General features: G+C 35.1%; 1 protein-coding gene across 1 annotated transcript; it reads right to left on the bottom strand.

Annotated features, from left to right (window-relative positions):
• Positions 1-36,625: 36,625 nt before the first annotated feature.
• On the bottom strand, positions 36,626-69,911 carry PLPPR4 (phospholipid phosphatase related 4). The gene is made up of 7 exons (XM_074190065.1): positions 69,879-69,911; positions 66,584-66,769; positions 56,163-56,292; positions 52,244-52,439; positions 46,045-46,102; positions 44,651-44,824; positions 36,626-38,409 (listed from the first exon to the last, which is right to left on the bottom strand). The coding sequence occupies exons 1-7, from the start codon at positions 69,909-69,911 to the stop codon at positions 37,084-37,086; spliced, it is 2,103 nt and encodes a 700-aa protein (XP_074046166.1). The 3' UTR covers positions 36,626-37,083.
• Positions 69,912-72,089: the final 2,178 nt, after the last annotated feature.

The following is a 72,089-nucleotide window of genomic DNA, read 5'->3' as shown; positions in this document are numbered from 1 at the left end:
AACCATAGATTATCAAGGAATCATTACTTAATTACAGTTAAGCTGAGCATTTCTTTTTATCACAGCTATAATTTATATCTTCAACAAAGGATTTCACTATAGCCATATATCTTGCATTTTTAATTGAGGCATTTACCATTTCAGTTTCAACCTCTTCATATCTAATTCTCAGTCCAGGATACAACCGTACAGGTCAAGTTTGGAAAGCAAAATTTTTAAGACTGTGGCAGGGAGACAAAGACTTATTTCTGATTCTTATTTTTCTGTGAATTACACTATTAGAGGAATAAAGGAGGATCTACTTAATTAGTTATATACTGGTTGTATGTAAAACATACACAGGTCTACTTATTCAATCATTAGTTTTTATCCTCAAACTGAAGGAGTGACTTGGTTAAATAAAATATTGTCACTTTAACTTTATTATTTCCTTGGTACATAACTATAATTAGACAAATTCCTTCTAGAATTTTATGCTACCTGTTATAATACAACATGACTTCTTTTGTGTATTTGAAAATGTATGTGGAACTTTTCATTATCCAATATTTGCAAAGTAGATGGGTCAATTTCTCCTTCCTGAAATTGTTTTCCTATGAGCATAAAGAGATTACTATAATAATCAATAAATAGCTGGATGTCAAAGGTTGTGAAGATAAACAGCAATAATGCCAATATAAATATGCATACTTTGTTACTTTTTTTTGTTTTATAAAAGCCAAACTTAGTGGAATTTTATTATATTTTTGTTAAAATGAAAAGTTGTATTATATAGTATGTGATACTGTCCCTGAAAATTGTAGAAAACATGTATGTAGTCCTTTAAAAATATTTTGATTTGGGATACAAAGTCAATTTCTGTGATGAAAGAAATAGTTGTACAGAACCTAATGAGAGAAATAGAATTTTGGAGGGGTTATGAAGAAGCAAATTTCAATTAAAGGATAAGATAAAACTTCTCTGTTCAGAAAAAATCAGAAAGAGTATCTGAAGAAATAAAGAAAATGTGACCTTTTCCCTAACCCCTTTCACTAGTTGTTTCCTCCAAAATGTAATTCAACATATTAAGAATTCTAGGACTAACCCTATAGATGACTTTTATTTTTGACTGTCTTAACAATTCAAAAATCAACCTTCTTCCAAAGTATGCTTCCCATTAACAATCAATTAGTAGGTCTATTCACTTTTAGCAAAAACATTTAATAGTATAGTTTAACAAGAACAGTAGATATGAAACATGCCACTCCACCCCCCAACAAAGTTTTGGGACCCATTCTCTCACAAATATACACAAATCCATAGAGAAAGTGGAGTACAATAATAGTAAAGCTCACACAAGTTTAATGGTGTGCAAATTATAACTCCTGGTAAGGTCTTCTTTAGTGGTGGCTGGCATTTCTCTTTCAAACTCTCTTAAACTGCCTCCTCCTTCAAGTAACTGTCTCTCTTCATGTGTTTGTCTCAGATACACTTCCCCTGATGCCCAAATATAATGCTTTCTGGTAAAAGTGAAAAAGTCTGCCTTGTCAGTTCCTGAACTTCCAAATTCCTGAGTTTGGAGGTATTTTCAGCTGGACCGGAGAACTCCTGAAATGGTTTATATTTTTTATACATAAGTCCAAGAAGAATGGCTGATTCTTTCAATCAATCACATTATACCTTTCTGGACCAAATTAGACTTGACACCATATCGAATAGAGTTTGTTGACATATTACAACCTAATTGTGTGTGATTATATTGTGAGATTTTAAGATAATTCTTTAACATTTACTACTTTCTTAATTGATTTAATGGAATCATCTAGGCTCAGGGAGGAAAACTCAGGCCTGGTATATTGGTCTGGCATTGTGAAGGCAACTGCAGGTGAGGCTTGAAATTAAACAAATCCAATAGCTTTTTAGGAGTGAATTAATTAAATGTTAGACCAAATATACCCTGGGAATGATGTGATAAATATTCAAATTACCCTTGGGAGAAAAAAGGATTCCCACCCCTAATCTAGGTTTTCTGTGATTACATTAATTTAGGTATAAGGGGAACCTTCTCCCCTCCTATATTAAGACATTTGCCAAATTAAAAGTTAATGAGTTTGTAGGGTTTTTTTGGGCAGGGCCATGGGGTTGTGACTTGTCCAAGGCCACACAGCTAGGTAATTATTAAGTGTCTGAGGCCAGATTTGAACTGAGATCTTCCTGACTCTAGGGCCAGTGCTCTATCCACTACCACCACCTAGCTGCCTATTTGTTCACTTTTTAAAAACTTCTTTTATGTTTTTCCTTTCTTTCTCATGGTTTTTTTTTCCCCTGGTCTCTTAGCTCTAATTCCTCCTTCACGATATGACTAATATGGAAATATGTTAAACACAATTTGTACATATACAACTTTTACCAGATTGTTTGCCATTATAGAGAGGATAGTAGAAAAATGTGGAACTCATAAATTTGTAAATGAATGAATGTTGAAAACTACATTTGTAATTGCAGAAATAAAATAGAATTTCAATAAAAAAAGAAAAAGGAAAGGTGAGTGTTAATATAGTTGATACAGGCTATAGTAGATATACAGATATACAGCTATATAGCTGCTATCTGTAATTAATAGTATAAAACATGAAGATTTTGCTTAGTGTTTTTCTCTGTGGTTTTCCCTCCATTTGGATCCTTATGTTTAGTGGACCAAAGAATATGATTCTAAGTCCCTGATAGCTTTCTTTCCTAATCTTTTTATTTTTTAAAGAACTTTTATTTGTAAATTTCCATTTACAAAAATGATAATTCATGAAAGAATGAGTTTGGTGTGATGTGAAAATCTTTGAACTTAGATATAATCGACTCAGATCAAATCTAAGTTTGACCACACTCCTCACTTATGCATTAAAATGAAAACTGATCCCTTCACTCTGGCCTCAGTCTCACTATTTACAAAATGAAGGAATTATATTAGAAAATTTTCACAGTCCCATCCTTCTCCAAGTTTATAAACCTGTAAATGTGTTTCTTTTTCTTATCCTCTTCCTCCTTTTGTATATTCCCTGTTCTCTCATTTGTAGATATAACATATAAATATACTCTTTATTTTCAATGCTTCTATAAAAAGAAAAAAATCTACAGCATGTAAAGATTTTATTAATTGCTTTTTTGCATTGTATGGCTTAATCTACCCTTCTCATACTTCTTTTAAAAATGAATACACATATTAAAGATAGTGCTCTTCTTTGATAGGATTTATTTAAATTCCTCCCCCCACCCTGCCCCAATTGAAAAATACATCTTTTCTTTCATTTGTTAAGCATAGCTTTGCAAAATATGCTACTTTGAAGCACTTTGCTTTGAAAATATCATATTCCAGTTTTTTCATTTTTTACAATAATTATTGAATACTCTTTCATGTTCAAACTGTTTTTCTGTGGCATATGAATAATATATTCCTTCCTGCTTACAAAAATTTTAATATAATGCTGAAGCTCTACATCTGTATGAAATTTCTTAAAGACTTGTACTGGGTACATCTTTTTGTCAGAATATATGGATGCTATTGATCTCCACTTTGACCTGTTTCCAATATTTCTGGGCGGTTTTCCCTGTATGATCTTCTTACGTAAGGAATTTAGACTATTTCATTATGTTTTCTGGCAAAATAATTGTTATGATTGTTTTTTCACTTTCCAGCTTTAAGGTCAATTGATTTAACTTTTAAGAAATGTTCTTGGGGAAGCTAGGTGACAAAGTGAATAGAGCACTGACCCTGCAGTCAGGAGGACCTGAGTTCAAATCCTATCTCAATCTCTTAATAATTACCTAGCTGCATGACCTTGGGCAATTCACTTAATCCCATTGTCTTGCCCCCCCCCAAAAAAAAACTTAAAAAAAGAAATCTTGGTTTTCTCAATATTTTTATCTTTTGATTTTATCTTAATGTATTTTTCATCTGTACATTTTTGATTTCTGCTAATATTTTCATACTAGTTAGATTGCTATTTTGTGAATTTTAGAAAATTATTTGAGAACTTAATTTCCATCCTTATTTTTCACTTGAATAATTTCATTGAGTGTCTAAACCGTTATGCAGATTCTTTCAGTCATTGCCTCAAAATTTCTAGATCTTAGATGTGCTGGAGTACTACTTTGCTGAGTGGTTTTGGATCACTTTCTTATTCCATACAATATTTGTTCATTGTATTAGGATATTTTTGTTGCTGTTGTTTACTAATTTATTTTCAGTTTCTCTGCTGTTTTTGTCCGGAAGATTTTCTCGTGATGAATTTTTTTCATAGAATTATAGATTTAGAGATAGAAGGTAACTTAGAAGACATCTAGTCCAACTAGACATCTAGTCCAATTAGAGACCCAGAATAATTATGACATTCTTAAAATTACATAGATGGTAAAGTCAAACTGGGATTTAAACCCAAATCTTCTAACTTTAAATATAGTTTTCATACCACTATGCTGTTCTGTCCTGCTGTATTCTTCTCCTCTTCCCTTCTTTTTAATTATTCTTTACATTATTTTATCATTTTCTTGCTTGCATCCCTAAGCTTTCCCTGTATCATTTTCTCATTAGCTAAAATCTAGTAATGTCTCCAATTGTATAGTTTATCACTGATTTTAAAAATTCCTACCACATGACTTTATATTTATCTTTGTTAATTTTCATGTTGGTACATTTAACCCATAGTTTTAACCTGTTGGGAAAAAAAAAGCAAAACAATCATTCAACAAATTACCATTTTTTGCTTATAGGTATTTCAGGAGTTTTTTCCAAGTCTAAAACATACTGTACAATATCTAAAAGAAAATACTGTCTATTTCATCCAAAATATTATCTAAGTCTCCCAGATTTTCTCATATGCAAATATGATAAATATGCCATCTGTGATAAAAATGCTGAACAGCCTATTGCCAAGGACAAATTATTGGAGAATCTATGTCCCTTCAAGTTTGATCCAAATTTGATTTGAATCTAGGTCCCTTCAAGACACTGATTCATTAATTTGATAATACATAAGTCTTATCATTCATCTTGTTCTGAATTCACTGATCTCCATTATCATTGAGCCCATATCTCTTCATCTTTGCCCATAAGAACAATGTGAGACCTTGTCAAACGACTTGTTGGATTCAAGGAATACTCTATATTATTCCCCTGATCTACAAGAGGAGTAACATGTCTATTAACTAAATTATTCTACTAAGATGTTTTTCTTGAAAAAAAATATGCTGCCTTTTAGTCATCACCTTTTAAAATTGAGGGATAAGCTTTTCAATGTCCAAAAAGCAGTCCATCATATTGTTCTACTCCTAACCACTTTTGGATACAAAATCACACACAACATATGTCCCAAATATACATTCCACTAGACTAGATTTACAGGACAACATGTACTGTATGAAATAAAACATGAAGGGGACTCAGAGTTGGAAAAGGGAGAACAGAGGGTGATGTGTGTGTGAGGAGGGAGATGTGTAATTTGGTGATTCCTAGATGCTGAAACTCAAGTTCTGGTGGGAGGAATGGAAAGTATTGTTTTATAAATTCTCTAAGTGGTCAGCTAAAGATATTGGAAGCAAGGCAATAAACATTTTTGTTTAATTTTCTTTTGCCTATCTTATTTTTCAAAAATCTCTTTTGGGAAAGTATACTCATTTCCCATTTTATAATGTTCTTCTGTCTTGCGTTTTTCCCTTTTGTTCTAATTCTTTTGTTATATTTAATATTTATTTATTCTCATTTTGTACAAATAATGTTTTTTATACATTAATAAAATATTCTTGTTTAAGAGTAAACAAAATACCCCCTCCCCCCTAAAAATATAGACTCACTTGAGCAATAAAGTAAAGGGGAGAGGAAAAAATTAAAATAAAAAAATAGTAATAATTGTAGGTATGGTCAAGTGGTGCAATGGATGGAGCACTAGCCCTGGAGCCATGAGCACTGGAGCCCACATCTGGGCTCCCCTGTACACCCAACAATCACCCAGCCGTGTGACATGCAAGCCACCTGATCCCCACTGCCCTGCAAAACCAAAGAAAGAAAAAAAAAGACCCAAAATAAAATAAAATAGTAGTAATAGTAGGGGTGGCTGGGTGGCAGACAGAGCATCGGCCCTTGAGCCAGGAGCACCTGGGTCCAAATCTGGCCTCAGACACCCAACAATCACCCTGCTATACAGCCCCAGGAGGGCCACCCAGCCCCATTTACCCTGCACCCCACCAAAATAATAATAATAATAATAAAAGATGTGCTTCAGTCTTTGCTCCAACACCAACAACTCTGTCGCGGATGGATCACGTTCTTTATGATAAGTCCATCACAAAAGTTACTTCCATATTTTTCCACCATTGCCATTGCTGATCACAACTCCCTCCTTTTGTATTTCTCCACTACCATGTACTATATTTTCTCTCTCCTTTCACTCTGACTCTACTGTAGGGTAGCTGAGTGGCACAGCAGACAGATCCTTGGATCTGGGGCCAAGAGGCCCCAAGTCCTCATACTACCCCTTAGGTCCAGCATCCACCTGGCTCTATGGTCCTGGACAGGCCTTCCAAGCCCAGCCCCTTGCAAGAAGGAAAAAAGAAAATGTGTTATATCTGACCACTCTCCCCCCATGGCCCATCCTTTCCTCCATCACTCACATCACCCCCTTCCCCCTGTCCCTGCCTTTTTACTCCAGATTCCTATACCCCATTGAGTATATATGCTGTTTCCTCTCCTAGCCACCTCTGATGAGAGCAAAGATTCCCTCATTCCCCCCTTGCCTTTCCCTCTTCCATATCATTGAAATTGCTCATTGTAATAAAGAAAAATCTCATTACATGAAATATCTTGGCCTATTCCCCCCTCTCCTTTTTCTTTCTCCCTTTCCATTTCCCTTTTTTCTATTGACTCCATTTTTACACTGTATTTTATCTTCGAATTCAGCTTTCTCCTGTGCTTCAACTATAAAAGCTCCTTCTACCTGCTCTATTAACTAAGAAAGCTCATATGAGTATTATCAGTGTCATTTTTCTATGTAGGAATACATGCAGTTCATTATCATTAAGTCCCTCATATTTTCCCCCTCTCCTCCAATCTCCATGCTTCACCTGAGTCCTGTATTTGAAGATCAAACCTTCTGTTCAGCTCTGGCCATTCCAACAGGAACATTTGAAATTCCCCTGGTTCATTGAAAGTCCATCTTTTTCCCTGGAAAAGGACATTCAGTTTGTCTGGGTAGTTGATTCTCAGTTGCCTTCTAAGCTCTTTTACCTTCCGGTATATTATATTCCAAGTCCTATAAGCTTTTAATGTAGTTGTTGCTAAGTCCTGTGTGATCCTGACTGCAGCTCTATGGTATTTGAATTGTGTCCTTCTGGCTGCTTGTAATATTTTTCTCTTTGACTTGGGAGTTCTGGAACTTGGCTATAATATTTCTAGGGTTTTTTTGGGGGGGATCTCTTTCTCAGGGGGTTCGGTGGATTCTCTCCATTTCTATTTTGCCCTCTTCTTCTAGAATATCAGGGCAATTTTCCTGTAGTAATTCTTTCAAAATGATGTCAAGGCTCTTTTCCTGATCATGACTTTCAGGTATTCCAATATTTTTTAAATTATCTTTCCTAAATCTGTTTTCCATATCAGTTGTTTTTTCAATGCGATGTTTCCCATTTTCTTCTAATTTTTCATTTTTTGGGGGAGTTTTGATTTCTCACAAATTCAGCAGTCTCCCTGGGTTCTATTCTTTGTTTGAAGGATTTGTTTTCCTCAGAGTTTTCTTATCTCTTTTTCCATCTGGCCAATTTTGCTTTTTAAAGCATTCTTCTCAATAATTTTTTGAACTGTTTTATCCATTTGACCTAAGCTGGTTTTTAGCATGCTATTTTCTTCAGCATTTTTTTGGATTTCCTTGACTAAGCTGCTGACTTCATTTTCATGTTTTTCTGCATCTCTCTCATTTCTTTTCCCAGTTTTTCCTCTATGTCCCTCATTTGATTTTCAAAGTCTTTTTTGAGCTCTATCATAGCCTGATCCCAATTTCTGTTTTTTTCTTGGAGTCTTTAGATGGAGGAGCTTGTGCTTCCTCATCTTCAGACTTAGTGTTTTGATCCTTCTTGGGCTCACAGGCAAAATATTTCTCAGTGGTCTTCCTCTTGTTTCTCTGCTTGCTCATTTTCCCAGCCTAAGCCTGTTTTGGGGGTGCTTCCTGAGCTTTTGGGACACTCCCACAAGGATCTGTTTGTGAGGCTCTGTCCTTCCTCCTGGTCTGTGAATGACCATATGTGCCCCCCTCTGCCACAGGGCTGATGTGGGGGGGCTGCTGTTCTATTGGGGGGGCCTCGACTGCGATCAGGATCTGAATGTGTTCAGAACCCCAGCCTCCTGTTCCAGGGGTAGAGCTCCACGGTCTCTCTTCACTCCCCTCCCTAGCTTCAATGGTCTCATGCCCTGGGGGATCCTGCTTACTGGCTCCACCTGCTTCTCTGTTTCCTGGATCTGGAATGCAGTGGCCAAGCTGCTGGCTGTGTGCCCTGAGGGCTGGGCTTCACGTGCTCGCTCTGGCAGAGGTTCCCTGCTGTTCCCCCAATTTGTCCCTGGTGCTCCCCTGGGGGCATAGGTCAGGAGACTCCCCCACTGCTGTGAGCCGGTCTCCTAGTGCCCTGGGACTGCCTCCGGGAGGCTGAAGTTCTTTCGCTCTGGCGGGCCACCCCTCCAACCCCGGGGAAGCAGAGCCTTTCTGTTCTTTTCTGGGTTACCTTGAGTAGGAGAACTGCCTCACTGGGTCCCTCTGTGGGTTCTGTCTCTCAAAAATTTAGTTAGAGTCCTTAGTTTATATGTTTTATGAGAGACCGTCTAAGAGAGGATCCGCTCTTGTCACCATCTTGGCTCTGCCCCTGTTCTAATTCTTTTTTTCACAACATCACTAATATGATAAAATATTTAACATGATTATATACTTGTAAACTATATCAGATTGCTAGTTGTCTTGAGGAGGAGAGCAGGAAGGGAAGGAAGTAGAAAAATTTGGAACTCAAAATCTTATAAAAAATGAATGTTGAAAGCAATCTTTACATGTAATTGGACAAAAATTAAAATATTAACTGAAAAAAATCTCTTTAAGATGCCAGCTATACAAATATTTAATGATCCGGTAACTTTTGGCCATCGATTTATATCAGGTTCAGTGGATTTACCATTGAGAGATTATGGATCAAGTTTAATTCATCTGACTTTTCATGTCAGGAGCCAAATTTAAATGAAATATGCTTCGGATACTCAATCTGTACCTTAACCTTGTGTTTAACTGCCAGCACAATGAGCCTGGCCCAGTTATCAGTCTGCAGTCATTTGGTACAGAGCCAACTGATGAAAGCAAGTATTTCTGAGCCAATTAAGTCATCAGAGCTTAGACTGTACACCTAGTCATGTTAAACAAATGATTATGTGGCTCACTTGATCCTGAGTTTATTAACTCACACTTCACCATAACCTAGTTAATGACTGTAATCATGGGAAGGTTGTGACTTTAGCTCTTACAGGATGCCTGCCTTCTATCCTCTTATAGCACCCCTTCTAGCACTCACTTCTCAAGCTTGTACTCACATTGACAGGTTGGCATTCCCCAGTGTATTCTCTCCTCTTGTCAGGATTCTAGAGGTAACTTAGAGGGCAACCAGGAAATTCTAGTACTGTCATCCACGAGTCCCATCTGGTATGTTCAGCAATGCTAATCAATCTAACGTAATTAGTTTTGAGATTTTCTAAGCAGATATGACAAAGACAGTATTGGAAATACTATCTTTTTAAATTATTTTTTAAGGCAAGGTACTTTTTTATTCTCATTTTTATTAGTTTAATTTTTAAAATGAGGGAGGTGGAATATATGGTATCTAGGTCCTTTCCAACTCTAAATCCATGTATCTATATCTATTCTGCAACATACAAAGTAAGCGGTGATCCAACTTTTGCTTTAAGACTTTCAACAAAAGGGAAACTCACCCATTGTTATATCCTTTCTATTTCTGATCAGCTCTAATTTTGTGAAAGGTTTTTCTCTGCTTTGTATCAAGCCCACATTTGCCTCTTTCCAAGTTCCATTAATTAATTAATTACCATTTCTACCCTATATAGCCAAGAGGAACAACTTTAATCTCTCTTTTCTAGATCACTATAAAATATTTTAAGAAAATTATTATATTCCTTTCATCTCTTTTTCAGGCTAAGTATTCACAGTTCTTTTAAACAATTCTCAAATGTCATGGCCTCAAGGCCCAATCATCAACCTGGCTACTCTTTCTCTATGCTCTCGATTTCAACAATGTCCTTCCTAAAATATGGTGTACAGAATGTGCATGCTAAATAATGGGAATAACATAACACCTGATATCTGGAAGTTATGTTTGTTTAATATAGTATATGATCTCATTAGATTTCTTGGTTTTTGTATCATAGAATTGATTCATCTTGAGCTTGTAGACTACTAAAACTCTCAGGATATTGAAAAGGACTGTAATATAGAGGAAAATATTCCATTTTATGCTGTGAAGTTGTGTTTTGAGTCACAATAGAAAACTTTGCTTTGATTACTATTACAGTTTAAGATTATTTGATTAAATCTAATGTTTTAGCCTACAAGAGCTTTTTGGATTCTGAAATTGTGATATAGTGTATTAGTGGATATTTTCTCCCTCAACTCTACTAACAAAGACAGTGGATAATTCTATTATCATTAAACTTGTTAGACTCTTATGCCCCTGCACCAGAAAATCACTCTTCATAGAGGAATAGGAAGGTAGTTTCTTTTCTATACATAGACTTCTTAATATTCCATAGATGAATGTATTTATATCACCCATCTACCTTAGTGTACCTATTACTTAAAATGTGAAAACTGTCTACAGAATCACATAGTGGAATGGAACAATCCAGGTTAATTACTTCAGCAGTCAGGACAAAAGAAAACAAACACAAATATAAAACAAGGATTAGAAACATAGCTTCCTTTCATTTGGAGATTTAATGACTCCACAGGTAGAAGCTGTTTGCTGCAAATTCTCTGGCAATGATTTTTTTCTCTTTTTTATGGCATTAATAAAACATTGTAGGAACTTAATTTACTTTGCAAGTCAGTAAAATATTATAAAACACTCTATGTGCTTTGCATTTGAAAAGTTTACCATTTTATACACATTTTCAGGGATGTGATGTTCAAGGATGAATACAGTTTTGTTTGCTTTGGCACATCTTAATGAAGTACAAAAAAAATTCTTCCATCATCGTTTTATTTATTTATAAGGAAAGAAGCCAATTCAACCAAACTGAGCTTTTCCTTAAATTTGTAAAGTTGTATGTTAAAATGTGATGAAGTCATATTTTGGTTTGGTCTCTTTAAACTGTTTATTCCCCACTCCCAGTAGAAATTTATTTGCAATCTCCACTTTTTTTTTGACTCAGTCAAAATTCCTTTCCCCCTACATGCCTATTACTTTTGAAGGCATCACCATTATCCCAGCCATCCATGACTGTAATTTCAGTGTCATTGTCATTTCCCACTTTTACTCACCCTATATATATTCAATCAATTCAATCCAATTGCTAAAACTTCCTGGTTTTACCTCTGTATTTTTTTCTACTCACACAGCTAAAATTTAACCCAGGCTTTTCTTGTTTTTCATCTAGATTATTGTAAGTTTCCTAATTGATCTCTGTATCTTAATTCTCTTCCTATTCCAGTTCATCCTACATCCTGCAACCAAAATAATTTTCCTTAAACACATGACTGACCATAAAGACTGTCTCCTCCTCACTCCCCCTACCCCATTTGAGCAATTCCAGTGATTTCTCAGGTGAAATATATACTCTTATGTTTAATTTTTAAAACTCTACATAATCTGACCCTAACCATGTTTCTACCACATTACTTATCAATTTCCCTCTCACTCTGAAATCTGGCCAAACTACCTTCTCTGGTATATAAGGCATTCCACCTCCCATATTTACAATGAATTTTGCCCATGATTATAATACACTCCTTTCTTATATCCACTTTCTAGAGTTGCTCTCTTCCTTTATGGCACAGTTCTTTTGTATGAAACCTTTCCTAATCTTTGCAACTGTTATTACACTCCCTCCCAACCTACTTTCATATGTTTATATTAATACTAAATATACTTACTTATGTGTTTATTTTCTTCCCCATTAGGAAGTAAATTCTTTGAAAGTAATGATTATTTCATTCTTTGTACTTGTATCCTTATCCTTTACTACATAATGGTCATTTAAGAAACACATATTGATTCACTAAATGTGAGGAAATTCTGTGTTTATGGGGCAAAAGGCACATGATAAAATAAATGTAAAATGTGTGGGTTCTGTGTTGGTTTTGCCCATATACTTTCCATGTTACTGTATGGATCTATTTAGATGTGACTTGTAGGGAGACAAGAATAGCTATTTCTAAGTTCTCATTCTCCTAGTTTTCTCCAAGGTATTCAGGGAATACTTTGATGTCTCAAAAGAGAGAAAGAAGAAGTTGAGGCAGAGGCTTTCCACTCCTCTCTCCTTAGAGAGAGGGGGAACCAGATGAGAAGTGTTTCTCTCAACTCCCGTAAATATTATTAGTCAAGGAGAACTAATTTTTAGGTTCGAGGTATACTAGTGATCTCTATTATTTAATAGAAAAGGATGTATATAACCAAGATGTATATCCAGGGATGAACTTCCTTCCTGCCATATGTTAGTTCCAAAGTGATTACACATAGAAATAACAAGAAAATCCATTTATTCAAGTAGATAACAAAATAGAAAAAAAAAAGAAGGAAAAAGTATACATTTGAGAATATATGCCAAACAATATAGATTAAATGAGCTCTCCCTTTGGGAATGAGATAATTCAAATGAATCAAGAGATATTACCCAAAGAGAAATTTTCTGAAGTTTTTGGGGTACAATAGGCACATTATAGAGACTACCAACTCCTCTCCATGTCATTTCCTTTCCAGAGTATTTTCCCCTCCAGAGTTCTGAGGAGAGACCAGCATGCCTCTCTCCCCCTGACAGAAAGCAATCTAATATGGGTTAGACATGCATAACCATGCTAAACATAAATCCATTTTAATCATGTTGTAAAGGAAGAATAAAATATAAAAAATAGAGAGAATACAAATCATAATACATGACAACTTTTAAAAACTAAAGATATTAAACTTTGGTAAGCTTTTAAACTCCATAGGTCCTTCTCTGGATACTAATGGTGTTTTCTATCATGTCTTTTAGAATTATCTTTTGGTTATTGTGCTGCTGGAATGAACAAATCCATCATAGTTGATCATCACCCAACATTGTTGTTAGTGTATATAATATTCTTCTGGTTCTCCTCACTTCATTTGCTATCAACTCATGTAAGTCTTTCCAGCCTATTTTAAAGTCCCTTCCCCTCATAATTTCTTATAGAACAATAGTGTTTATCACATTCATATACCATAATTTGTTTAACCATTCCCCAGTTGAAGGTTATTCCCCTCAATTTCCAGTTCTTTGCCATTATGAAAAGAGCTGCCATAAATATTTTTGTGTACATGTGTTTTTTTTAACCCTTTTTCATGCTTTCTTGGGATATAGACCTAGAAATGGTTTTGCTGGATCAAACAGTATGCAGTTTTATTGAACTTCAGGGATAATTCCAAATTGTTCTCCAGAAAGGTTAGATTCTTTCACAGATTAACCAACAATGCATTAGTGTTCCAATTTTCCCAAATCTCCTCTAATGCTGATCATTTTCCTTTTTAGTCATATTGGCCAATCTCATGGATATAAGGTGGCACCTCAGAGTTATTTTAATTTGTATTTCTCTAAGTCATTTAGAGTGTTTTCCCATATGAATATAGATAGCTTTAATTTCTTCATCTGAGAATTGCCTTTTCGTATCATTTGACCCTTTATCTCTTGGGGAATGACTTGTATTCTTATAAATTTGACTCGGTTCTCTATATATTTTAGAAATGTGTCCTTTGTCAGAAACACTAATTATAAAAATTGTTTCTCAACTTATTGTCTTCCTTTTAGTCTTGGTTGTATTGGTTTTATTTGTGCAAAACTTTTCAACTCAATGTAATCAAAATTATTTATTTTACATTCGACAATGTTCTCTATCCCTTCTTTTGCCATAAACTACTCCCCTTTCCATTGAACTGATAAGTAAACTATTCCTTGTTCTCCTAATTGGTTTATAATATCATCCTATATAATCCATATATAATCCATTTTCATCTTATCTTGAAATAGGGTATGAGATGTTTGGTCAATACCTAGTTTCTGCCATATTATCTTCCAGTTTTTCCAGAAGCTTATCAAAAAGTGAGTTCTTAATACAGAGGCTGAAATCTTTGGGTTTATCAAACAGCAAATTACTATAGCCATTTACTATTGTTGCTTTTGCATCTAATCTCTTGCACTTATCTACCATTCTCTTTCATAGCCAGTACCAACAGTTTTAATGACTGATGCTTTATTGTATAATTTTAGATCTGAATTGGCTAAGTCACCTTCCCTTACATTTTTTTCCATTAATTCCCTTGATATTCTTTATCTGTTTTCCTGCATATGAATTTAGTTACTATTTTTAATTCAATACAGTAATTATTTGGAAGTTTGATTGTATAATACTTAATAAGTAATTTAATTTAAGGAGAAATATCATTTTTTATTATATTAGCTCATCTTTTCCATGAGAAATTGACATATGCCCAGATCTGATTTTATTTGTGTGAAAAACATTTTATAGTTATTTTCAACTAACTTGGTAGGTAGACTACCAAATATTTTATTTGTCTATAGTTACTTTAAATGGAATTTCTATTTCTTATCTTTTGCTGTTGGATTTTGTTATATATATATATATATATATATATATATATATATATATTATATATATATATATATATATATATGAATGATGATTTTTGTGTTATATCCTGCAATTTTGCTACAATTGCTAATTTTTCAAGTAGTTTTTTATGATTTTCCAGGTTTTTCAACATATATCATCATATCATCTGCAGAGTGAGAATTTTATTTCTTCATCACCTATTCTAATTCCTTTAATTTCTTTTTCTTCTCTTAGTTAAAGCTGACATTTCTAATACAACATTGAATGACAATGGGGATAATAGACATCCTTGTTTCACCCTGATCTTATTGGGAATACTTCTAGCTTAACCCCATTACATATGGTGCTTGTTTTTGCTTTTAGATAGGCATTGCTTCATTTTAAGGATCATTCCATTTATTTCTATGCTCTCTAGTATTTTTAATAGGAATGGGTGCTGTACTTTTTAAAAGTTTGTTACCATTTTATGTTTTCCAATTATATACAATAGTAATATGGACCTATCATTTTTTGTAAGATTTTGAACTTTACAATTCTCCCCTTCCCTACCCCCCCACAGAAGGCTGTCTGATAGTTTTTACATTGTTTCCATGTTATACATTGACATAAATTGAATGTATTATAAGAGTAAACATAATAGTAAACATAAACCCCCTCCCCCCAAGAAGATGAGAAACCTCAAGAATAGAGAGAGAAAAAAAATTGTACTTCACTCTGTATTCAGATTCCAATGGCTCTGGGGTGAGTTGCTTTCTTTGTCATTCTATCACCTTTCTTTATTATAAGTCCAACCAGAGAAGTTGCTTCAATATTTTTACCTCAGTTGCCATTATCAGCTGTACCTCCACTCTATTTCTCCCCACTCTCATTTATTCTATTCTCTCTCTCCTTTCATCCTGGCCCTGTCCAAAAGTATGTTGTATCTGAGTACCCTCTCCCTTAATCTTCCCTCTCCTCATTCCCCCTTCTCCCATTCTTTTCTTGCAAAGTCATCAGCTTCCTTTAGTTCCATTTTGCATTTGAAGACTTATGTTCTTCAGAGAGCTTTTTTTAAATCTCCTTTTCCAGCTGGCCAGTTCTGCTTTTTTTACTGGTTCTTCTCCTCACTTGCCTTTTGTTTTACTTTTTCCATTAGGCCTAAACTGTTTTTTTGTTTGTTTGTTTGTTTTTAGGTTTTTGCAAGGCAAATGAGGCTAAGTGGCTTGCTCAAGGCCACACAGCTAGGTAATTATTAAGTGTCTGAGGCCGGATTTGAACTCAGGTACTCCTGGTGCTCTTTGCACTGAGCCACCTAGCCACCTCCTCTAAAATGGTTTTTAATATTATTTACATCAGTATTTTTTTGTATATCTTTCACCAAGCTGTTGATATGTAGATTCCCCACCCCCAGGCGTACTTCCCTCTTTCCTGGAGCTATAAGGAAGATCCTGCTATCTTCTTATGGGAAGCCCAAACTGCAACCTGGATCTGAGTGCAGACAAGCAGCAGAGTCCCACCCCAAGGGAGAACAGAGAAATCTCTGCAGTCTTCCCTGGCTCTTTACCATCTCTGGGGGTGCAGGCTACTTTCTCCAGATTCTCGCTGCAGATTCTGTGGCTGGTGTTCCTTACTCCACACTCATTCTAGTGTAGCAGAGTCCTCTCACCACCTCTTCAAGCTGTTGCTGGTGATCTCTGGGCTGTGCTGGGCTGTGCTGCTCTGTGCTGCACTGCTGCTACTGGTGAAATGCACCTTTCCCATAGAACTTCTAAGTTATCTTGGACTAGGAAAATGTATCACTCAATCTTTCTGTGGGTTCTGCCCCTCTAAATTTTGGCTAGAGTCATCATTTGTTGGTTTTTGGAGTTGGGGGGGAGGAGTTCCCAGGAAATTGGGTGGTGTACTTTTACAAAGCTTTTTCAACATCCATTGCAATAATCATACGATTTCTATTAGGTTTGTTATCAATATGGCCAATTTTACTGTTAGTTTTCCTAATATAGAACCAATTTTACATTCCTGGTATAAATTCTACTTGTTCATAGTGTATTATCAGTGATAACTTGCTGTAATCACTGATAATATCTTATTTAAAACTTTTCCATATTCACTAGGGAGATTGGTTTATACTTTTTTTTCTCTCTTTTGACTCTTCTTGGTTTAGGTATTATGACCATATGGTATCATAGAAGGAATTGGACAGAAATATTTTTTCACTGATTTTTTCAAATAGTTTATATAGAATTGAAAGTAATTGTTCCCTGAATGTTTGGTAGAATTCATTTGTGAATCCATCTGGTCCTGCAGATTTTTTTCCTTTGGGAGTTCATTGATGGCTTGCTCAATTTCCTTTTCTGATATGAGGCTATTTAAGTATTTAAATTTCTCTTCTTTTAACCTGGGCAGTTTATATTTTTGTAAATATTCATCCATTTCACTTATATAGTAAACTTCTTGGTATACAGTTGAGCAAAACTGTTCTGAATAATTAATTTACTCATTGGGGGTGAATTCAGTTTTTTTTCATTTTTGATACTGGCAATTTGGTTTTCTTTTTTCTTTATTTTTAAGTCAAATTAACCAAAGGTTTATCTAGTTTATTGTTTTTCCATAAAGCCAACTCAAGTTTATTTATTAGTTAATAGTTTTATTAATTTCTCTTTTAATTTTCAGAATTTCTAATTTGATATTTAACTGGGAATATTTAATTTCTTCTCTCTCTAGCTTTTTTTGTTGAATGCAAAATCCATTGATCTCCTCTTCCTCTATTTTATTCATATAATCATATAGAGGTATATTATTTTCCCTAATAAATGCCTTGATTGTATTCTAGAAGCCTTGTAATGTTGTCTCCTTTCATTCTTGGATGACATTATTAATTATTTCTATGATTTGTTGTTTGACTCACTCATTCTTTAAAATTAAGTTATTTAGGGGACTTCCATGGAGGAGCCAAGATGGCAGTCTGAAGCTAGCATGGTCCCAGAGCTTTACCCTACAAAACACTAAGTGAAGCCTCTACACAGACATTAAAGCTACAAATTCCACCAAAAAAAAAAAAGACAAAACAAATACATTTTTCAACTAAAGATATCATGGAGGATCTTCAAGCTCTGTCTCTTTGGAGGAAAAGGGGAAGTAAAACTCAGCTTGGCAGAAGAGTGGAAAAGCCAGTGGGAGACTTTTAGCCACAGTGTAGTCCAGGTCCTGACAGCTTGATAACAACATAAGTCTTGGCAGTTAGTTAGCAATCTCAAACAAATCTGAACCCTGGGAACACTGGGTGGGGAACAAACCATTACTTAAACAGAACCTAGACATAAAGGAGGAAACAAACCTCTACAAAGGCATTCCCTGGACTGCATAAATAACATCTTGGTCAATGAAAAGCCAGGAATCAGACCCTAGTTCCAGCATAAAAAGTGCTAGCTATTGAAAGCTATTAGGCAGATAGAGATGATAACAATGCTATGTAAGAAGAAGAAAGCAGTGAAAAATTACCTACATGGGAAGTCTCAAAAAAAGTCTATGAATTTGACTAAAGTCCAGAAGTTCATAGTAGAGTTTAAAAAGGAATTTAAAAAACAATGAAGAGAGGAAGAAAAAGAAAAATGGAAAAAAGAAATGAGAGTTATGTAGGAAATTTATGAAAATTGACCAAAGAGAGCCATTCATTTAAAAGTAGAAATAACTAACTGGGGAAAAGAATGTAACTTTTTTGAAAATAAAATCAGACCAAATGGAAAAGGAATGCAACTCATCTAAAATTCAAATCAGACAACTGGAAAAAGAATACAACTCAGTAAAAAATAACATTAACCAACTGGAAAAAGAAAAACAAAAAATAACTGAAGAAAATAGACCCTAAAAATCAGAATTGGAAAAATAGAAACCAATGAATGTATGTGACTATAGGATTCCCTCAAACAAAGTAAAAAAGCTGAAAAAAAATTGAAGAAAAATAATGTACCTCTTAGGAAAAATAAATGATTTGGAAAATAGAGCCAGAAGTGATAATGTATTTATTGAACTGGAAAACCTAGATGAAAAAAAAGAGGAAATTATCAGGGAAAACAGTCCAGAGATGCTAGGTCAAGAAGATAAAAATAGCCATTTAAAGAATACACAGAAATCCCCCCAAGAAGGAGACTTCAAGATAAAAACTCTGAGGACTACCAGCCAAATTCTAGAATACTCAAATAGAGGAGAAAATATTACAAACAGTAAAAAAAGCAATTTAAATACAAAAGACAGGATTTCTCAGCCTCAATAACGAAGGACAGCAGGACCTAGAATACCATATTTTGGAGGGCAAAGGAGCTTGGATTAAAATTAAGACTTTATTATGCTGAAGAATTCAGCATATGCTGTCAGGGGGAAAAGATAGATGTTCCACTAAATAGAGGATTTCCAAAATTTCCTGATAAAAAGACCAAAACTGACCAGAGAATTCAGTCTTCAAATGTGAGACTTAAGAGATGTATAAAAAGGTAAACAGAAAGGGAAAGAACAAAACAAAACAAATATTAGTCAAAAATATTAAATTGTGTACCACCCTACAAGGGAAGCTATTATACTTGTAATTCTTGAAAATGTAATTGTCTTACAATAATTAAAGGGTTAAACATGATTGAAGAGATTGGATTTAGAGCATGTGAGTATGGTTGTTTCTTATCATTTCAGTGAAGAGGACTAAGATTACATTGCTAAGAGACAAATAACCCAGGTGGAGTATTGACTCTAAACTTATGTGTCTCATGTTTCCTTTGACCTACTTTAATTCTATTTTGCTATTTTGCTCATAGAGTTTAGCACTTTTTCTGATGAGGGCATCATATGCCCATATCAATTGTAAAGTTCTTAAGAGAGACCTTCAGAGTGTCTCAGTATTTAGAATACTTACAGACTCTATAGTTAATTGAATCAGAAGTGACAGTACTTTACTAGATACTTAGAGGTTTTTAGTACCAGAGGGTCAGTGGATGGAAACCTACTTAGAATTGTTGGACATAAAGAGATTAGGAAGTGATTTTATCTTAATCCATACTTAAGTTAAATAGGGTTTAAGTTCCATGTTTGGAGAGCTAAATGGGAGAGTATGGGAAAGAGGAGGGGTATATAAATGGTTCATGAAATGATTTGACTTTGCATGATGCTTTGACTCATGAGCATTGTGTCCTTGGAGGATACTTGAAAAAGGGGTAAGGTATAAAATAATTATAATTTGATGTGATTCATGATTCTTGAGAAGTGTGTTTCTAATGAGACAAATGAGGGGAGGGTACATAGTGATTATGAGGCAGTTGCTTATCAATCAATCAATCAATCTTTGATTGTACTTTGAGTTTATCAAGCAGCCAAGCAATCAATTAATTAATCCTTGATTGATGGTATTTTGAATGATAGTATTTAGATTGTACTTCTATCAGGTCAGATAAAAGGAGTAAAATTTGACAAAAGGGATGTAAGTACAAGTCAGTATTAAAACAATAAAAACAGAAAGGAGAAGAGTAGACATTAGTGCAGAAATATCAACAAGTGAAGAGGCACAAAGACCTATCATAGTAGAGGGAAAGATGGGAGAGTGTGAATACTGAATAAATTCTATTCAGTAGATTTGCTCCAGAGAAGGAATAAGATACATTCCCAAGAGGTTTGAAAAATGGATCCTACTCTACAAGGAAGTTGAGGGGGGGATGAAAGAAAAGGAAAGAAGGGATTGATCAAAGGGATGGCAAAGGTTTTTTTTTTAGATTTTTTTTTTTTTGCAAGGCAATGGGGTTAAGTGGCTTGCCCAAGGCCACAAGCTAGGTAATTATTAAGTGTCTGAGGTCAGATTTGAACTCAGGTGCTCCTGACTCCAGGGCTGATGTTCTATCCACTGTGCCAACTAGCTGCCCTGATGGCGAAGGTTTTAATGAAAATAAACTGAAAATTATAATTTAAAAGAAAAGTTAAAGGGGAAAGGAAGGAAAACTTTGGTGAGGAGGGATAAGAGAAAAAGAATGAGAAAAGTATAAATGGAGAAAGATAGCATGGAGGGAAATAGAAAATTACTAATTTTAACTGTAAATGTAAATGATATGAATTCTCCCATAAAACAGAAATGAATAGCAGAATGAATTAAAAACAAGTATCCTATAATATGTTACTTACAAGAAACACATTTGAAGCAGCAGAAGAAACATATAGGGTGAAGATAAAATGCTGGAAAAGAATATATTATACTTCATCTGAAGTAAAAAAAAAACAAAGTAAAAACTCAGAGGTAGCAATCCTGATCTCTGACAAAACAAAAGCAAAAATAGAGCTCATTAAATAAGAGAGGAAACTACATCTTCTAAAAAGGCACAATAGGCAATGAAGTTATATCATTATTAAACAAGTATGCATCTAGTGGTATAGTGTCTAAATTCTTAAAGGAGAATTACAAGGATACATTGACAGAAAAACTTAAATAATGGGGGACTTCAAGCTCCTTCTTTCAGAACTAGAAAAACCTAACTACAAAATTAAGAAGATGAATAAAAATTTAGATATTATATACTTCTGGAGAAATCAGAATGGAGATAGGAAAGAATATACCTTTTTCTCTTCAGTACCATGTACTATGGCATAAAACTCTTACATTCAAATGCATAAAGGTATAAAAATAAATGCATACTTTTCAGATCATAATGCAATGAAATTACATCTATATAAAGGGCTATGGAAGGACAAGCTAATGATTAATTGGAAACTAAATAGCTTAATTTTTAAAGAACAAGTGGATCAAATGACAAATCATAGACATAACCAAGAAAATGATAACAATCAAACATCATACCAAAATTTATGGGATGCATTCAAAGCAATTTTAGGGGAAATTGTATATCTCTAAATGCTTATATGCATAAAATAGTGAAAGAGGAGATCAATAAATTGGGTATGCAACTAAAAAAAGCTACAAAAAGAACCAATTAAAGCTCCTTAATTAAATACCACATTAGAAATTCTGAAAATCAAGGCAGAGATTAATAAAATTGAAAACAAGAAAACCACTGACCTAATAACTAAAACTATGAGATCATTTTATGAAAAAAACCCAATTAAATAGATAAATATTTGGTAAATCTGATTTAAAAAAAAGAAAGAAGAAATCCAATTTATTAGTATCAAAAATGAAAAGGGTGAACTCACTACCAATGAGGAAGAAATTAAGGAATAATTTGGAGCTACTTTGCCAAACTGTATGCCAGTACATTTGATAATCTGAGTGAAATAGATGAATATTTACAAAAATACAAACTGCCCAGAATAACAGAAGAGGAAATAAAATACTTAAATAACTCCATTTCCATAAAAGAAATTGAAGAAACCATCAATAAATTCCCTAAGAAAAAGTCTTCAGGTCCAGATGGATTTGCAAGTGAATTCTACCAAGCATTTAAGGAAGAATTAATTCCAATTCTACATAAACTATTTTAAAAAAAGGAGAAGAAGGAGTTATGTCAAATTCCATTTATGATACCAATATAGTGTGGATACCTATACCAGGAAGAACCAAAAAAGACAAAAAAAACCTTATAGACCAGTTTCCCTAATGAATATTTTTGCAATAATCTTAAATAAAATGTTCACAAAGATATTGTAACAAGTTATTACTAGGATAATACATCATGTTTTTTATACCAGGTAGACAGGGATGGTTCAATATTATGAAAACACTCCACATAATTGAACATACCAATAACTAAACCAACAGAAATCATATGATTATCTACATAGATGCTGAAAAAGCATTGACAAAATACAGCACCCATTAAAAATACTAGAGCATAAGAATAAATGAGTTTTCCTTAAAATAATAAGTAGCATCTATCTATAATCATCAACAAATATTATATGTAATGGGATGAAATAAGGATGCCCATTATCATTACTTTTCAATATAGAATCAGAAATGTTAGCTTTAGTAATGAGTAGAAGAAAAGAAATTGAAGGAATCAGAATTGGCAGTGAGGAAGCAAAACTTTCACTCTTTGCAGATGATATGATGGTATAGTTAGAGGACCCAAGAAAATCATCTAAAAATTACTTGAAACAATTAGCAAATTTTGACAAGTAGCAGCACATAAAATAAATCCACATGAATCATTAGCATTTCTACATATGAACAACAAAGCTCAAGAGTAGGAGAGAGAAAGAAAAATTTCATTTAAAGTAACAACGGACAACATGAAATACTTGGGAATCTACCTCTGAAGACAAACCCAGAAACCCACTTCTCACAAAAATAAAATCGGATCCAAACAATTGGAAAAAATGTCAGTTGCTCATGATAAAGTTAAACTAATATAATAATCATGGCAATTCTAACCAAATTAAATTACTTATTCAATGCCATACCTATCAAACTACTCAGTTAGAAAAAAATAGTAACAAATAGTAACAAAATTCACTTGAAGCAACAAGAAGTCAAGAATATCAGGGAAACTTATGAAAAGAAAATGTAAAGAAAGGTGACCTGAATCTACCATATCTAAAACTATGCTATAAATTGACTGTCATCAAAACTGCCTGGTACTGGCTAAGAAATAGAGTAATGTGTCAGTGGATTAGGATAGGTTTAAAAGAAACAGTAGTAAATGACTATAGTAATCTACTGTTTGACAAACCCAAACACATCAGTTTCTGGGATAAGAACTCACTATCTGATAAAAAATTGTTTGGAATACTGGAAAATAGTATGGCAAAAATTAGGCATAGACCCACATTTTATGTTCTATACCAAAATAAACTAAAAATGGGAACAAGCTTTAGACATAAAGGGCAGATTAACAGATCAAGAAATACTCTTTCTTTCAGATCTATGGAAAGGGAGAAATTTATGACCAAACAAGGCATAGAATACATTCTAAATTGCAAAATCAATGATTGTGGCTATATTAAATTAAAAAGTTTTGCACTAATAAGAACAATGCTGCTAAAATTAGAAGGAAAACAAAAACCTAGGAGGCAATTTTCATAGCTAGGGTTTTTGTTAAAGGTCTCATTTCTAAAATATATAGAGATTTGCATCAAATTTATAATATTACAAGTCATTCCCCAATTTATAAATGGTCAAAGGATATGAACAGACAGTTTTCAAATGAAGAAATTAAAGCCACATATGAAAAATGCTCTAAATAATTTCTTATTAGAGAAATTAACATGAAAACAACTTTGAGACTCCACCTCACACCTATTAGATTGGCTAAAATGACAGAAAGGGAAAACAATCAGTGTTGGAGAGATTATGGGAGTGAAATTTTCTCCAGAGGGCTATTATATCTATTTTTTTTCCTAACATTCTATTCATCTCCTTAACTTCCTTCTTGTTTATTTTCTAGTTAGATACATCTAATTCTGACAGAGGGAGGTTGAGGTACCCCACCCATACAGTTTTACTCTCTATGTTTTCCTATGACTTCTAGGAATTTGGATGCTATATCTCCTGGTGCATACGTGTTTAATATTGCAATTACTTCATTGTCTATGGCACCTTTTAAGAGGATGTAGTTTCCTTCTTTATTCATTTTAAGGAGATCTATTTTTGCAATTGCTTGTCTGAGAAAAGGATTGTTACCCCTACATTTTTTCACTGCAACTGAAGTCTTTTACTAAACTTTACTCTGTTTATATCTCTCTGCTACAAATGTGTTTTTGTATGTAACATATTGTAAGATCCTGGTTTTTAATCCACTCTGCCTATCTTTTCCATTTTATGGAAGAGTTCAGTCCATTCACATTCACAGTTATAATTACAAACTCTTTATTATCAGCCATGCGAAATCCCTGCATTATACTTCTTGTACCTCTTTTCACCCTATTCTTCTTCATCAGTGTTTTGCTTCTGAATAGTGCCTCCCTTAATCTGCCCATCTTCTATCAGTCACCCTCCATTTTCTTCCCTCTTTCTCTTTTCCCCTTCTTCCTCCTTCTCTTTTTCCTTCCTTTTCTAATACTTGAAGAGTAAGATAATTTTCTAATCCCAATTGAATGTATGTGCTATTTTATCTTTGAGCTAAATGTAAAGAGAGTAAGTTTTAAGCAGTTCTCTCACTCTCATTTCTTTCCCTCTATTGTAATTGGTCCTTGTTCCTCTTTATGTGATGTAATTTACCACATTCTGCCTTCCCCTTCCTTCCTTCCTTCTCATTTCAACCCCCTTTTTTGATGTCTTAATTTTTTAAAGAATAATTCCATAAAAATCAACTTATTTCCATACCTTAAACTTAAGTACACTCTCTCTGATAAAGTTACAATTCTCAAGAGTTAGGAGAATCTTCCTCTCAGGTAGAGATGTAACCAGTTTAATCTTAGTGAATTGTAGTCCTTTCCTTTCCCCCTTTTTCATGTGTCTCTTGCATCTCCTGTTTGAAGATCTGTTCAGCTCTGGGGTCTTTTCATCAGGAAAGTTTGAAACTCACCTAGTTCATTAAATGTCTCTCTTTTCCCCTGAAAGAGAGCTCAACTTTGCTGGGTAGTTGATTCTTGATTATAATCCAAGCTCTGTTACCCTCTGGAATATCATAATCCAGGTCCTTCTGTTCTTTAATATTGATACAGCCAGGTCCTATGTAACCTTTTCTGTGACTCCACAGTATTTGAATTGATTTTTTCTGGTAATTTGCAGGATTTTCTCCTTTATTTGATAATTCTGGAGTTTGGTTACAATATTCCTTGGCATTTTCATTTTGAAATTCCTTGAATAAAATGATTAGTGGATTCTTTCAATGGCTATTTTACCCTCTGGTTCCAGAATATCAGGGCAACTTTCCTTGAAGATTTCTTGAAGAATACTATCCACATTGTGTTTTTTCCTCATCATGGATTTCAAGTAGTACAATAATTCTTAGATTATCTCTCCTGGATCTATTTTCCAGGTCAGTTGTTTCACCAAGGAGTTTTTTTAAACCAATTTTAGATTTTCTTCTACTTTTTCATTTTTTTAAAATTTTGTTTAACAGATTCTTGGTGCCTCATGGAGTTGTTAGCTTCCACTGGTCCCAACCTAATTTCATGGAGGTGTTTTCTTCAGTTAGCTTTTGCACCTCCTTTTCTTATTGGTCAAATCTACTTTAAAAAGAGTTGCTAACTTTTTCCGTTTGTCCTGTTGTATTTTTGAAAGAATTATTTTCTTTTTGCATTTACCCAATTGTATTTTAAAGGATTTGTTTTCTTCTGACACTTTTTTTGTTGCAAGGTGGTAATTTTCTCTTGCATTTCTTTTCCTAATTTTTCCATTTGAGTTTTAAAATCCTTTCTGAACTCTTTCTGGACTGGAGATCAATTCATATTCTCCTCTGAAACTTCACATGTAGTATCCCTTCTGCCCTCCTTTTCTGAGTCAGTCTTTTGCCCACCATAATTTCCTAGGTAACCCTGCTTTTTTTCTTTGACTCTCCAAATTTATTTTGGGATTTGTTATTGGACCTTATCCCATAGTTCTTATGTTGGAGGAGGGACTCACTTGCAGAACTTTGATGTTGAGAACCCTAGAGGCTTGTTTACTTGCCTGGGACTTTCAATGTTAGAAACTGCAGGGCCTTGTTCACTGACTAAGACTATCTCTCTGGACTGTCAGCACTGGGGATGTCAGCTATCCTCTTCCTGGGTCATTGAATACAGTGGAAATGCCTGGGGCTGTCTCTGGGCTGTCTGCAGTGATAGTCCAGTCGCTGGGCTATACTGTCCAAGATGGAAAAGCAGAGTTGCTCTCTCTAGACTGTCAGCACTGGGGAAGTCAGTCATTTACTCTCTGGGATATCTGCATAGGGGAATCACCAAACCCTCCCAGTGAACACCAGGTTTACATCAGCTAATTATAGGTCCTGACCACACATGTTAGAACTTTCCCAGTGTGCTAGAGCATTCCAAGCCTACCTACCCCATAGTCCAAACTGCAAAAACCTCTGCTCCCAAAGTCAAGGATTTTGTTAGTCCCTGCCTTGTCTTGCCACTGGTGTGCTGGGTTTCTGCTCTGAGTACAACCATGTTCTGTTCTTTTTTGGGTTCTTTCACTACAAAATCTGTTAAAAGACTTGTTTCTGAGGGAAACCCAGCAGAGCTTTACAAAGTTCTTGGTTCCTCTCCACCATCTTGTCTGGAAGTCTGAAAACAGGCTTTTTTTCCCCCCTTAAAAAAAAGCTATGGATTCAAGAATTGAAATTAACAGCATGAAAATCATTAGATACTTTTATTGTCATCATAACTTCCTATCAACTAACTTAGACTTATGTAAATCCATTTCTTGTGTATACTTTGCCACTCAGCTAAACTGGACCATAACCAGTGCTTTTTCAGGTCTATGTGCTCATGGTATCCCCTATGTCTGTAATTAATTCTTCTAATATCTCCATCTATGCAATAAAATTAAAGCATCTCAGAATTTGAGAGTTGGAAAAGTCCTCAGTGGTCATCTGGTTCAACCCATTAACGAAAGAAGCTGCCATTATAGCATGCTGAACAGTTTATGCTGAATCTCTGCTTAAAGAGCTCCAAAAAGTCAGAACCTATAACCTCTTATAACAATTCATTCTATTTTGGATCATTTATAAGGGTTAGCAAAGTTTTGTTTCCCACTCTGATATATTAGCTTCTTTTCAGCTTCTACCTATTGCTTCTTGGTATTCCCCTTGTGGGGTAAAAAAAAAGAGGTTGGATCCCTTCCTCATATGATAACCCTTGAAATACTATAAGACAAACATTGTATATATAACAGGACAGCTAGGTGGTGTATGGGCCCTGAATTTAGGAAGACTCATCTTCTTGAGATATGATTAAAATGATCAACAAACAATATATTTCTCTAACCTCTTGAATAATTCTTTTTTCTAGACTTAGTAAGTTCCTTCAACCACTTCTCAAGTGATATCAAGATTTTTCACTGTTTTGTTTATCCCTATTGTCTACCCTTGTCTTGACATTCTACAGATTCCCAATAGCTTTCGTAAAATGTGGCATCTTTTATACACATTATAAAATACCTCTTGACAGCGTGATTTATGGTAATGCAAATTTTTGCCAGTCAATACCCAAACAAATCCCTGAATTCCTCTTCTTTATAAACTGATCTCATTATAACATATCCTAGGACTACTTCAGAAAATAATATGGAACCCATTTAACAAATCAGTAAAGAGCACTGCATGGTATAGAATGTTCTAAGTTCTGTAACAACGAAACCGAGTTTCTAGACACCATTTTGCTAGCGATTGTCACCTTAGAATTTTCAAGGGATTTTTCTCATTTAGGAATTGGTAGAAAGAATTGTTTTCTTTCTAGTGTTACAACTTCCTGTTTCCCCAAACTCATTCCCAGCTGCGTTTCTTGCAGTGTTAGCAAGTCTATCACTTTGCTTATTCCTAAAAAGGAGTTATCTGAGGATAGTTTTTTTAAAAACCCTATGACTTTTCTTGATCAACATTTAATGGGTCAGAGATACCTGATTACCTTTGGGAGCATTTTCATTAGATTTTTTTTCTCCAGGAACTCCCCATAAACAATAATTTCCAATAGGTACCTTTTACTCCATGATCACATACATGAAAGCCTAACTAATTGATTTCCCTAGGCTGGGACAGTACTTTCAGACCATGGGCTATAAGCATGGCTATAAGGATTATTAAGTGCTAAATAATTTTCTTTCCAAGGATCTTTTTTGTGGATCTCCTTTAAAAGTTTATGGGAAAAAGAGGAACTCAAACTTTTGTTATTATATATAAAGTCTATGACTTTCTGTATTTTGGGGGTGGGAATGGGAAAGATTGAGGGGGGATCAGTTTTCTTCCACCAATTGGAATATTAAGCATTTAAAAGAAATTACATGATAAGTAATGAGGGCAAAAGAAAGCGGGTCTTTGGAAATGGTTTCCAATGTATGGCTGATTTGTTGTCTTTTGGCTTCCAGACCTTTGACTGAAAATTGAGTGATTTTCTAGGTCTTTGGAAATGTAGTCAACTTTTATCTCCTTTTTTGCATACATCTTGTCATGAATGATGTTTTGGATTTGTATTTGAACTAAAATTTGCCTTGAACTTCGATGCAGTTATATATTTATTTTTTATAATTTCCAAGGAAAAGATTTTTTAACTTAAGGCTTTTTAACTAAAACAGACGTATTTTGATGGCAGATGATGCAACTAAAGAAATTCTTCTCTTACACTTCCATCAAAATCCATCCAACCTCATTAGGAATATTAATCAAGCTATCAGTGATCAAGCATTTATTAAGAGCCTACTAGGTGCTGGATATATCCTAGGTTGTGGGAGATAAGTACAAAGAATGAAATGATCCTTTTGGCAATGAACTTACTAAGGGGTATTGTGCATTTGTTATCCAAGGACTAGAATAAGTTTTGGGACAAAGTTATCTAGCTGGCCATAGCAACATTCAAAGACCACCTACTAAGAGCTAAGCTGTAGAGGTGAGATGTTCTGTACAGGTGGGAGGAGTGTCCTCTATTAAATCATGGAACCTTGAAGCACTTAAATAAAAAGAAACCAAGTCACAGAAAGGGTAAGAATGCTGCCCAATATCACACTGGAAAAAAAAATTTGGTAAAAGTCAATATTTGAATCCAGATTACAGACTTGAGAGGAACCTCAATATAAACTCTTTGGGGGCCCAGATTACCTCTTTTTTTGCATTTGTTTTACTGGCATTTAGTACATATGCTATTAATAAATGCTTGTTGATTGCTTTTTGATTGATTCAGAGAGTAATATGATTACTATTTTCAAATGTCTGGAGATTGTCAAATGAAAGAGGAGTTGGGGTTCTTTGCTTATCAGAGGATCAAAAGACAAAAAAATTAGAGGCTGTTACAAAGATACAAATTTAGACCAGGAAAACAACAGCAAGCTTTCCAACAATTAGACCTAACCATAGGTAAAACCAGGTACCTCATGAGACATTGAGTCCCTCCTCAATGGAAGTTTTCAGAGACTGAATACCACTTATGAGATATATTGTACCAAGATTATATTTACAGACAATGGCTGGACCAGTGGGTAACAACTGAATTCTTTTCCAATTCTCAATGCAATTTTTTTTTTTTTAGGTTTTTGCAAGGCAAATGGGGTTAAGCGGCTTGCCCAAGGCCACACAGCTAGGTAATTATTAAGTGTCTGAGACCGGATTTGAACCCAGGTACTCCTGACTCCAGGGCCAGTGCTTTATCCACTATGCCACCTAGCCTCCCCTATGCAATGCTTTTTCAATGATAATCTAAGCATAATCTAAAATATCCTAGTTAAATTCATCTTGATTCCAGCTCTGTGACACATACTTATTATGCACATATATATATGAACACAGGCATATATGCATATATCTATTCAAGAAAAATGTATATGCTTGTGAAATTTTTATTAAGGTCCCTCAATTTAGAGTAATACTGTTTTATCAGTATTAAAGGAGTCTGCAGCATATAAGACTTTCTATATCTATATTAACTATATTGTATAATCTATATCATCTATATCTACATCTACATCTACATCCACATCTACATCTACATCTACATCTATATCTATATCTATCTATATCTATAATCTATCTCTGTCTCTATCTCTGTCTCTGTCTCTGTCTCTGTCTCTGTATATCTGTCTCTGTCTCTCTGTCTCTCTCTCTCTCTCTCTCTCTCTCTCTCTCTCTCTCTCTCTCTCTATGTCCATGTCTGTCTATGTCTATGTCTATGTCTATGTCTATGTCTATGTCTATGTCTATGTCTATCTTTTTATAAACGCATATAGAGGAGAAGTTACTGACACAAAGAAGGAAGGCATTTTACTTTTTTTGCTGACAGTTCCAATGGTACAGTGGCTGAAGGGGACTCTTGGCAATGAAGACTGATGGAAATTGATTTATTATCAATGCAGTTAAAACTTTCCTTTTTAAAAAAACTGGACCACAGACCATCATTTTCTATCTCTGATATTTCTATTTCCTAATCAATTCCATGGTGGTCCCTACTAAATTCAAAGAACCTTAAAGTCTATAAATCATCTTTTTGAGTCTTTACATTTGATAGCTGAAGTAAAGTGACATCTTCAAATTTATACAGGTTCTTAGAGGTAAAATAAGGACTAGAACTTAAATCTCTTGACTCTGGGTCTTGAGTTCAAATCTTAACTTCTATCATGTATTTTTGCCTCACCTTGGGCATGTAATATTCATCTATCTATACTTACACTCATATATACACACATACATATATATACTATACACACACACACACACACTCACATATGAACCTCTGAACCTGTTTTCTGTTCTGAAAAATGTCTTGATAGCCTATACATTTTCTTTATACTCTAACTTTATGATCATTTGTCCTGGTTGCTTGATTTCTATTCATTCTTAATCTTGTTATTGGGGGGGGCGGAGCCAAGATGGCCACAAGAAGCAATCTAGTCTTAGGCGATCTCTGATAAAACTTGAAACTAAGGACTCTAACTAAACTTTTGAGGGACAGAACCCACAAAGGGACCCAGTGAGGCAGTTCTCCCACTCAAGGTAACCTGGAAAAGAGCAGAAAGGCTCTGCTCCCCAGGATTGGAGAGGCAGTGTGCCAGAGGGGTGGCCCGCCAGAGCCAAAGAACTTCAGCCTCCAGGAGGCAGCCCCAGGGCACTGGGAGCCACAGCTCACAGCAGCAGGGGAGTCTCCTGAGCTGCACCCCGGGGAGCACCGGGCACAAAGTGTGGGAACAGCAGGGGGACCTCTGCCAGAGTGAGCACCTGGAGCCCAGCCCTCAGGACACACAGCCAGTAGCATGGTCTTTCAGCAGCCCAGAGCCGGAAGCAGAAGCAGGAGGAGCCAGTAAGCAGGAGCCCCCAGGGCATGAGCCTATTGAGCTGAGGGAGGGGAGTGAAGAGAGAGAGACTGAGGAGCTCTGTCCTCTGCCCCTGGAACAGGACTCTGGGGCTCTGACCACATTCAGATCCTGATCCCAGTCTAGGTCCCCCCATAGAACAGCAAGGCCCCCCCACCTCAGCCCTGTGGCAGAGGGAGGCGCTTATGGTCATTCACAGACCAGGAGGGAGGACAGAGCCTCACACACTGAGACCCTTGTGGGAGTGTCCCAAAAGCTCAGGAAGCACCCCAAAAACCAGGCTCAGGCTGGGAAAATGAGCAAGCAGAGAAACAAAAGGAAGACCATTGAGAAATATTTTTCATATAAGCCCAAGAAGGATCAAAATACTCAGTCTGAAGATGAGGAAGCACAAGCTCCTGCATCTAAAGACTCCAAGACAAACAGAAATTGGGCACAGGCTATGACAGAGCTCAAAAAAGACTTTGAAAATCAAATGAAGGAGTTGGAAGAAAAACTGGGAAAAGAAAGGAGAGAGATGCAGGAAAAACATGAAAATGAAGTCAGCAGCCTAGTCAAGGAAATCCAAAAAAATGCTGAAGAAAATAGCATGCTTAAAACCAGCTTAGGTCAAATGGATAAAACAGTTCAAAAAGTTATTGAGGAGAAGAATGCCTTAAAAAGCAAAATTGGCCAGATAGAAAAAGAGATAAGAAAACTCTCTGAGGAGAACAAATCCTTCAGACAAAGAATAGAATTCAGGGAGATTGATGAATTTACCAGAAATCAAGAATCAATATGTCAAAACCAAAAAAAAGATGAAAAATTAGAAGAAAATGTGAAATATCTCATTGAAAAAACAACTGATATGGAAAACAGACTTAGGAAAGATAATTTGAAAATTATTGGAATACCTGAAAGCCATGATCAGGAAAAGAGCCTTGACATCATTTTCAAAGAATTACTACAGGAAAATTGCCCTGATATCCTAGAAGCAGAGGGCAAAATAGAAATGGAAAGAATCCACTGATCCCCCCAAGAAAGAGATCCCAAAAAACCAACCCCTAGGAATATTATAGCCAAGTTCCAGAACTCCCAAGTCAAGGAGAAAATATTACAAGCAGCCAGAAGGACACAGTTCAACTACTGTGGAGCTGCAGTCAGGATCACACAGGACTTAACAGCAACTACATTGGAAGCTCATAGGGCTTGGAATATAATATGCCGGAAGGCAAAAGAGCTTAGAATGCAGCCAAGAATGAACTACCCAGCAAGGCTGAGTGTCCTCTTCCAGGGAAAAATATGGACTTTCATTGAACCAGGGGAATTTCAAATGTTCCTTTTGGAATGGCCAGACCTGAACAGAAGGTTTGATCTTCAGATACAGGACTCAGGTGTAGCATGGAGATTGGAGGAGAGGGGGGAAATATGAGGGACTTAATGAGGATGAACTGCATGTATTCCTGCATACAAAAATGACACTGATAATACTCATATGAACCTTCTCAGTTAATAGAGCAGGTAGAGGGAGCTTTTATGGTTGAAGCACAGGAGAAAGCTGAATTCGAAGATAAAATATGGTGTAAAAATGGAGTCAATAGAAAAAAAGGAAAATGTAATGGGAGAAAGAAAAAGGAGAGGGGGGAATAGGCCAAGATATTTCATATAATAAGATTTTTTTTTATTACAATGAGGTGTTGCAATGATATGGAAGGGGGGAGGCAAGGGGGGAATGAGGGAACCTTTGCTCTCATCAGAGGTGACTAGGAGAGGAAACAGCATATATACCCAATGGGGTATAGACATCTGGAGTAAGAAGGAGGGGGGAGCAGGGGATAGGGGTGGGGATGTGAATAAAGGAGGAGAAGATGGGCCATGGGGGGAGAGTGGTCAGATATGACATATTTTCTTTTTTACTTCTTGCAAGGGGCTGGGATTGGAAGGCCTGTCCAGGACCATAGGGCCAGGTAGATGCTGGGCCTAAGGGCTGGTATGGGGGGCTCAGGGCTTCTTGGCCCCAGGACCAGGGATCTGTCTGCTGAGCTACTCAGCGACCCTACAGCAGAGTCAGAGTGAAAGGAGAGAGAAAATATAGTACATGGTAGTGGAGAAATAAGAAAGGAGGGAGCTGCAATCAGCAATGTCAATGTTGGAAAAATATGGAAGCAACTTTTGCAATGGATTTACCATAAAGAATGCGATCCACCCATGACAGAGTTGTTGGTGTTGGAGCAAAGACTGAAGCACATTTTTTATTGTTATTGTTTGGGGGAGGGTGCACCGCAAGTGGGGCTGGATGGCCTGCCTGGGGCCACATAGCAGGGTGATCTTTGGGTGTCTGGGGCCGGATTTGGACCCAGGTGCTCCTGACTCAAGGGCCAATGCTCTGTCTGACACCCAGCCACCCCTACTATGATTATTATTTTATTTTATTTTAGGTCTTTTTTGTTTCTTCTTTTTGGTTTTTGCAGGGCAGTGGGGATCAGGTGGCTTGCATGTCACACGGCTGGGTGATTGTTGGGCTACGGGGCTGGATGTGGGCTTGGGTGCTCGTGACTCCAGGGCTGGTGCTTCGTCCATTGTGCCACCTGGCCGTACCTACAATTATTACTATTATTATTTTTTTAATTTTAATTTTTTTCTCTCCCCTTTACTTTATCGCCCAAGTGAGTCTACATTCATGGGGGAGGGGTGTTTTGTTTACTCTTAAACAAGAATATTTTATTAATGTAAAAAAACCATTTGTACAAAATGAGAATTAAAAAATAAAATTAAAAAAATCTTGTTATTCAATTACTAGTCATATACTTTGTTTTGAATTTAAAATAAAATGACATTTTCAGTGAGGAATTTCAATATTTATTTCTATGATAGCACAATAAACTCACAATAGCATCAATTTGTATTTAAAATACATTTATACCAATTTACAAACTTCTTTTCAGTCTGGAAAACATTGCATAACATTTTATTAAACACAATACTATATGTGTATATATATATATATATATATATATTTCATTTAAAAACATAATTAATTTTCTTTATTCAATACTTTTTTCTCATTAAAGCACAACCTAATGAAGGAAGACATGCTCCCTTCCATAAATAAGACAAATTGAACACTGAGAAGAGATGCCACCTCTTGGTTTGAATCATTTAAATTAAGGTCCCAGTGGAATGTAAACAAAGGTTATTTTATTTTATACAAAAGACATCTTATCAAATATACATGCAGAGGTCTGAATTCTAATGAATATCTTATATTTCTTTAATACTGTCATATAATTTGATAAATTATTATTAAAAATTGTAGCCTTTGGCATTTTGAGTACAAAATAATATATCAATTTTTCTTTAAAGGAAAAAACCATCTCCAATGACTTCATAAGTACATTAAAATCTTCTGTTAAGAAATAGGAAATTTAGGAAATATTATACTGCACCTGAAATAATGCAGTTATTTTTTAGAGTACTAAAACCAACCTACGTTCCACCCTTTTACAAGCTGTCAGAAGCTGGGTGGTGTGGGAGAAGGGAGGGAGGAAGGCAACATTTTACTCCCACTCTAAGAACTAAATGATCAGAAAGGACCTTGTTTAGTCTTCATTTCATTGCCATTTTTCTTCCAATTCTGTTTTCTTCACCATAGCATCACTGTCTCTGTGTGTTCAGGTTTCTCAGCTTACACTCCCACCTTTCTTTTTTTGAGGCTGCTAATGACTGAATGTGCCATTCTCCTAAAACAAACAAATCTTGCCTGCTCATCTCACTAGGTCACTGAACTAAGTAAGCCAAAGCCAATAGGCCTTTTCTAGAGACCATCACCAAACAAACATGTTAGATTCCTTACGTAGTGAGTAAAAAAACACTTGATATTAAACACTGAGAACCAAATGGTCACTCACTCTTTAAAAAACTTGAAAATTCTTTCATTTGGAAAAATTTAAAAATTAGTTTATTTTTTAAAGATACATGTCTGTGATAGGATTAATATCCCTGGATGCAGGCTTACGGCTTCATGGTTGGAAAAGGGATATTGATGGGTCATTTCCATTACAAGCAGCCCCCACATATGTCATATCCATTCAGAGATTATTAACCATTCTAAAGGAACTTTGTCAAATATATTAAATTGAGCAGTTCATTTCCATTCTTTCAGATCCTGACCTTTTAGAGAATAAGAAAAATTTGTATTTTAAGGAGAAAATACAAAAATCAACTATTGTGGCATAAGCTAATTTCTTATAAAATCCCAGTGTGTTCTAAGTTGAAGAATTTGGAACTAAGTTGTATTTTAGTGGGAAGAGTGATGTGGACTGCATGCCAAGCAAAGCAGGTAGGATAGTTACTTCTAAAAATTGTCTTGAACCTACTATTTCGGTTATTGGCAACTACTAAGGGCCAATTTTGCATTTGGTTAGCTTTGTTTCCAAGACTACATTAGCATATCTTGTTTAGGATATTATTGACAATACTCTAGGTTTTAGAAGAAATGATGACAAGAATCATAAAGCTAACAAGACAAGAAGGGGAAGCCATGGACATGTCAAATATATTTAGGTCCCTTAAAGAAAACCTTGGGGAAAATGTTCAAAGCAATCATACAAGTTTACCCACTAAGAAGCAGGATCTTCATTAGTAGCACCTGTATTTAGATGAAATTGAGCAGCAATGAAAATGTGCAGAAGAAAGGTTGGTCGTGACATCTCAATGAAATGCCACCAAGGGCCTTTGCAGTAAGCACAATGTCAAAGAAAGATACATGTGGCCTTAATCATTTAATGTGGGAGCCACTACAAAGAAGCAAGGAGGATTTCCTATTCTACGACAATGCAGCTAATGTCCTCATCATAAAGCAGTATATCTCTACAAGGAACTGCACACCAACTTCACAGATCAATAAGAGGTTAAATGGCCAAATATGTTAACATTAGCACAGCACCACCTGGTATCAAATGTGGGGTGAAGAAGAGGTGAAGTCAATATATAATGAAATATACATCTATCTATCTTTATATATACATATACATGTACATATATTCTTGATCCCAGGTGTAAATATAAAGCCCCCCAAAATTGGCACATTCACAGAATAAAATGTCTTTTTAAAAATTATTACTTGATGTTTCTGGATCTGGAGAAACACATTATAGGAAAATGCTTCACATTGGTTAGGTTCTTGCATTGTGCTTTGTTCCCCCCCTCCAAAGAAATACAAAAGCCCATGCAAATGACAGTTCCTTGCCTTTTATCAATAGGTGGGCTGATGATGAATGACTTGGCAGAGTGAATGTTTTTTTTTTTCTTCTGTACCAGCTCAAAAAGTACCTATAGAATACTAGTGATATTGACATGGGATCTTTCTGGGGTGGATCTGCCCACAGCAATGGCCATCACTCAATCTTTATAAGCTCGTGTTGGGGAGGTTCCCTTATAGAAGATATTCCGAGTATTTTCTGGGCTGTTGCTTCTTTCAGGAATTAAGATGATGTTACCTTTCCTCCTCAATGTGGAATCACGGCTTGAGGAGATTGATAATGTCTCTGAGCCAATTTCACTTCCTTCTACAGGAGTGACACGGATGGTGGTGATTCCATGATGATGGTGCTCATTGCTATCAATGTTGCTTCTCTTTCGATCTCCAGACCCAAAACTGTCTTTCAGGGATTCACAGCTCTCAGAGTCTCTGTTGAGGTCATTAAGCTCATAGGTTTGACGAAGACTACCTTTTTCAGGGGCTTTCCATTTCCAAGATCCACTCCCTTCACCTTCTGAAGATGGGATCTGGATGATTGGTCGATTATTTTCAGGATGAGCTTCAACTCTCACGATCCCACCAGGTTCATGATCTGTCAAGGTTTTGTAACGGATAGACCCAGTGCAGGTGACTGTGCTACCTTCAGTGTTCTTTGGACTACTCTGTAGGACTCCTTGTTGCTTTGACATTGCAATCACCTGCATAATCCGAGGCTGACTATTGCTCCGACTACAAGCAACACTCTTCTCAGCAGCTTTCAGCCACTTGGCTCTAGCAGAACTAGTTTTAGGAGATGTGTTTATGTTTTCTTGGGTTTCCTCAGGAATATGTACCAGCTGTGATGAACCTGGTCGAGACTGAATAGACACCCTTGGCCCACCAGGCATAGTATTGTTACATACTGGGACATTCCCTGGCTGAATTTTCAGGTACTGATTTCCAGGTCCATGGTGATCTCCATTAACCCCTACCCTTGCTGGTTCAGAGTTGGACCTCATTTCTATGGATCTTGGTGGAGACTGGCCAGGTTCAGGCTCTAAGACTTGCAAGGATAATTTTCGACTTTCATTTTTACTTTTCCACTGAGTAAGAAGCTGCTTTGATCGGGCAGAATCCATGGAGGCATGAATTGATGTGTTTCTTCTCACAGGATCTTCCACTGATGGGGTGTTAGCCCTAGGTAATGTGTTACTGAATGTGACCATATTCTCCTTTCCCATGGGGCTTCGTGGGGTGATGATTTCCACATCAGCATTTGCCCTTTTGAGGTTGGTCAATGAACTTGCATCTCTTGGATTTCGGTTCAGAATTGCTTCAGTATGAGCAATTCCATCACTACTGCTACCATTTTTGCCAGATAAGGCTCGACTGGGATCTTGGTTGAGGTCAGTCAGAGATCTGAGGGCATCTCTATGCTGAAACATACTCTCATCATTTGGCAGAAAGTTCCCCACAGCATACAATCCCTAATGTCAAGACAAAAGAATCAATCAGGCAGCAGAAAAATAAATTTTTTTAGTTACTGTATTATTCCTACTAAATAGACAAGATAGTGATTTCTGTAGCACTTCAAAGACAAAAACCAAGGCAAATTTGTTGTCAAGTATCACTAAATAAGGTGATATGTTGTTCTGCCATTCTTTTAGATACATGCAGTAAAATATTATTAGTATTTTTCTTTTCTTTTATGAAAATAAGCTAATTTTTAAACCTTTATAAAGCCCCAACCATGTACCAGGTATTCAGCTAGGGTCTGGGGATACAAAGGAAAAATGAAACCATCTTGACCCTTAGTAAATTTCTAATTGATTGGAGGAGACAATATGCACTATATGTAACTGAGGGAACAAACATATGTAAATTATTTTTAAACCACCTACACACAAATATATATATATATATATAATATACAAATATAGAAAAATGCTATATATTTATATCATTATATAAAAGCTAGCCACTACAATTATTGCTATCCCATGCATATGATTGTTTTGTCCTTCATTCTCAGAGTACCATGACATCAGGGAGGTGATGCCATGACAAGTATGTGAATTAGATTTAAGTGAGGGGTAACTGTGCTAAGTCACTAGCCTCACTTACTCCTCCAGAATCTGGATTCAGTGGTCCAATATGAATCAGATCGACTGGAGATGGTCCTGGATGTGAAGCAATCAGGATTAAGGAATTCCTTTTCTCCTGCCTGACTCCAAGGCCGGTGTTCTATCCACCTGTGCCTTTATAAAATATGGATGTGATAAATATAAAAATATTTTGGGGAAAGACAAGTAGCTGAGGGAATAAGGAAAATACCCCTCCTCACTCCAATGGAGGAGGTGCCATTGGAACTGTTTATATGAAATTTATAAAGATTCAAAGAGTTGATTGCAAAGTGTAATGAGAAGAGGGGAAAACAATATCCACAGTATCAACAGTATTATGTGATGATCAACTGTGAATGACCCAGTTCTTCTTAACTGATGGACTCTCAATGCAGATAAAAAAATTTTAAATTATTTGACTCTTTCTAGCAATTATTTTTCTCCTTTGATGTTTCTTCTCCCTGAGACTAATAGAGAAATATGTTAAACATGATAGCACATGTATAAATTATATCAAACTGCATCCTAATTTCAGAGGAGGGGAGGGAGGGTGGGAGAAAAATTTGGAACTCAAAATCTTATAAAATGAATGCTAAAATTTTCTAAATATGTAATTGGGGAAAATAAAATACTATTAAGAAGAGGGAAGGAAAAAAAAAGATTCATATATTTGGAGGTGAGAAAAGTACAAATTCCAGGCATGTGAAGGTCATGTAAGGCAATAAGAAAAAAATAATGGTTTGTACCTGTTATTTTCAAATTATTATTTTTCTAATTTGGTTTTCCTGCTTAATCCTTAACTTAGAATTTAAAGCTCCTGCACAACCTGCCTCCAACTGATTTTCCAACCTCATGTCACATTACTTCTTCTCACATATGATCATAGCTAGGTAGCTTACTCTATGAAATATACTTGAAAAGACCTAAGTTTGGGTCTTGTTTCAGATTCTTATTAACCCTGTGTTCCTAAGCAAGTCATTTACATGCTCTATGCCTTAGGTTCCTCATCTGTAAGGTGAGGATTATAATAATTATACCTCATAGGGTGCTTAGGAGGATCAAATGAGCTAATCCATGACAAGTGCTTTGCAAACACTAAAGTATTTTTATGTTAGTTTCCTCAGACTACCAGCTGTTACCTAAGATTCAGCATTCTGTATTCTGCTATTATGCATTCTTACAAGATATTCCTCATCCCTAGAATGAACAACCTCATCCTCATTTTCACCCTTTTCTCTTCCCTACCTTTTCAACTCTTGGCTTCAACTTAATAATCATCTAACAACTTTTTTAATTCAACTGCATGGGGTGGAGATGGAAGTATTTTGCCCAGTTGCTCTTTAAATGACTGCAATAATATTCTCTACATTCACTTTCAACTATAATATTATTATGAAGAGATTTGGAGTGGGTCATTTTAAAAAAATCTGATCTACTTGGCTTTCAAATCCATAGGTTACTTTTAAATCCCCAGTATTTGGCACATAAAATAATAGCTTTAAAAAGAGTTCCTAATTGATTGAATAGAAAATGCAAAGTATAGCATATTGAATATATTTTAAGTGCATTGAACTTAAGTGTTCTGGGGAGACAGAACTCAAATGAATAATTTGGACATTGCTTGCTTGACATCCGGTTCACATAACTATCTCCACTAAGACAACAACTCACACAGGGATTCCCCAAGAAACAAGCACATTACACAGTAGTTGAGGTTTTTGTTCCTTCACTGAAACATGATTTTTCTTTAATTGTAAAAAGGAAAATGATTAAACAATTTATTTCTAATTCAATCTGTCAGGACCCTAAGATCAACTTGATTACAGGGGGGGAAACAACCCTCAGATGCCATAAATAAAACATGAGATGACAGAAAACATACTGGTTCTGAAATAAGAGACTCTTTTCAAATTCTACCTTTATGACCTTAGATAAGTTTCTTAATCTTTCTTGTCACCTTCATTTCCTTACTTGTCTGATAGAACAAATGACCTCTGATGCCCCCCTTCTAGTTAAAGATCTATTATCCTGTGACAATTAAGAGTTGACTCTTTTAAAATTTTCATTTGACCAGTTCTCCAGGAATTTTCTCCAATCTATACAGTCCATGGTGAAAGGATAGTTTGTTTTTTTAATCTATAATTCGTGTTTTTTCAACCTAGTTAAGTTTTAATATTCATTTCATCAATTAGTTCAAATAACTATCAGGTTCCCTAAGACATTGTCTAGGTAAGTAGTATCAAACTAATGCTTGTATATGAGAGGAAGCACAATTAATGTTAGTCAATAAGCATTTATTAATTGACTATGGTATGCATTGTGCTAAAGAGGGAGGATACAAAAACAAAAGGCAATTTTTGTTCTCAAGGAGATTACAACCTAATTGAGGAGACAATGCACATAACTTTATGCAAGATATATACAATATAAATCACAGATAATCCACAGAAGGACATTAAGGGTGATAATAATAGTTAACATTTTCACAGTGCCTACTGTATGCCAGATATTTTTCAAATAATATCACATATTATCTTCATTATTAACCTCAGAAATAGGTGCTATAGGAACTGAGGCTAACAGAGGTTAAGTGACTTTTCTGAGTTTACACAGTTAGTAAGCATATGAGGTCAGATTGAATTCATGTCTTCCTGACTCCAGGTCTAGCATTCCATATATTCTGTCACCTAGAAGTAAGATTTTTAGCTTGGACTTGAAGGAAGTCAAGAAGCCAAGAGGTGAAGATGCGGAGGGAAAACATTCCAGGAATGGTGAAGAGCTGGTTAAAATGCATGGAGTTGGGAGATATCTGAGGAATAGGGAATGGATAAGGAATAAAAAGCCTGGAAAGGTAGCAATGAGTCAGGTCTGAAGGACTTTGAACTCAAAGAAATACAAAATCAAAGAAGAACAATGATAAAACATCTGGAGCTGAGTAAATGCAAACATGCATCAGGCATAAGGATGACAATGGAGGGAATGAGACCAAGGGATAATAAATTCATCTATACCAATGAAATTCATGGACAGGGATTTAAATTCCTGGTCAACTTGGGGAAATGGATTTCTGCCTTGGCTGGGGGGAGGCAGGAAAGCAGTCTTCTAGGCTAATCCAGCTCACCTACTTGGTTTCATTAAACTCCAAGTTTTGGCTCCATCTGTTATATTCTATAACCACTTTCTCAACTATGTTTACTTCTTTGAAAGGTATTGCTTTTAGAGCCATCTCAATCTTGTGGCTTGCATTTCATTTCCAATTATTTCTGTCTATTTCAGTGGGGAAAGTTCCATTTATTGACATTATTCAAAGTAGTAAGGCATTGTCAAATAAAAATAAGTGTTCTTTTGACACACAGAGTTAAATTTATACATTTGGAAAAAAATTATTTTATATGCCCCAAAGAAGTATAATGCCCAATAAAATGTAAAAGTTATCTTGTGGATAGCTTAAGAAATTTTCAAATTTGGGTTATTAAACTCCTTGAAGACAGGGTCTATAATTTGACTCCTTTTATAATGCCAATGTTTAATATAGTGACTGGCTCAAAGTAGGTCCTTAATTAATGTCTACGGATTGATTAATTTAAAAAAAAGACTATTAGAGAGAGAGAGAAGACTTTTAAAAATAGTATTGACTTGAAAAATGAAAGATATTTTCTTAGATGGGGTTAGGTTTACCCCTCTAAGGTTAGGAGACAATGAAATGGTTCACTGCCTTTAATAAACAATAAATTCTATCAGCTGTTGATAACAAAAACTTCCAAGCAAATGATCTCTAAATTAAGTTACCTTATCTATATATATGAATGAAACAAAACCAAAAAAGAGTAAAAACTGTACTTTTCAATATGTGCCTGTGGATGGCACACTGGCTTGAAATATATATGGAGGAATGATTTAGGTTGTAGAGATATAATTTAGAATCTTTAAAATTTTTCACGCCAATCACTCTAGATTAGTGTTATTAATTAACACTAATTTATTAACATTCTTAAATATTTTTACTTTTGTATATCTGTATTACGGTCCCCTTTGGCAGGCTGGTAAAGTCCGTAGATCCCTTCCAGGAAAATGTTTTTAAATGGTTAAAATAAAATTCATAGGATTTCCAAAGAAACCAATTATAATGAATTTTAGTTATCTAAATTGAAAAAAAAAACAGATCTCAGTTTATGAAGCTCTAAGTAAAATTTTTTAAAATGTACCTTTTAGCATTGTCAAATTATTGCCAAATATTATATATTCATTGGTTTTAGCTTTTTCACACTTAGTTTTGTTGTCTTGTTTTAATGTAAACATACATGTGTATTCAAGTCACTGTGGGATACTGGGAAAGTCACCTAACCTTTCATTTCCTCAGGATACTCTCTAAACCTATAATTTGCTAAGATTAGGCTATACAGCATCATTAGAGGGGATTTTCTCATCTGACCGGTCCATAGATCGAAAAAAATTATAGTTCTATTCATATTCCCTATGTTTCTTCACCATTCACAAATAATAGTAGCAATGCTTAAAGGTCAGATTTGAAATCAATGAATTTTATTTTTCTGATTCTTTTTTTAAAGTTACTGGGTGAAAAAGTGAATAACAGGACAGATTTCAAGTTAGGTTCTAGAGTCATGGAAAAAACAACTTGAAAATATCAATACCTGAGTTCAGATCTAATCATATTTCCTAGCCGTGTGACTCTGACCTGCCTCAATTTCCTAATCTGCAAAATGTAGATGATAGAATTACTCACTTTCCAAAGTTGTAAAAATCACATGGGAAAATCTCTATAAAGAGCCTTGCAAATTTAAAGAACTTTATAAAGACTAGGAATTATTAAACTATATTTCACAAGGAAAAAGAAATATCTAAGTTTCAGAACTGTCAGATAATTACTATTGATATTGATAATATGTAGATAATTTGTACTTGGAAAAATTGCCTCTAGAAATATTTTTGATCCTCTAAAATTTTATTTTACTTACAGATGGTCCTATTCACCCTTAGTACCCTAAGTATACAAGGTTGAGCAGATGCCAGCTTGTGTATTTAACAACACAATTAAGAAAATCCTAGGTTTAACAAAATTCACAACTCTTCACCCAGTCATGGCAGTTAAATATGTATAAAAAACAGGGAAATTACATGAATTAATATGTTACCTTTCTGTCAATTAAATTAATAAATGGTGTGTCTATATGGCCAATGGCACAATCATTATAGAATCCTAGAATGATATATTTTGGTTGAGCTTATGAGCTTGTCTCACTGTGTTGTATATATCCACTTACATGATAATTGAAGCAATAGCTAATTTTGAATATTTGCCAGTAATTTTTCCTCTGTGGATGAGCTATGGCTTTTAGATTAGTCTAACAGTTATGGTTGGAGTATTTCCGTAATGTGTCTGCTGAACAAGGAGATATAGCCAAAGACTTTCATAGACTTCTCAAAATTCGATTAAATCATAAATCATAAATCAAACTGCTGAAACTACCTTACATTTTCCATCTTTTTTTGGCAAAGATTTATTAGTAGTTATAAATAGAGGAAGCATTTGCAATTACTATATATTAAACACTATAGATGTACAATATAATAATAGATTATTTACCAAGTATAGAGCAATTCCTCCTCCTATTAAAAAGCCACAATAGACATCGACTGGGTGGTTCTTATACTGTGTTATCCGCGTTAGGCCACAGATGATACCACAGATGATAAATGCGAACACCAAAAGAGGTTTCAGGAGCTTAGAAGAATCCGTTAATGTAGAATTGAAGTACATCTTAGAGGAGAAAAAGTGATTGGATTCAGCTTACTGAGCATAGTGATTTTTATTATTTTTTAAAAATATTCTCACTGTTTCAAAGTAAAAAAAAACAAAACTGTTACTTGTGACACCAATGTAACCACTTTCACTTTCGGAGAAGCCAATTTGAAGTAGAGATTTTGGCAGTTGTTTTTAGAGCTGAGACATTTTATCATAGTAAAGAGAACACTAAATATGAAGTCAAGAAGACCTGCATTCAAATTCTGCATCTGAGACTTACAAGATACTCTTCTGCATTAACCTGCCTAGCCTCAGTTTCCTCCTCTGTAGAATATCATTTAAGACAAGAACTATAGATAATTTCCTTTCTCACAGGAATTGGGACTTAAATAGGATAATGTATTTAAAGTTGTCTGCAGACTATAAAAATGACATGATGAATTTCAAGTGAATGAAAAATGTCATTTGTTCAAGTTACCTGAGCATATTAGATGATGATGATGATGATTATTTTAAAATGGGACAAATAAAGTACAATTAACCAAAACCTTCAGTCACTCCTTCAATCTGCAGTCTTTTGAAAACACCTCCTATGATCTTTTTCTAATATGTTAGTAAGTATGGTCATTATATAGGTTATTATGTTGTTCAGTTGTCTCAGTTGTATCCAACTCTTAATGACTCCATTTGGGGTTTTCTTGGTAAATATTCTGGAGTCCATCCTTCTTCAGTTCATTTTACAGTTGAGGAAACTGAGGCAAACAGGGCTAAGTCACTTGCCCAGGATTACACAGTAACCTATTAAGGTAGTAATAACACTTTACTCTCTCTCTCTCTCTCTCTCTCTCTCTCTCTCTCTCTCTCTCTCTCTCTCTCTCTCTCTACTACATATAATAATAAAAGGAAATTATAGATATTTTAAAACACATTATGTGTTATTTGATACATGGACTAAGCCATGAAATGGAATTCAGCTTTAAAGGTACATTAAAGAAAAAATTACTGTTATGTAAGTAGAATAACTACATTATGGTTCTATATTTTAATGTTATAGAAAATGTATTAAAGTTTTGACATTTCATGGCAGTGATGATCTGGTATCAATCCTTTAACTCTGACAAAAGTTCCTTGTGATTTTATTTCATGGCTGCACAGTGTAATTAATCCCTTGTTGATAGTGAACATCTTTCTCTTTTCTGTTGTACACATAGTAAAGAAATGTTATAGTTACTTACTGAAATGTACACAGCTGCAAAGGCTGCTAGGGTGGCATGTTGAGAAGGGAATGACTTTCTGCCAAAGAAAGACAGTTAAATTATGCCCTTTAATTCAACTATACAGTTTGTATTCATCTCAAAAGACACAGGGTGGTAAAAGTTAGTTTCAAAAGCCAGAAGCAAATAATCAATAACTTTAATTTCAATTATGTTTCCTGAGAAAACAGAGTAAAATTGTGCTAATAAAAATAAATGCTATTAATCCCCTTTGCTTTGAAAGAGAAACTGTGATTTTTTTCTCTCTTGTTACAGAAAGTTCAAAAGTGTTGATTGATATTTTTTCATGCTATTATTAATAATTGAAAAACTGAAACAGAATATTGAGAATGTGTTGAAATTATTTTCATTTTTTGTGAATGTTCTTTTTTAAAACTAGTTTTGTACCATATCTTATAATACATCTAAAATTATGATTTTTTTTCCTATAAAATTCTAAAAGGACATTCCCCCATTATAATTAAGGATGTAAGTACAGAATTTTATATCCCAGAGATCCCTCAACAAGAAAATTGACTATTATCATGCTGCTTCTCCATAATTGCTATCTCAGGAATGATGAAGCATTTTAATATAAGAAAAGATTAAAAAAAAACACCTCAAAAGAAATTGTTGGGAGTAGCCTGAGAGGAAAAAGGTTTTTTAAAATGGTATTTAAGAAAGACAAGATGGATCAAGAAATTACAAAAAACATCACTTTGACTCTCTGAGGTGATAAAAGGAATTCTCAAATAATATGAACAAGGCTTTAAGGGGACTGAAAAAAGTCTAGCATTAAATTAAAGAAAACAAAACTAAGGTCTGTGAGATGGGCTCATCTCAAGAGCAAATACATACATCTTGATGGAAACTAGCATACTTAGTTCTTCCCAACAAGAATTTAATAGGCATCTACAATGAGGTATATATAATATTTATACTGCCAAAGTTATTTGTACAACTTTAAACATAGATTTTATTCTAAAATTTACCATTTAAATACACTGTATGAAAAAAAAAGTGTCCAAGACCTCTGATATTAAGTTATTGCTATGCTCTAATCCATGTCTTTCATTTCAACTTTGTCCTTGAAATTTTATTTGCTTTTATTTTTAAAAACTCTTGACCTGACTGACAATAGTATTTATTTGGTATCAACAAAGATTTTTAGTCCACAGATTTCCAAGATAAAATCCCAATGTCCTAATGGATCTCTGGATTTATTCAAATGTTGCCTGTGAATTTCCAGACTACTGAACTCTTCCCCTCTGCAGTTTATCTGAAGAGATCTGAGGACCTTAGTAGACTAAATTCTCAAAAAAAAAATAACTTAATTATATGATCTGGCAGCTATAACAAGTCAAGAGGATTTTGCTTTGAGAGGTATAATTTCTAGGCAGATAGAGGTAGTCTTTCCTAGTCAGATCACATCTAGATTTATTGAATTCAGTACTGAGTACTGAAAGGCATTAATGAGTTGGAGAAAATGGTGAAGGCTCCTAAATTCATGTTATAAAAATATTGACTAAGGAAATAGAGGAAGAAAAGACCCAGGGAGGTATAGTAGCTATTTTCAAGTGTAACCCTGCATTGAAATTTGCATTGCCACCCCCTTTCCCCAACCCCAGTTATGGAGATATGCAGTGTATCTCAGGAATTCTACTGACTGCTGGGGTTGTGAACATACGGCATGGCTTCTGGAATTGTTCACAGACACTAGGTGGGAGTGAGATGGGAAGAATGATAAGGAATTAGTTCAAAAGCATGGCTTATCTTCCATCTTGGGAACATATGGGGAAGCACTAGTGTTCAGATGTTCTCCCCCCAGTTCTTTTGTTCAGAGATAATTTGAGGACTCCATGTTATAGCTTGTGCCAGGAACAAGTAGAAACCACTCTGATTTTTAAAGGATTTGGGTCAGTGAGTTTGCCCCTTCAGAGAAATCACTTGCCATAATCCCTATTCTCTATTTCGCTATAGCTCTTTCATTGGAGGAGGTGTCATCTGGTTAGCTGTTTTCCTTTCAGGGTCAAAGCAGAAAGCTGGCTTCTGACTTTGCCATCAGAAGTTGAGCTTTGGCTGTGATACATCCAATGGACTATTCTAGCCAGTAGTCATTTAGTCAACAAGCACTTATTAAATCAACCAGAGCATTCCCTGATCTCCTTCCTGCCATACTTTCTGGCTAACCTATGTTAAATAAAACTGTCTTGTGCCCTGTGTTTGAGATATTATTTGGCAAAAAGAATTGGAAGAAAATTTCTAAATTCAGAGTAAGATAAACATTTGGGTCCCTCCATCTCATTTTCTCTCCTACCCCAAGTGCAATCTTGGATGCAATATCTGAACAAAGAGTGCTCCCTTGCTAGTTGGGGCTGCTTTCTAAGCCAGGACAAAGAATTGGAAGAAACAAATAAATGAAAAGCAGCGAGAGTGAGCTATCTGTAAGCTAAAATTTCATTTTCCAAGACTATACATGAATTTATCTAGATAAAAGCTATATATATTTTTGCTCATTGTTTGTTTTCAAAGAGGACCAATTACATTATGAGTGATGTCTCGACTTGCATGAATTAAAGTGGGGCAGAGTTGAACCTAGTAATCAGTCTCACTATCTCTGCCAGAGTCTTTGAAGTTCAGTGACAAGACAAAAAATGAAAACAATAATGGTGGTGGGTATAATGGATGGCCCTGGAATCTACTATATCATCTTTATTGTAATGTCATATACAGCTGTTTCAGTCTCCATGATCATTGGAACACACTGTTCTCATCTGCCTATTCTACTGGGGGTAGGGAGTAGATACTTGCAGTAGATGTCACCAATTCTCAATAATAGGTTTGAGGCCTATTAGGCCTCAATATGGTTTAGCCTGTCTATTGAGATGGGGGTGGGGATGACTGCTGTGCATGTTATAGCTTTTTGGACCTACGGTGAGAGTTGGATGGCAGATAGATACAAAAGGTAAATGAGCATTCCTGAAAAGGACTCAAAAAACCCTCAAACCAGATGTACTAGTCTTCCCTGATTATCCCATATACCCCAATATATATTTGGTCCATTTCTATAGTCTTTATCCATACATATGAAGTCTCTATATAGTAATACACACATAGGAATATATGTGTGTATGTATAGACACATACAAGTGTGTGTGTGGGGGGGAGATTTGATGGGGAGAGAGGAGGAAAGTGATAACTTTGTGCTTTCTTAGATTCCTTTGCTCCTAGTAGCAGTTCTTGTTATAAGGGACTTGACTCACCATGATGGTGGTATGTTTCAAAATGTAGAAGTTGGTCTTTAGGATTTAATTTCCCCCTCATTTTCAGTTATTTTTGCGTGCTCATTTGTTTAAATATTTGAAGATTTGTATATGGAGAATTTGTAGAAGACTTGTTCTGTTTAATTCCATGTTATGGTATCAGAAGCAATAAGTGAAATTCTCAAAAGGGATAAATTTAGACTTCATATCAGGAGAAAGTTTCCTGACAATTAGACAGTGATAGATTTCTATCCTGATTCCATTGATCTTTAGAGATGCCTAGAGAAAAGAGGTTACACTGAGTACTTGCCCAGGGTCACTCAAACTATACATGTCAAAGGTGGCACTTGAATCAGAGGTGATTCCAAGGCTACCTCTCTATCCTCTATGCCAAGCTACTTTCTGAAAGCAGAATGAGACGTCTCAGGAGTTAAGTGATTTCACCCTCATAGAAAATCCTCATGGAGAGAAAGAATGAATACAATGGGATTAGGTCATAATTGGGATTTTTCTGAGACAACTTGCAGTAGCTGACTGCAAACGTTCTTCCCAACACTAACATCCTGGGAGTTTGAAATATTCTAAAAAATATACATACTTTTCCACCAAAGAGGTCTGAGAGAAAGATGTGATGAGTGGCAAGTCTAAAGGTAATTCTGGTTCATAACTGAATATATAGAAATTGAAAGGAACTCTGGATATGATGCCTTAAACATTTCCCCTAGAGTAAACAGATAAGTCCATACCCCAAAAGAATCTTTTCCCTTAGATTCCCATAGGAGGATTTTAGAGAATCTATTCAAAAATGACTCTGTGATTGATCTAAGGATTTTGTTTTTAGTACAGACATTCAAAAGCCTCTAAGATGACCAAAGATCTCCAGACCTACTTTTAAGAAGGCTTTAAAAAAGAGAATATACACAAATGAAAATGTTGAAATTACACTATTCATGAATATCTGAAGTTCACGGGCTGTTCACACACCAGGTTCACATGGAAAGTGATGATGGATGCTTTTGATTAGGACTAGAGTTAGCTACACTAAGATTATGGTTCTTTCAAAATAAAAGTATGATAAAATGAAGAGTGAGAGGGATTGAGGGCTCTGACAGCGAATACCTACAAATTTTGAAAATAAATTTACCCCCAAAATGATTTAATGAGGAGAAAGATGTGAATCACTAAAAATTGTTTTAAAAGAAACTTTCTGAAGAAAACAACTATGCTCTAGATTTTATAAGAAGAGAGAAAGCATGAGAGATACTTATAGGGAGATGAAAATGGCATAAGCATGATTAAATAGTCAAGAAGCAGAGAGAAAGTCATTCAGAACTTGAAAAACATGGTGAAGCATTTTTTAATAAAATGATTAATAAAACAAAGTCTTTGAAACATTAACTTTAGGGGAGGGAATAAAATACTATATTATCAATGGAGGAACTAGTTAATTCAGTGACCTATATATTGCTCTAGGGGAAATTTGTACATGAAATTCCAGAAAGAGTAAAACAACTTCTAAAACAAGTTGTATCAAAATATGTCTGAAAATCATTTGTTAAGTTCCAGGAGTCCTACCTGAGAATCCTGAATATGACTCCAGAAGTTGTTAGATAGCATTAGAGATTTCTGACAAGGACTTTGGAAAAAGAATGTATAAAAACAAACACACTCCCAACTTTTAGAAGAGGAGGTGAGTTGTCAAACTTGACCCTAGAAGTTCACTAACCTACACCGCAAAGAAGAAAAACACCATAAAAGTCTAAAAAAATAGCAGCAAATAAAATTTTATGGGATATAGCTCAATAAAAAAAAGAAATATGGTACTAAAATATGTTTAGAGTGTTTAGAGAAGATAACTTAAAAGTTGGGGAAGGACAAAACAGGAAACAGGGGCTGCTTCAGCTTTTGAAAATGAGTCTTTAGCCACTAGAATTAAACCCAACCATTATGAATGAAGTAGGAAAAAGAGAGAGAGAAGGAGAGAAAGAGAGGGGGGGAGAGAGAGAGAGAGAGAGAGAGAGAGAGAGAGAGAGAGAGAGAGAGAGAGAATATATTCCTATATTCCACAGTGGTATCAGTAATACTCAGCATTGGTTTAATTTTTAAAGTTAAAAACAAAATCAGTCATACAAACAACTAGAGGTGTATATCCCAAATGGCATGGGTCATCTAGGTGGACAGATTTCTTTTTAACTGGATGTCTTCAATCAAAGGTGGGCTGATTAGAGGACATTGTTTTTAGGTCTGGGTTGGATTAGGTGTCACTGAGGATTCTTTTAGGCCAGAAATTCTATGATTCTATGATATAATCACCAAGGACAAAAAACTATTTATGTCATATAAGTTTCAAGGAATGAGCATCATTAAGTTTTACTACCTAGGTATCTTCTTTTGGGACTATAAAATACTAAATAGCCCTTGGAGAATTTTTTCTCCTAACTTTACAGATAAGTAATGTTGGACACAATTCATGTAATATCAAAATTGTATAACTTACTAAGCCCCACTGAGATTCATTCTCCTCCTAAAGTTGATAGGGTTGTCATCTAAGACAAACTGCTATCATAGAGGGGGCAGGGGAAGCATAGACCTTCCTACATCTATGCTAGACATCCATTAAGTATGAACTGTCACTGATTGTAAATTATCCCAACAAGGTAAACAGTAGTAGCCAAATCAGATCATAAAATAGCATGATGTAACCCATTGAAAAATATCTGGAGAATGGGAATGAGTCACAAGAAGTGAGAACTATGAGCTTTTTGTTTGCTAGGCCTTTCCAATTTAATGACTATTGCAATTGTTAAATGAAATATATGTAAAACAATACACTAAACATTACCTATAAAGTTAGTTTATTTGAAATAATATCTTAAATTTAGTCATATGGTTCTTCTTTAGATCTCAAAGTCTCTAACCTTCCACTGTTAATGACTGTGAGGTCAGATCCTGAGCAGATATCTTCTACAATGTAGGAATTTTCTTTGCATGATACATTCAGAGATGTGTAGTTTGGCTTGCACACAGTCAGAAAATATGGTGCTTGGTACCCTGTTGATAGTTGTATGATATCAGTGATGAGAGCAGTAGAACAAAGTCCAAATACATGTACTCCTGAAAGCAAAAACAACAAAAACACAAGAAAGACTATTAGCTTCTTGGTACCTTTATTTTTTTTTTATTATGTTTAATAACATTTAAAAATAATCAAACTGTGACACAATGTGAATATTTACTCTAATGCAGTCATTTATTCTGAGATTATTTTTTTTTCAGGACCTGTCCTCTAGTAAATTCTTAAATCTTGCAATCAGCTAGTTGAAAGTAAAGGAAGCTCAATTCCTCTTAAAAAAATTAAAAATTAAAATATTAGTGATTTTGCTATCATATCAATGAGTTTGTTCTAGCATGTTACCAATGCAGATTATCATGTAAATGATATAAAAGATGTCCTCAAGGTTGTTTATAGACAGAAAAGGAGTTGATTAGGTTATGTAGTACAAAGGGATTGGAAACCTGGCTGTTTGGGTAATCCCTTAGATCTTTCCATCAAATACAACTGTTCCTCTTTCATATTCATGAATCCTAAAATGGCTTTATTTGATATGAGTTCTTATCATTCTATCCTTTCCTCTGCCTTGATACTCCTAATCTTTTCATTCCACAGTTCCTTTACAATCTATCATTATCCCTGCACTAACTATATGCTCCTTCCTTACCCACCAGGGGCTCTTGTTAAACCAGATGAACTGAATTCTATTCTCTTACCTTTAGTCCTTTGTCCCCTTTATCATCACCAATTTTGCCCAGCCTAACCTCAGTCTTAGCTGACTCCAAACAGCCACACAGCTAGTACTCATTTTCTATTGAATTAAACTAAGAAAATCATGAAGTTGTGTAGATTAAATCCACTAGATATTTAAGCTACTATAATCTCAATTGGGTCCTTACTTGGGCCAGGCAATCATTTTGCTTTTCACTAATCAATTCACTCTCCTACTCATCACAGTAGGATAGTACCTTTTTCCAAATCTTTTCATTTCTACTCTCATGATTTCCCTTTCCTCCACCCTATAGGCTAAGAGACTTGGTTAAATTTCATTGAAAAAAATTGAGCCCCCCCCCCCCATAAAGAACTCTCTCTTTTTTTCCTCTTCCTCTTATATCTCCTCCTCCTCCTCTTCTTTCTAATTTCACATCAATAAAATGCTTTGTCCTACCATCTCCTCCTCCTTCACCTCCTTTCTTACAAGAAGATAGTCAATCTTGTTAACTTCTTCTATGTGCAAAAGTGATCTCATCCTAACCCTCTTTTAACAGATTACCCTCTATCATCCTCACTCTCTCACTAACCTTCAATCTGTCTACTGACTATTTCTCTCAAGCTTGCTACCCATGTCTCTGCCATTCTCAAAAAATCCCCAGACACATTATCATCTTATCATTCTATCTTTTTTCCCTTTCATAGCTAAATTCCTTGAGAAAGTCATTCATGATAGATGACTCTACTTCCTTTTCTCTCACTGTCTTCTCAGTTCCAAAGTTAGCACTGATCTCTTAATTGCCAAATCTCATGGCCTTTTCCCAGTCTTCATCATTCTTGATCTCTTTTTAGCCTTTGACATTGTCAATCACCTTTTTATCCTTTATAATCTTTTCTTTCTAGGTTTTTGTGACAATGCTCTTTCTTGATTCTCCTATTTGACTAATTCTTCTCAGTTGCCTCAGTTATCTTTAAACACATCCCTTAGGCTTCTGTTTTGATCCACCTTCTTTTCTAATTCTATATTATTTGTTTGGTCATCTCATTAGCTCCCATGGATTCAATTATCATCTTATGCAGGATCTGCTTAGGCTTTTCTTAACCATGAGTCTTGCAGCTCAAACTAGATATTCTACAGACATTTTAAACTTAACATGTCCAAAACTATATGTATTATTTCCCCCACCCCCAAAACCCATTCTCTTTCTAACTGAGCTATAACTGTTGAGGGTCATTCATTGTCAGTTTAGGTATCATCATTGACTCCTCATCCTCTCTTACCTCTCCTCACCAATCTGTTTCAAAATCCTTTAAGTTCACCTTTACAACATCTTTCATATATACTGTCTTCTCTCCTCTGACATTACTATCATTCTGAAGCAGACCCTTATCAACTCATTCCTGGAAGACTGTAATAGTCTTGATAGTCTTCCTTCCTCAAATCTCTTTCAGTTGGACTCTCTAGGAAGACCCTCTGTAGAGCTCGAGGAATTCCAGAATTATTCACCTCACATCTATGTCATTTTCAATACAGGGATGTGCAGTGAGGGGTTGGCAGGTGAGGTAGAGATGAGCCTCACCTCAATCAGAACTGTCTCACTTGCCTGATTTCCATAAAAGTTGCCCACTTTTCTATTACATTTTATAGCAATGCCAAAGCAAGTCAACAAATTTTAAAATAAGGGAGTTGAACCAGAACACCCTTGATGTTTCTTTTTAACTCTAGATCCAGGATCCTTAGACTCTGAAATTTATCTGCAATTTTGTTTTATTCAAACAATTGTGATTTTGACCTCTTCATCTTTAGGATATACCGACGGCATGACTTCTTTCTCTGAGAGCAGGTCATGACTTCTATATCTCTTCCCACCTGCCTATCCTAGCTTTGGATTGGGCCTATTCTGTAAAGTCCTTGTCCTGAGGCTTCCTATAGCTGAGTACTGATGGAATAGTAAATAGAGAATCATCAAGATTTCCTGGAAAATTGGGTTCTCTACGAAGACACTCCCTAGAAGCAAGAAGAGTTACTATTATTCACCTTATTGCTAGGTCATTCCCTTATTATTTGCCCACTTTCTTAAAAGCATTTTATAGCTATGCCAAGTCAAAAAAACAACCATCTATTAATGTTTACTATGTATAGTAAAGCTAATGCCTACTATATGCATAAGATTGTATTAAGCACTGCCAGTAGGAAATAATTTTCTCCTAGAAAAAATAATTTGGTCCTAGATGTCTTATCTGCTCTTTTTAGTTTTTGACCTTTTTGGCAATCTTTCTGTTTTCTTCCCACCAGCTTAAATGACTTGCTCAGGACTGCAGAGCCTCTGGCACAATGCATATCTGGGTTCCCATTTCTCTTTGTTTGGGAGGTGGGAGAGGGTGGAAGTGAGTCATACCGAATAAGTAATGTATTAAGTAGCATTAAGTAGGATGCTAAAAGTGATGCATTTAATTTGGTATTTTGTAGAAAAGGATATTTTGCTGAGTATTTTAGAAGAAAAATAAATAACTTGGAAGTTATTTATTATTACTTTTATCTTTACATAGTACTTAAGATTTTCAAAATGCTTTGCATATATTATTCCACTTGATTAAGTTTTTATTGATCAAAGTACAGCATATAATTTGCTCTTGTTAGAATCATACTACCTTTTGTCTACACAGCCTTGCAACACAGAAATGTCAGATGTATTATTGTTAGGGACTTTTTACACTAATCTCACTGCCCAAGGGCTTTGATTCTAATTTCATTGCTTCTTAGTTCAGGCTAAACTGACAAAGGTACGCCAAGAGTCAGTAGTTAGTCCAGATGAGAGGTTCAAAAAAGAATAATCCTCTCTTCCAATCAGTCATCCTAGCAAACAGGGTTAAGGCAAAAGATAGTCAAAAGTTATTGTATGTGAACATTGATAATAGGGAAAATGCAAACTGTAAATATCACATTTTAAACTCCAACTCTAGAATTTTCGGGTTATACAACTAAATTATAGCTTCAAAAAGTTAGTATCTGTAATTAAATACATTTCTACTTGAAAAAGCATTTCTTTTTTGTAATTGGTTCTCTAACCCACCAACAAATCTGACGGCTCTTCTAAGGAAAGAATTGAAGTTGCAGCCTCCTGCATTTATATTAGGCTCCATTCCAATCCCATTTCTCCTTTTGGACAGGCAACAGTAGAGAATTCCTTCTCCTACCATTATCTGCAATGACAAAAGGGTGTTCATAGTGAATTTAACAGTTACAAATGAATTTGATAGAGCGTGAAGAAAGTAGATATAATTTAACATTGTAAAATGTAAAATGTTGCTGGCTTAAATGTACTTGCATCTAAAAACTTTTGACAAGTAAGCAACTTTCCCTGAGTACCTGAATCAAGGAAGGAGGAGAGAGTGATTACGGTCATAACAAAAAGAAAACTTTTTGGACTTTTATTTAAATAAGGTCAGGAGTTTAAGGTACATTTTGGCTCTTGCCAGAGGTAGAAGCTCTAAGTCTTTGGTTTCTTGCCTAGCAATACCCTATGATATCTAATTGATAAATCACAGGGTGATCTAGCCTGCCCTACAACTGTTAGAGCCTTGGTATTTTATTATGATTACTATGAAAACAAGATGAGTGGGAACGAGATGAGGCAAGTGTCCACTTAGCTAGTGGGGGTTAATTTTACAAACTGGTCAATGCAGTGAACCAGAAGATCATTTTAATTCCTTTAAACTTGAAATCTTTGTCTAATCTTTGAATTATTGTTTTTTGTTTTTCCCACTTTTATAATGATGGGAACATAATATCCAGTCCAGTAATCCAGTTTGGTGGTCTAATTATGACATTAGTGTGGAAGAAGTGGAACTATATTTGAAATTGAGTTTTATTTGAGAATTTTTCTTTCAGATCTGAAATCAGGAATTCTTTTCATTTAATTGAGGAAGAGGAGCTGTGGTGATGTCATAGAAGAAAGTCTGACCATAGCCAGAAGTAGAGGCCTATAGCCATATGTCCCTTGCCATGTAGGGTTAGTAGAAAGGCATCACATTTGAGAGGTAGCAAGCTAATGGGACCCAGAGGCAATTTGTCTAGATAAGGCAAAAGGGATAGATGGCATTCAAGAAGGTAGTTCTCCAGGTGAAAGTCCTCAATGTCCAACTTAGAGTAATTAGAGATCTGTTTTTCCATCACATATAACTTGAAAATTAAGTGTATATGAGTATTTGTTGGATTGAAGAGGGGTAAAAAGGATATAATGGCCTTTCTTTGCTAGATATATGGCATTTTTCTAGGATAAAAGGAAGTTTATCCCTATTGATAGGATATAAACAGTTTGGGCTAGGAACTTAAATATTTCATCTGGATTTGTCATTTCATCAGCATGGGCATTACTGTTACAGAAACCACCTCCACTGTTTTAAGTCAGCAGAGTCCATTCATTCTTGCCTTGGACAAGAGCAACATGATGAAAGTGATGGATAGAAGGCTTGATCTTGGGGTCAGAAGCACTAGGTTCAGGACCAACTTCTGAGACACAACAGATGTGTGACCATTAGTAAGGCCTTTTTACCCATATACATATACATACATACATATATATATATATATATATATACATACATACATATATATATATATATATATATGGTTTTTGTAAGGCAATAGGGTTAAGTGACTTGCTCAAAGTCACAGAGCTAGGTAATTATTAAGTGTCTGATAATGAATTTGAACTCAGGTCCTCCTGACCCCAGGGCAGGTTCTCTATCCACTGCACACTTAGCTGTACCAAGACCTTTTAATTTTTCAAGATTTCAGGTAACCCTCTAAGGTACAATATTTAAAAATGGGATATAAGGAGGAACAAAAAGATACTGGCTTTTGTATTAAAAAACATAAAGTTTCTTTTTTGTGACACACAGATCACCACCAAAATGGTATGAAACATAATGTAGATACTAATGGTTACAAGAAAGCAAAACACTGATTTTTAAAATTAGCTAAAAAATTAAACAAACAATTTTGATTCATTAAGATAAAAATGACTTGCCCATTTACAATTGTGATTTCTGTTTGTCCCCTTACAACATTTTGTTCAGACAGAAATCTGTATCTTGACAATTAAATGCAAATTATTGAATCTATTAGGTATTATAGCACTTCTAAACTGGAAGGGTTCTTACAGATAATCAAGTCCAATACCCTCCATTTTCAGAAGTGAAAACTGAACAGCTCTGCTCTAATTTTAGATGTCTTAGACTGAGAAACAGAGTACTTGGGTTCATATCCTGAGTCTGCAAGATACTGAGTTACCTATGCTACCTCAGTTGAATCAGTCACTTTATCTCTGCCCTCTTTAACTCCTGAAGTTGTAAAATAGGGAATGGGGGAAAGGGGGTAGAAATATATACTTTCCAAGAACTCTTTAAGTGAGCCTAAGTTGTTTTTTTTAGTTTTTTGCAAGGCAAAATGGGGTTAAATGGCTTGCCCAAGGCCACACAGCTAGATAACTATTAAGTGTCTGAGACTGGATTTGAACCCAGGTACTCCCGACTCCAAGGCCGGTGCTTTATCCACTACGCCACCTAGCCACCCTGAGCCTAAGTTTTAAGAGGATTTGTGGAAATAAAATGATGTAAGGTCATACACAGCTTAAGAAACTTAAGTTATTCCCCCAAAGATATTTCTATTTTTTAAAATCAGAATAATTCTTTGAGGACATCTAGGTGATATTGTGGATAGAACATAGGAGTTGGCATCAAGACAGTTTAGGTTTGAATGCTACCTCAGACACTTACTTGCTATATAATCTTGGACCTGCTGCTTAACCTTCTTTGTCCTCAGTTTCCTCAACCATAAAATGAGGATATGGTTATCTGTAGAACTCACATCCACAAGTCAGTGTGAAAAACAAATAATGATAATAACTAGTATTTATATATTGATTTAAGATTTGCAAGATTTGTTATCTATGCTTCTCACTTGATCTTCATAATGACCCTATGAGTTAGGTGTTATTTAGTCATATTTTACAGATCATTGAAACTGAGGCAGACAGATGTTAAGTAATTCGTCCAGGGTTACATAGGTACTAATTATCTGAGGAAAAATTGGAACTCTGGTCTTCCTTATTCCAAGTCATACAGTCTAGCAAATTTCAATGTGCTATGTGTATGGCAATTTTTGCTATTATTTTCAGTTATCCAAAAGCCACTTTTTCAACATTTCATTTCCTTGTCTTTATTATATAAATCTCTCATTTTGGTTGGAGGGGTAAAGTTTCACATGTATTATTCATCATTTATGCATACCTACCATAAAAATATGCTTCATTTATAACACCCTAAGTAATCAACACCCCAAGAACATGGGGGCCTAAGAGTGACATAGATTCCAACACAAATATGCCTGGGACTAGTAGTAATATAAGTACTGAAGTTTTGCTAAATTCTAAAACAGACTGACTCCTTTCTTGTTCTTAGAAAAGTAAATTGTTTTGGGGGGGCTTTTCAGTCCTTACATAACTTTCCTCTTCATTTGATCTTGATCTAGATGCCATGGCATGAACTTTGCAAATTATTTCAGTTGCCTTAGTATATAGACTTATCTCTAAGGAGGTGTGGTGCTTGCTAGATTATTTTCTAACACTACTGTTATTTTCCTCTCAGTGAGATACAGCAGAACCATAATGTGATTCCAGGAGCATGCTTTAATAATAAAATGATTAGTTGCCACTTGACATCTGAAAATGGAATGCATTTAATTTCTAATAAGGAGAGGAGCATAGCAAAATTGCTATCATGGAAAATATCTAAGTGTTGGCTACTGTGGGTTATTAAACAGTGACTAACTTTAAAAGGAGGCATTTTGTTGAATTTGTTCTGTAAAGCAGGCTCCTGTTATTGTCACAGTGAGGAAGATTTTCCCTTTCCAAATGCTTTCTGAACAATTATTATAATATCTCCTGGGCTTCAAATTGCAATGAAGCTTCAGCAAGCTTGAACACACTTATAGTCTGATATTCTGGTTACATAAACTTTCAAAGCTAAGATTATCACCACAGGAGCTATAGACAAATCCAGATGAAGTTTACCACTCTTTGAATATTAAATGGATTAATTTTGGTGAGACCCACAAAAATGGATTTGCAAAAAAAATATGAAGTATTTCTTTCTCCTTCCCATATGAATTCTGCAAAGCTATATATTGAGGAAAACTTTGCTGAGATATTTTCTTTGAGATTTTTTTCTTCAATGGATCCAAACAGAACATTTGTTCCCTTTCCTCCTCCTTCATACTTGAAAATGAGCTTATTTCTCCTTCATTTAGATTATGCTTGGGGGAAGTTAATTGAGAACAACAAGGTATAGGGGGAAGACTTGATTCTGATTACTAGTCTGCCACTAAAGAGCTGCCTGTCAGTGGTGAAGCATTTAGAATTGGGAGGGATTTTAGAGGCCAATAAGTCTGACCCTTAAATTTTATAATTAGGAAGCTGACTCATAGAAAGGTTAAACTATTGTATAGCTATTAAATGTCTGAGACAAGGTTTGAAAACATATTTTAATGATTTTACATCCAGTTCTCTATTGCTTCCATGACTCTACTTCTTTTATTTAACTTTCTTAACCTCAGTTTCCTTATCTGTACAATAGAGATGGTAATGGTAACTGGTATTCAACATGAAACAGAACTGTATAGTTGGTTGCAGACTTCCAAGTCACAAAGATATGGCTGCAAATCATAGCCTGTCTTATAAATGACTCTGTGAATATGGGAAATCATTTAACTTTCAGGGCTTCAGGCAACTCTAAAAATATATATATTGCAAAGCTATCTCCAATCTGCACTGGTAGAGGGAATTTCCCAATTGGGAGTTCCCTAAACCAATTAAACCATAAGTCTCTCCTAAAAAATTGCAAAGATATTCACATCCATTATCTCAATACAATTATCTAAACAACTTCATAATGAAGTTACCAACACTGCTAATAACTTTGGTTAGAATTTATTCAGTTCTTAAAGCAGAATTATTTAACATGCAATCAGCCTAGGATATATAGCTTAGGAAAGAGAGTTCTTGCAGAAAATCAATAACCCCTGCAGCAAATCATTTCATCCATCCCAAACTACCTTCCAGGATTTTTTTTCAAGGATTTCTAATATTTGTAAATGTTTAGAAGAGTTCCTGGCACCATAGTAGGTGCTGTATAGATGCTAGTTATTTGTGGCTATTGTTACTGTTACCTTATAGTGACCTTGTGATTTCGGGTGTTTCAATGTCAGAGGTCTTAACTGAACTCCATTCTTTATTTTTTACATATACTTTGTTGACTATTTCAACATTTCTTTTCTAATTCCATATTTCTTATTTGTACTTGCATCATTTTTGTAGAATAATTGAATGAAGATATATTAAAGTAATAGAACACAATTGTGCAATGAGAAATGATAGAGAAATTGGTTTTGAAGAAACTTTCAATAATAACAATTATATTTGAAAAAAATCACATTAAAAAAACCTTAAGAACTTAAACAATCAACTGATTAACAACTTATTAAGCATGGTTCCACCACCGTGTGGCACCCCACATCCTTATAGAGACTGATGGACTCAGAGTGCAGATTGAGACTATTTTTTGTTCATATGTAATGTAGGAATTTGTCTTACTTTATATACTTATAAACTGGATTTTTTTTGCTTTCTCTCTCGGGAGGTGGGGAGGTAGAAGGGGGAAAGACAGACCTTCATTTACAAGAAATTTAATTAAAAAAATAAAAAAAATCATTCTGAGGAAGGGTGCAGGGCTTTTCCCAGACTGACAAAGGGTTCATCACCCCAAAAAATTATATTCTTAATTTTTCTCCAAAAATATAGAATCATAATCCATATCCTCAATATGCTCAAATTGCCTAGCTATCTCCTATCTGCATTGGTAATGTGGTTAGATTCTTGGAATTAGAAAGAACCTTAAGAACTTTTCTGTAGGGTTAGAATGCTTCTAACACCTTTTCCAAAAAATTGAAGCTTAAAGCTAGTGCAAAGAAGTGTCAGACACACGGGCAACAATTTAGTGATGAAGTCTAAAGGCCAATAAAAACACAAAGATATTTAATCAATGTTAAGAGAGGAAGCAATGACTTCAACTGTACTGAGAAAGCTTTCCCCTCTCCTCATTTAAATGGCAGCTTTAGTAGAGAGGAAAGTTAAGGCAGATTGGATATACACATGAAGTCTGAAATTAGGAATTGGGGGGTTGTGAGGGGCATATAAGAAGGAAGTGAAGGCTGACCACCAGGTTGCCAAAGGAGGGGCACACTTGGCTAGTTTAGAAAAACAGAGTAGTTTCAAGCTTCTATGTAGATCTTTAGTAGAACTGACGCATGAGTGACTGCATTTCCATCACAGTTGACATAGGTAGAACCAGCCTCAAAAAATAAAAGAAGGAAAGAATATATTTTCTTACTTTGGGTCATAGTAATCTCTATAAAATTGTGTGTATGTGTATTTGTTTCTTTGCATATATGTTCATGTAAGCTCTCATATGCCCATATGGTATATAAGCATATGTACATATATTTATTATTATTATTATTATTATTATCATTATTATTCAACTTGTGATCTGAATGATCAAATACTATGTTATCGCTCTATCATCTCCAGTGGGAGTAACATTAATTTGGGAAACCTGAAATCCCTTCTATATAATAGAAAATTAAACCCCAATTTCAGCTTCTGATTCTATTAGTAAACTCCAGAAGGCTCTGTATGATGTATTTTCAGTATTCAAAATATCCTATTGTTTATTTAGCATAAGGGTGAAATATTCATGAAGAAATTTCTATGCTAAGCACTGTCTATAGAAAATTATATTCTCAATTTCCCCCCCAAAATATAGAATCATAATCCATATCCTCAATATGCTCAAATTGCCTAGCTATCTCCTATTTCCATTGGTAATGTGGTTAGATTCTTGGAATTAGAAAGAACCTTAAAGGCTACCTAACTCACTCAACTGCTTAAGACAAATTCCTTCCATAAAATCTTTAACAGGGGATCATCAAACCCATCTGCTTAAAAACTTTCATTAATAAACAACTCATAAGCTTCCAAAGGTTGCTGTGATGATCAGGTGTCATTATAAGTAAACATTTTAGCAGACTCTAAATTTATTCTAATATAGGGTTTCTTGAATGCAAGGAACTTTCTTTTCATTGTCTTTTCCTTTCAAATATTACCCCAGTATGTCCAGATGTTTTCAACTGTGTGGGGAGGTCCTGGGGAGGAAATTCCTTCCTTCAAGGTATATCAGAGAGGTAGGTAACTTGGCCTTATTCACACAGTCAGAAAATTTTGGTTAGAAATTTAACCCACATTTTTGGGTTTCAAGGAAATTTGGCTTTCTATCCAATTTACTCCACTGCTTTTCCCTTTTCATATAAGTCTGAATTAAATTGAATAGAATAGAAAGTATTCCATTCCATTTCTGGAAAGTTCTAATTATTAGAAAGTTATTATTTTGAGGTGAAATCTGCTTACTTCAGCACATATATCCAATTTTCTGCCCTTCCCCAACACTTTTTGTTTCCTTCTCTCATTAAATTATAAGCTTTTTTGAGGGAAGGGATTATCATACATACATAAACACACACACATAATGGCATCTGTGTTTGATATGTGTGTGTGTGTGGGGAGGGGGCATGTGCTTGCATCCCCAGAGCACTTATCACAATACCTGGAATACTGAGTTTAATAATATTCATTCCATCTAGCTAATCTATCTATCTATCATCTATCTATCTATCTATCTACTTACCTCTCTACTCTTTGGAGTTACTTAAACAAGTTTAATGCTTCTATGTGGCATGCCCTTAAATATTTAAAGATAGCTAAATTATATCCTCTTTAAGTCTTCTTCTAGCCATCTAAATCATGTCCATTCTTTAAGTTCTGGCTCAGATTCTGTCTTCCTTTTTTAGTCTTCTCATTATAATTTATTATTTCATCCAAAAAGAAGAAAAAATATTAGCTGAATGATGCTCCTCTTCTTTTTCTTAGGGAGAGAATGTACCTTACTGACAAGAAATACCACTTTTCCCCAGGAGGAAACTGTTTCAAAAATGGTAACCGGAGTAAGTCAATTCATAAGTGACTTTTGTTAAAAAACCTGGTTTAAATATAACTTTAATTAACTGAGTCAACTTCTAGTGACTTTAATGAGCACTAACGAGGCCAAGAAGGAAAATGTTCTGTGATGGGAATGTAAATTATTTATCCTTGAAACTCAAATTTCTTTACTGTTAGGTCCATTACTGCAAGGTGGAGTAAAGAACAAATTGGTGATCTCTTACCAGTCCTGATAAAAGCTACTGTTGAATAACTGCTGTAAACGCTGCCCTGTCTTTCCTCATCTGAGATACAATTAAACTTTTTTTTAAAAGGAAAAGTTGTTTTGTGTTGTTATATTAGAATTGAATATCATGAATAATGTCATGATTTTTTAGTTTCATAAAGTTAAAATTAGTGCCTCTCAAAATCCACACTATATAAGTATATACACATATAACATATATCACATATGTAAAATATATTTATATATATATTATGTAAATATATGTTTATATAATATATATATAAATATATATTTTCTATAAATAATACATTTTTACATATGTGATATGCAAATGCATAGGTTTTATCCTTTTTGGTTGTGTCTGACTCTTCATGCCCCCCCTTTTGAGGTTTTCTTAGCAAAGGTACCAGAGTGGTCTGCCATTTCCTTCTTGAGCTCATTTTACAGATGAGGAAACTGAGTTTAACAGAGTTAAATGACTTGCCTAGGATTACATATCTATTAAGTATCTGAGGCCAGATTTGAACTCCTAAAGATGATTCCTGATTCCACGTTATCCACTGTACCACCTAGCCTCCTTTGACCTGAAGTTAGAATTGTCTAAAATAAAATAGGTTGTTCTACTGAGTTATTTTTCACTGGACTTCAAGCAGAGATTAGATGGACCACTCTTTGGGGATGTTATGGGTTGGACACATACTTCTGATGAGATCTATGCTTCACTAGTTCTCAGAGATCTCTTTTGCAACTCTGAAAATTCTGTCTCAAAATGTAATTGGAAGCTCTCTCAAGGTAATATTTAAGTGCTAGAACTTTCTTGCTTTCTTATCAGTGTTCAAGGCTTCAGATACTGAAAAGGAATGATCCAGCATTCTAGTAAGCAATGTGTGATCTTGGAGGTGGGAGAACTGGGTTTGGAATTACCCCCAAGAACTTTCTTGGGACCTTGAATAATTCACTTGACCTTCCAGAGACTGCTTATTTTTAAAATGTAGAAGATAACTCCTATGGTACCTATTTCAATGTCACTGTGAGAAAAGAATTTAGAAAACCTGAAAGAATAAAAATCTGAGCTATTATTATTAAACCAGCATGAAGTAGACTCTTAAAGACTGGGAAACATTTTCCAAACTGAATTGCTTCACTTTGAACTCAAAGTTACCCTCTCTAATGAAATTCAGCTACATTTTCATAAAGGGAGAACAATGAATTTGCTAAAGCACTTTCAGAATGTATGATTAGACAGTTCTTGTGAAAGCAAATTATAATCTGTCCCCTTTCAGTAAAGTATATTTGGTAGCACCATTAAAACTTACTCAACCTTTCCATGTCTGGTGCTATACAAAACAGTATACAGAATGACAATACTTGCAATCTAAGGGTCTGTAGTCACTTTTTAAAAGTGCTTCTGTCTAGACCAGTTTATATTCTTGTCTATAGCTCTCCGATGCATCTCAGAAAGAGTTCTGCAATATATCACCTGAAAAAGTACTTGCCAAGGGCTATAAGAAGTTAATTAAATGACTTGCCCCAGGTTATATAGACAGAATATTTCAAGAGTAGAGACTTGAACCCTGGACTTTGTGATTCTAAATCTGGTTCTCAAACCACTATACCAAATGGTTTCTTTTTTTAAAAATATGATTTTTGAGGGGAGGGATTATCATATATATATTATAGATAGATAGATAGATAGAGATTTTCTATATCTCTACCTATTATCCATCCATCACCCATCCATCCATCATCTATCTATCATCTATTTATCTATCTATCTATCTATCTATCTATCTATCTATCTATCTATCTATCTATCTATCTATCTATCTATCATCTATCTACATATAGATAGAAGCAGATAGGTGGTTTAGAGAAGGAATGTTGAACTTGAAATCAGGAAAAGTTGGGAGATCATATCACCTGTTTGCCTATTTCCTCTTCTGTAAAATGAGGATAATAATAGCATCTATGTGACAGGGTTGTTGTGAGGATCAAATGAGATGACATGGAAAGAACTTTGCAAACTTTGAAGTGTTATGTAAATGCCAGATAGAATTAAGACACTGCTGTTGCTGCTGCTGATTTTGTTTATTTTTAAGAACCAAAGATAGATGGGGTTGGAGATGACAAGAAAAAAACCATGGCATCTGCTTACCGTAATTGCAGGTCCGGCAAAAGCTAAACTAAGTAGCATGAGGAATGGAATAGCTTCCTGGGTGGGCTCGATGTAAGGCATGCTGAGGCTGCGGTCATAGCAACTGAATCCCGAGTGCACCGGCTTGAAGACATCAGTGAGTTCTAGGAAGTAGAGGCTGACCACGGAGGAGGCCAAGATGGGCAACTGAGGAAGGTGGAGAAACCAGAACTTAATTCCATTAATTTTGGTTTGAATGCAAGAACAGGGAATGTCAGGAAATAGGAAACCGGTTTTTGGAGAAAGTTCTCTTTACTCATTGACTGAGAGTTTTACAGTGACCTCAAGGGAGTAGATTGACCGGGGGTGGGGAGCTGAACCTGGAGTCAGGAAGACTGGAGGTGAAATCCAGACTCAGGTGTTGCTTAGATGTGTACCCAGGACAAATCACTTACTGTTTCAGATTTCTCAGCTGTAAAATGGATTTAATAAGAGGTAGGGATGTTGGATAGATAAAACAAGATAATATTTATAAAATACTTAGCAAAATGTCTGGCATATAGTAGGCACATAATAAATTCTTCTCTCCCCCTCCCTCCCTTCTTTCCTTTCTTATTCCTTTCATCTCTCTCTCTCTCTCTCTCTCTCTCTCTCTCTCTCTCTCTCTCTCTCTCTCTCTCTTTCCCTTCATCTCATTCTTCTACCCTTTCCTTTTCCTTCCCTCCCTCCCTCCCTCCCTCCCTCCCTTCCTTCCTTCCTTCCTTCCTTCCGTCCTTCCTTCCTTCCTTCCTTCCTTCCTTCCTTCCTTCCTTCCTTCCTTCTTCCCATTCTTCTAAGATGGCAAATGGGAAATAGGATGTTGGAAAAAGAGGGATCTAATTGTTTTTCTAAAACTTCAATCTTGTTCAATTATTCATGTGCCATCATATCTTTCTTGATTCCCTTAGTTTATTTTTAACATTTCTTTATTAAAATGTTATTTATATAATTATGAATTTGATAAGCACCAACAAACATAGAACTCTTCATGGACATAGAACAGAACACAAAAATTCTAATGAAACCACGAATTTATATCATGTACAATTTTCTTTTTTTTGAGAAAAGTATATATTTATCTTCACATTATGACTTGTAACATTTCCCTATTTGGCTGTGTCTCCTTTTGAATTTCCTCTTTAAAAATTCCTATTGAATTACTCTCTTCTGTGTATTTTAAAAAACATTCACTTTTCCCCCTCTGGTATCATTATTAGTATCCTTCTTACTTTGGATAATTCTCCCATTCCACCAGAAATAAAAATAGAATAAAGTACCTCCATCCAGTAATGTACTATACCCATGCAAAACAAATCAAGACCCTGTTCCCATCTGAAAATATGTGCCATATTATGTGCCTCTCAATGAATTGTGCAGTCAAGAGATGTAATGCCCTACAGAACAGCCAGGATGTCAGAATTCCTGCATTATAGAGCATGTGGAGGGTAGTAAAATGTAAGACTACTAGTCAGATAGGAGAGGGGACAAGTTATAAAGGATATAATAACCAGACAGAGGATTTTATATTCAATTTAGGAGGCAATAGGAAACTACTTGAGTTTATTGACTGTGCGTATATCTGACTGATGGTGGAGGAAGATGTTTGGCATGGTCAGGCTTGTGCTGTAAGAGGATCACTTTGATAGTGGACTGAATTAGGGAAATACTTGTGACAGGATGATCAGAAGACTATTGCAATAACCTGGGCATGAGGTGAGGAGGACCTGGACTAGGGTGATTGTACTGTCAGAGGAGAGAAATGAAGACATGCTCAGGAGATTTTAGAAAGGTAGAATCAATAGGCCATGGCAAGAGTTTATATATGGAAGATAGGACAGTGAGAGGAGTTGAGGATGAATTCTGAACTGTAAGATTAGATAACAGCTTTCAGAGAAAGAAGATAGTCTCTAAGAGCTGCATTTTATAAATCCTAAATTTCAATTCCTTTCTGTATCCTGAAAATTGCTGATTATATAACATAAAAAGATTGATTTAAGGTGTTGTCACACGTTGAGGGCAGTAGCTTTTATGTAACCAAACAGGATATTTTTGGTTTCTTTTTGTGTCAACTCTCTGTTGGGTAGTGAAATTTCTACCTAGTGGAAGAATTTTAAATTTCTGACTCTGCAAAAGTTTTGAAGGTGCCATGCTCCAAATCAGATCTCCTAAAAAAATTTCCATACTTTGAACTCTTTTAGGACTTCCCTTCTTTCAAAGAAAAGATCCTTCCCCCTTTAAGATAGCTGGCAGAAGGGAATTATTCCACAATCTGCCCATTTTCTTTTCATTTAGACCACTCCTAGTTTCCAATCAGGTGAACACAGACTAAAAGAAAAATGTTCTACAAAATTACTGGGGAATAATTGCTACTAAGAAAGACTCAGGACTTAACCGAATTGGGTTGCATTTATCCGCATAATTATGAAAAGATTAAATCATGATGTTCAGGGGAGTGATTCTTATTTTTAATAGGTTAATTTGAACCCGCTCACCAAATGTTGAAAATATGATTAAGTTCAATTAGCAGGCATTGAGAAGCTACCAGATGCATGGCAATAAACCATCCCAGTGATAAAAAGGCTGTATACATAAGGGTCAAAAGAAATAAGAATGAGTCACATAAAAATTGGACAGCAGGTTAACTGCTTATACTCAGACACAGTCACAAGCATATACTTTTGTTACCTATGAGCCTGAAATTGGATTAGGCTACCAGGAGAGAGAGAGAGAGAGAGAGAGAGAGAGAGAGAGAGAGAGAGAGAGAGAGAGAGAGAGAGAGAGAGAAGCATATATTTAATACTCTCATCAGATATATGACTTTTATTGAATCTTATGCATGCTTTCATCACAGATTTTCTTTTATGGCTCAACTATCTTTAAACATGAAAGCATATATATATATACATATATGTATATATATGTGTGTGTGTGTGTGTGTGTGTGTGTGTGTGTGTGTAACTGACACAATTTGAAGTAGATGATGGGACAAAAATGTGGGAAAAGGAAGAAATACATACACCATTCCTTTTCTATTCCAGTTCCCTTGAGGAGTTTTCCAATTAACAAGATACCTTATATGACAAACAAATGAAAATACCCAAATAATCAAGTTAACTGTGGTCCTAACTCTCTATCTTAAGTCAATATCTTACTTGGGTCCATCATACTCTTTCAAATAATATCTTGGCATAAACAATGTACTGTGAAATGCTATCATTCAATAATAATATCTAACCATTGGTTCCATTTTTAAAGTATTTTAAAGTAAAATTCTTACTGAATTCAGCTTTGGCCTCGCCAGAAGTGCCATGGTGTTCATCCATGAAATAGTTCCGGCTATTTCTTCCTATCTCTGAAGACCAGATGATATCCCCTGCTTGCTAGGGGGACAGCTTTTTCTTTCTAAACTCTTTTTTTTATATTTTGTATCCAAGAAAATTTATACATTTTTTCTTTACACTAAGTAGCCGCTCAATAAATATTTGCTGAGTTGACTTGATTGTCTGTCTACAGACCATATCTTCAATTTTCACAATACAAAGCAAATGTGTTGTGGATGCACTGCTAGTATGCTAATGAACTGAGGAACAGAAAGAGGAGATGGAAATAATGGGGAAAGAATGTACTTAAAATAGTGGGTAGTGAAAACAGAACTCAGTGTATAATTAGAGAAAAATAAAATGTTGTTTATCTGAATGAATTTTGGAAAATTATACATGAATTTATATTTTTTTGATTTTTATGAATTTGATAAGCATTTTCCCAAGAACTTTGAGTATAAGATGTATTATTTCTAAGAAAGAGTCAATTTACTACAGTTCAATGAGTAATATTCTTGGATGTCTGATTCTTTCTCATGAGAGAGAGGATGATATGGATAGCATCCTTGGAGTCAGGGAGAGCTGGATTCATATTCTCCCTCTGGCACTTTCTGTGATAACAAAGAAGTCACTGAATCACTTTTGACTATAGTTTCCTCATTGTGACAAAAACAGAGAAAATTATAATTGCAATAACTAGTTTACAAAGGGGTTATAAGGCTCCAATAGTGTAATGCATGTAAGATGCTTTGCAAAATTTAAAGCATTATTTAAATATCAGTTATTACTATTTTCATCTCCCTATTGATAAAGATGCAGTAAGTCTTTATTAGATATTCTAGATTTTGTAGGAAATATTGCATATAATCATAAAATATTTAAATTCCATTTCAGCATCTGTATGAATTGATACATATTTTTAAGTAAAATGTACCTCATTTAATTGGCATAACCAGTGCCTAAAACATAGTTATTTTTTTATTAAATACTGATAGAGCACTGAACAGAACGGAATGATATGGTGAGCTCTGAGATAAAAATAATTATAATTATGCTTCTTTTAAATGTTTCTGCTTTTTTATTTGGATTGCAAAAAAGTCTTTTTCACAGAAAATATAGAAAAATGGAATGAAGGGTTTACATAACTGGACTATATCTTAGTAACATCTCACATAAATCTTGTTTTGTCTTATACCACCACACCATGGGAGCATCAGAATTTGACTTCTTTTGTCCCTAATTGGGGTTTCTCCCAGGAAAACCAGAATTTGATTTGAGTCTCTGACTTTTAATAAAAAGTTAAAGACTCTTAGTTCCCATGGAAGCACATGGGATATCAATGTATTAAATAAGTAAAGACTTCAGTTCACCTGGTTAAATGAATGCAAAAGAGTTATACTCAAAACTATTCTCCTTCCATGTTGGTTAATGCCATCTATCTTTCTTTTTTTTTAGGTTTTTACAAGGAAAATGGGGTTAAGTGGCTTGCCCAAGGCCACACAGCTAGGTAATTATTGTCTGAGACCAGATTTGAACCCAGGTACTCCTGGCTCCAGGGCTGGTGCTTTATCCACTGCGCCACCTAGCCACACCAAATGCCATCTTTCTTGAAGATAAGACTAGATATTCCTTTCAACTCACATCACTATTCCTGGATCACAAGGAAAGCATTCAGAATCGGTAATAAGTTGGTCTCTATGATGAGGCCCACCTATACAGCCTTCCAATCTATGTGTTTTGATCCTTTCTCACAGATTTATTGATTTAAATAACTCAAAATACCACCAATAGAAATCACTTGGTGTATATTGAAGGAGGGATTTTTTTCTAGATACAGATTAGTCTTTTAGTTTCTTTCCAAATTTGTGAAGTTATTTTACTTTCATGAACCTCATTCCCCATCTATAAATTAGGGATAAAAATTTTTGTAATGCCTCACAGAATCATGATAATGAGCAATGATGATCCATTCAAGATGATGAAAGTCTATAAAGCACTATATAAATATATACTATTATTATTAATGGTTTGCTTACAAGAAAGATTTTGGAGAGAGATAAGTAAACCATATCTCAAAGTAATAGAAATTTTATTTCCTACTTATGATAAAGAAGTGAATTATGGGAGCAAAATTACTAGTTTGAGGTAGCAAATTGACATAATGGGTA

The sequence above is a fragment of the Macrotis lagotis genome, chromosome 5 (genome assembly GCF_037893015.1).
Source record: "Macrotis lagotis isolate mMagLag1 chromosome 5, bilby.v1.9.chrom.fasta, whole genome shotgun sequence".
In the NCBI taxonomy this organism is placed as follows: Eukaryota; Metazoa; Chordata; class Mammalia; order Peramelemorphia; family Peramelidae; genus Macrotis; species Macrotis lagotis.
The sequence above is the reverse complement of the archived record's forward strand: the minus strand, read 5'-3'. Positions and strand labels throughout refer to the sequence as shown.

What these genes read in the sequence shown, in the direction of transcription:
- PLPPR4 (XM_074190065.1), bottom strand. Translation starts at nt 69,911, where the DNA reads ATGGCACTTCTGGCGAGGCCAAAGCTGAATTCA. An exon ending in TTGCAGCTGTGTACATTTCA is followed by an intron (nt 44,825 to 46,044) that starts GTAAGTAACTAT and finishes TTCTCCTCTAAG; the next exon opens with ATGTACTTCAATTCTACATT. An exon ending in GAGGAATTGCTCTATACTTG is followed by an intron (nt 38,410 to 44,650) that starts GTAAATAATCTA and finishes TCTTGACATTAG; the next exon opens with GGATTGTATGCTGTGGGGAA.